General features: G+C 41.2%; 2 protein-coding genes across 6 annotated transcripts; both read left to right on the top strand.

The window, feature by feature from the left end:
- The first annotated feature begins 760 nt into the window (after nucleotides 1-760).
- Nucleotides 761-25,511, top strand: SLC35D2 (solute carrier family 35 member D2). 3 transcript variants are annotated; one of them, XR_002301432.3, is made up of 12 exons: nucleotides 761-1,033; nucleotides 5,387-5,420; nucleotides 6,785-6,871; nucleotides 7,665-7,732; nucleotides 9,211-9,282; nucleotides 10,316-10,384; nucleotides 14,203-14,305; nucleotides 15,416-15,508; nucleotides 17,739-17,806; nucleotides 19,496-19,703; nucleotides 20,610-20,692; nucleotides 20,950-21,002. XR_002301432.3 is itself a non-coding variant. In XM_020803287.3 (12 exons), the coding sequence occupies exons 1-12, from the start codon at nucleotides 891-893 to the stop codon at nucleotides 21,050-21,052; spliced, it is 1,002 nt and encodes a 333-aa protein (XP_020658946.1). In that variant the 5' UTR covers nucleotides 761-890; the 3' UTR covers nucleotides 21,053-25,511. The 3 variants fall into 3 exon arrangements, 2 of the variants coding, with proteins under 2 accessions (XP_020658946.1, XP_072848438.1); XM_020803287.3 differs by having other exon boundaries at nucleotides 19,496-19,574; nucleotides 20,950-25,511; XM_072992337.2 differs by lacking the exon at nucleotides 761-1,033 and adding an exon at nucleotides 1,278-1,468 and having other exon boundaries at nucleotides 19,496-19,574; nucleotides 20,950-25,511.
- A 2,457-nt stretch (nucleotides 25,512-27,968) lies between these two features.
- On the top strand, nucleotides 27,969-54,144 carry HSD17B3 (hydroxysteroid 17-beta dehydrogenase 3). Of its 3 annotated transcripts, XM_020803289.3 has the most exons (11): nucleotides 27,969-33,869; nucleotides 36,557-36,603; nucleotides 38,703-38,778; nucleotides 41,169-41,276; nucleotides 42,311-42,378; nucleotides 43,172-43,207; nucleotides 46,025-46,059; nucleotides 47,612-47,693; nucleotides 48,514-48,579; nucleotides 48,804-48,953; nucleotides 52,232-54,144. In XM_020803289.3, exons 1-11 carry the CDS (start codon nucleotides 33,716-33,718, stop codon nucleotides 52,340-52,342), a joined length of 933 nt encoding a protein of 310 aa, XP_020658948.3. In that variant the 5' UTR covers nucleotides 27,969-33,715; the 3' UTR covers nucleotides 52,343-54,144. The 3 variants fall into 3 exon arrangements, with proteins under 3 accessions (XP_020658948.3, XP_072848439.2, XP_072848440.2); XM_072992338.2 differs by lacking the exon at nucleotides 43,172-43,207; XM_072992339.2 differs by lacking the exons at nucleotides 42,311-42,378; nucleotides 47,612-47,693.
- Nucleotides 54,145-55,063: the final 919 nt, after the last annotated feature.

Raw genomic sequence — 55,063 nt, 5'->3', positions numbered from 1 at the left:
TTTTAACAATTTAAAATAAAAAAATCATAACATCACTGTTTCATTTTATTTTAAAGTAAAGTTGGTTCGGCCCCTGAACACAGTTCAGATTTTTCATGTGGCCCCCTATAGAAATTAATTGCCCGCCCCTGCCTTAGGGAGTCAATCCATCTCAGATAATATTTATCTGGAGAACGGTTGCCTATAAATAAAACATAAATTAATTTTATTTTTCTCCTGTTGCCTTCAACCTTTCCTAGCAGTATTGTTTATTTCCAGAGAAACTTGCCTTCTGATGACTTCATTCGAACCAACAGAAAAAATGGCTTGGTGGAAGAAGTGGCGGGAAGGGGATTTCTGGGGGAAACGGAGTACCTCACCCCGGAGTTCCTGATTTCAATGAGAGCAGAGTGCGACCCCACCGGCACACTGGATTTCAGGAAAGCCCAGTCCTAAAAAGCCTGAAGTGTACCTATCGGGCACCTGGCTCGATGGTAGCCTAAATCTCCCTGGGGTCTACCTCCCACCTCCGCGGCTTCCGACAGTTCCCCCTTGTCGCCCAACCACTTCGGGATGCAACGAAGGAGACGATGGATGCCCTCCAGGCCGGTTCCATCGAAGACACGAAGCCAACGCTAGGGGGCGCCCTAACTCAGCCCTGGCCGGCGCGGGTCGGGGCCCCGGAGGGAGCGCGTGGGGTGGGGTTTTTTGGGGCGGTGGGGGTGGGAGAGGCGTGGCCGTGAGGTCTGGGGGGGGGGGTTGCGGGCGGGGGCGGGGCGCAGCTGGCTTGTCTTTCTTCCTGCTCGGTCTCGCTTCCTCGGGCGCGGGAAAGGCCGCTCGCCGCCGGGGACGGAGAGGATGCCCTGTCGGCCGCCGGCGGGCAGCCTGGGGCTCGGGCCGCGTACCGAGCGATGAGAGCCGGGGCCGCGGAAGAGGCGACGGCAGCTCCTGCCGCCTCCCCTTCCCGGCTGGCCAAGCTGCTTTCCGCCCTCTTTTACGGGACCTGCTCTTTCTTGATCGTCCTGGTCAACAAGGCGGTGCTGACCGCTTACAGGTGAGAGACGACGAGGAGCAGCTTGGATGGCCGGCGGCCCGATCCACCACCCCCACCACCCCATTACACGTGGAGATTACTTTTCCCCACCCCACACTGCCCGGGAGACGGTGCTGCTGCTTGCTCCGTTCGGGGAACAGGAACCATCGCTTGGAGGCAGACACAAGCACAAAAAGGAACGCATCCCCTAACAGAAACTACTTCCCCCCCCCCCGACTCTTCCGTGTTAGCACCATCATCGCTGCTGCCTCCTAGCTGCCCCCTCCCCTCCCTCTTTGGTTTCTTAAAGCGGGAACATTTCCTCTCGGTTTCGTTTGTGAACACTCCCCGACACGAATAAGGAGGTTCCAGAAGAGGTCTTTCCGAACTGACGCTTGTGGTGTTGAACCCTTTGTCACCATCCTCCGTGGCCCCCCCAAGTCGCAGCAGGAACAGGTGTGACAAAATGTAGTCGGGCCAAAGGTTTCCTGCCGAAGGATTTACTCTTGGGGGGGGGGGGGATGAGGAGTGCAGAAAGGCATTGGGTGATTCTTATACATATGCAGCCAAAGTGAATAGCATTTATGATTCCCGGAACATTAAGGCTGTTTAATTTTTGATGGGATTGATTGACCAATTCAAAATTAACCTATTCCCTTTCATACACGAAAGCACCTTGCCATGGGTCCTTTTTAAGAGAAAGGTGGGGTGTAGCTATTTTAAATAATTATTTTTAAAGTCCCTTTAATTTTAAAGGACAGTGTGATTTACGGTTGGTTCCACACAAGGGTCAGCAACTCGGAGCCTGGACTGCAGGTCCCATCGGGCCCCAGCCAGCAGATGCACCAGTAAAGGATGCTGGGAATGGCTGTCCAACGATAGTTGGAGAGCCTGCTGGATAGCTCTGTGGATTGGAGCACCTGCCTGCAGAGCTAGGGGTTGGAGAGTTCAATCTCCCAGTGGCCCTTCCAGGAGAAAATCTAGTCTGTGCAGCCTTGGGTGAGTTGAACAGTCCTAGGTTGCCACTAGAAGGAGAGATTGTAAACCACTTCGGAATATTTTATGCCCAGAAATCACTGGAGGAGGGAGAGCACTGTAAGTTGGAATCAACTTGACAGCCTATAATATTGTGAGAGCCCGTATCATGTGAATACAGTCTCACACTAGGACTCCGAAGCCCTGGGTTTAAATGTAATGTAAACTTACCAGGGATGACAATGACACATTACTCCTTGACCCTTTAGTGTCTGCAAAATTAAAAAAAAAAAAAAACAGCTTGATGCCACATTAACAATGCCAGTGGAGGACCACTAACTGCTCACCTACCTCTGCTTTAAGAGCAAGTAGAAATACTTAGTGTCCTTTGATTCCCCACTTTGCCTCTTTGAAAAGGGCTGTGCTCAGTGAGCCATAGGTCCCCTTCCAGCTCTACAGTTCTAAGCTGATGATGATTAATATTAATATCAATATTGACAGGTTTTGGCCTGAAGAACTTTGAGAACTTTGAGGAAGAAAAAATGCTTTAGTGCTGTTTCATGATATTTGACTTAAAAACTAATAGAATGTGTAGTGTGCTATCAGAAAAGTTGCATTAACAGTGTAAGATATTGCCTGTTCAAGATGTAGTGCATACACCGGAGTGCAGAGTTAAAGAGAACAAACATGGGCGAAGACTTCTACAGGCAGCAACATTCTGGAATGTGGAATTACTGTTCTTATGAAACACTGTTCCAGGAAATGGTTGGCAGCCTGTCACTCAGTCTGCTGTGCCACACTGACTCCTTGGTCTTTGCGCGCGCACACTCCCCCGCCACCAGGTAAACTAGATGGTAAGAATCTGCAGTTGGAAGTAACAGCTTACAAGTAACAATGCTATGTAGAGCACATTACAGTAGTCCTTCTGTGACCTTAAGATGCTCTCTACTAAAGGAAGAAAACTTTGTGTGCAGCCCATAGTTCTGCAGAATGTGTGGCCACAATATGTATTAAGCAGGCTGGAACATTTTTCTGCTGGAGGTACAGGACAAAATGGCACCCTTTCTTACTGCATACAGAACAAAGTTGACCCTTACTTCACCAGTGTCAGTAGGAAAAGGGGGTACTCAGAGATCTCTTCTCTACCAAAGGTAAATGGCAAGGTGACTCACAAGAAATGTTTCATGGGGTGTGTGCATTTGTGTGTGCTGCTACTGCTCCTCAGCATCTGCCTCCTGAAATTATTGCTTCATTCTGCCTAATAATAGAGCTGGCTTTGCTCTTTCCTCCCGTGTTGCTTCTTTGGCCTCCCTTTATGACAGGTTTGTCATGACTCTCACCTGGTCTTCTGTCCACAGTCAGGTTTGTGGCATTTGCAGCTACAAACAGGAACCCAGGACAACCTTGGGGTTTTGAAGCACAGGCGTCAGAAGAGAAAGATTGAGCTCCAACATTTGAACAGAACGAGAGCCAGAAATAGTAAAGAATTCAGAGGGGTGGACAACAAATGGCACTTTAAGAAGTAGAATGGAAGGGGAATAGCAAAGGGTTATGCAAAATTTATTTGTGGAATACATTGAAGGAAAGAAGATCTTCTATGTGTTTGCCATCATAGGCCCACCAACATGACAATAAGTTGCAATGGAGCATCAACAAAAGTAAGAGAAAATATGGAGGGATAGAGTGAGGCAGAACAAAGATCAGATATTAGGAACTAAGTATCCCTATGTTTTTAAAGCTGGGGTCCAGAAACTAAATAAAGGCAAACAGAAATCCTTGACACTGGGATTCTAACTTTTGGAAGGGTTGGAAAAGAGCTGTACAGTGGTGCCTCGCTTAGCGATGTTAATCCGTGCAGCAAAAATCGCTGCTAAGCTATTTCATCGCTAAGCAATACAGTGGTGCCCCACATAGCGAAGTTAATCTGTTCCAGGATTAACGTCGCTATCCGGAAACATCACTATACGGAATGTAAAACCCCATAGGAACGCATTAAACTCCATTTAATTGGGTTCCTATGGGGGAAAACTCACCGGTAAGCGAAGATTCCCCATCCAGCCGCCATTTTCGCCACCTTGGTAAGCGAGGGCAGGGCGCGAAAACGCTGCGGGCGGCAATTTTCTGCACCCGGTGGCAATTTTGGAACCGCCGATCAGCTGTTTCCCTAACATCGCAAAGCGAAGATCTGTAAGCGAAACACTTACCAATCATCGCAATGCGATGTTTTGCCACCTAAAACATGGCAATGTGATCGCATTAGCGATCGCAAAAATCCGTTGCTATGCGGATTCGTCGTTAAACGGTGCGCTCGTTAAGCGAGGCAGCACTGTATTAAAAAGCCCATAGAAACACATTAAAAAGCCATTAATGCGTTCCTATGGGCTTAAAAACTAACCTTAAGCGAAAATCCTCCATAGGGGCGGCCATTTTTGGTGCCTCTAAAGTGAGGCAACACAGTGGGTGGCCATTTTGTTTACCCGGCGGCCATTTTGGAACCGCCGATCAGCTGGCTGAAAATGGGGGCTTTGCGATGATCGCTTCCCTGCGATCATCGCAAAGCGAATTTTCCCCATAGGGACCATTGCTAAGCGATCGCAAAAACATTGCCGCAAAGTGATTTCTTCGTTAAATGGAGCGATCACTATGTGAGGCATCTGTTCCTTTGTGCAGTTTCATTTGAAATCTACTATTTTGGTACTGATAGGGCTGGCTGGGCATGACTGATCATTAAATGGTCTGCCTCAGTGGAAGTTGAATCAGTTGTATATGATTCTTGTGAACTGAAATAATCTGTGAAATTGTCTTAATTCTCTAAAAGGAAACCTTCAGCCCACTTAGAAACATACAGTTCCAAACAGTCCATCAGAGTTAAGTAGATTTTTGCCCGTTGCCTCAATATTGAGCAATTCTTGTTATGTATAATATTTCATATTTGTTTGGTAAAAGAACAAAGTCTTGTTTCATTGGAACAAGGCCTTCATCAGCTTTCAAATGTATTTGTAGATCATGATTATGTGTAAGACATCAAAGTAATCTGTATTGTCAACTGTTATTGTCTTATTGTAGTGAAAATGTTGTTCTGAAAACTTTATGAGTTTCACATTTGCACCCTGGTTTATCCCAGATTAGTTTATGCTTTCCTTATTTTCAAAGCTGTAATTTGATTTCTTTGTGCAAATAAATCTTATTTTTCCTTAAAACCACTTCAGAAATACTTTTTAAAACCTGGAAACTCTGAATAAGTAACCTAAAGGCTTCTGCCTTTTGTTTTGTTTTACCCATCTTTTGGAAAATGTAATTTCTTTCTGAAATGAAACATTGTTGATGTACAGTATAATCTTGTGGTTTCAAAGTATAAGTTTGTGCACATATGATACAACTTCTGTTTCATCTCTCTAGATTCCCATCTCCGGTGTTTCTTGGAATTGGACAGGTATGTTGAAAGTTAAAAGGGGCTTAACCATGAGGTAAAGTATTCAATTCACAAATATGGGATATGCCAGTTAATGAGTTGGGACTCTGTCTAAAAATGAAGGATACAGTGTTGATAGTTCACCTTTTTAACGCCACCTGGTTGTCTATACTCATTTCAACGACTTATTCAGGATATAGTTAAACAGTGGGATTTGCTTCTAAAAGATGCAGCAATGACTGCCGGCTTTCATGGTTTTAAATGATGATTGGAGAGACTATGGAAAACAGAGTTATTAGTTGTTATTAGGCATGACAGATACATATTACCTTGAGGACCAGAGGCAGTATGTCATTGTCAGTTGCTGGAGACCATTAGTAGAGGGCTGTTGCACTTGTGTCCTGCTAGCAGACTTCCCATGGACATTTAATTAGCCATTGTATGAACAAAACATTGGAGTAGGTAGACCTTTGGTCTGATCCAGCATTGCTTTTCCTCTTTTTCAAGATGTGCTGTAGTCAAGAGGTAGGAATGACTCTTGTGGAAGAATAGCAGAAGTGTAGATGTTTAAGGACTGCCTCTACGGATGACATCTGTAAACTGGGCTGCTCATTAGTGTAATTAAAAAGGTTAACTACTCTTGTCATGCACCAGTACAGCTCTTTAGCAGATCAAAAGTGGAAGAGAAAGGTGTCTGGTTAATATATCTTTAAGCAAAAATTGGAAAAAGTACATTTATGGACATTTTGGCATGCTTCCTGGGATATTCTGGGAGTTACAATCGAAGAAAGTTTCAGAAAGATATCCAGATTAGATTGTTCCAGCAAAAAAAAAAAAAAAAGGAAAGGCAAAATCAAAAACAAATTATATTTTACCCTCTAAGATTAACAGTTCGTTTCAGTGTGAGCCTCCATGGATGACAGTCCTACATTTTAAAAAATGGATTGTAATCCTTAAAGCTCTCTTCAAATATTGAACAGGTTGTCATATAGAGGAGAAAAAGGATCTGTTCTCAATCATTCCAGAGTGCAGGATATGTAATAATGGGTTCAGGTTACAAGAAACCAGATTTCAGTTGAATATGTGGAAAAACTTCCTGACTGTTAGAGCAGTACAACAATGGGATCAATTGCCTCAGGAAGTGGCGAGTGCTCCAACACCGGAGGCATTCAAGAGAAGATTAGTGATTTATGAGATATATTTTGCTTTGGGTTCCTCCACTGAGCAGGGGGTTGAACTTGAGAGCATGAAAAGCCCCCTCCAACTTCATTAATTTTTTTTGTTAAAGCTGACACTGAAATAGTCCAAGAAAAAAAAACTTTTCCAAATTTTGATTTGAAATAGTATTCTGCTGCTACATGCATGATTGTTTTTCTTCTTTTTAGATGGCAACCACTATTCTAATCTTATATGTGTCAAAATTAAACAAACTTATTCACTTCCCTGATTTTGACAAAAGTATTCCAAAGAAGGTAAGAATAACTGCATGCGACGTGATTGCAAAAAGCAGGAAACATGATCCTGTGCTATGCCGTGCATTGTATAATGAAGTCTTTGGGGAAATATGGATGCACTGTTAGCTGCAGACCATTAGAGTTTTGTGTTAGGAGGGATGGGGTCACTTGAACACAGTTCCCCAAGGCCCCAGAGATCAAACTTGGATGCAGCTGTCCAGGCACTGGTAGTTTCTTCCTTCCTTCATTTCTTTTCTTCTTTTTTGAGGGGAGGGGGTCTCTAGCCATTTCCCAGCCTAGTACAACCTGTGACGGATGCTAGTTGAGCCTATTTGGTCCCTAAGCCTTGTCAGAGTTGACTAGCCCTTGTGTAAAGTTATATTTTGAGACCAGGATGATCTGTTATTGGATAAGCTTAGAACAAATGTAGACTTCAATCTTAGGTACTTTTAGCTGTGAATTAGCCCCACCAAACACACAGAAAGCAAGCACCTTCTTCATCTTAACTGCTGTATTTTTAGTTTTTTCAGGATCAAGATTGTGGCAAGTAGAAGCATTACACACTGTAGAGCTTTTATTACATTTTATGAGGTGTACTTTTATTGAAACAAGTAGAGCCAAAGTTTTCTTTAGAAAGGTGGGCAAAGTTCAGAAGTGGTAATCATTTATAAAGCTGGCTGCTCCGTTGTGTCTCCTGGTTGATTGAGCAAATACTTGGTTAGAACTGTTGTATTAAGTTGGATGGATTTATTAATTTTCCATAGAAGGGCAAAACAAGCTTAAACTGAATAGTAACTTCGTTTTATTGCAGCTGTTTCCCCTTCCTCTGATTTATGTTGGAAATCACATAACTGGATTATCAAGCACAAGCAAGCTAAGGTACTAAAAAAAAAAGCTGAGGTATTGATAGCCGTTTGGGCCTTTCTGTTTCAGCCCCTTCCTAGTTTAGCTACCCATGAATTTGAACCGGAGCGACATAGCTATGCAAGGCATTGCTTTGAAGTTTGAGTTGGGTCCAGATTTAGATTTGCACAAGACGGGTTGGTAGAAGTAGAGTGTATGCTGGTAGATGAGGCAGAAGTTACGCGTACCAGTGGTGGGCAGAGTCAGGATGACCGGCAGTCCTAAGAAGTGAGTGGTCACACACACACAAAGGAGGCAAGGCAAACAGATATTCATGCAGAAAGAGGCAGGCCAGTCCGTGTTGCCTCATCTCTACCCCATACCCAGACATTGCCTCACCCTTCACCACTACGTTCATTCACTTTAGTGGAGGAGCAGAAAAACACATCCTGCTCCCAAATTAGAAATGTCCTAGCTGAGCCTGCTTCCCTTTTCTTCCTCCACAAACTGCTCCACAATGACACAAACTGGGAGTTCTACAGAAGAGGAGAAGAGACACAGCCCTGACATTCTGCCCCTAGAAGGGAGGCAGATTGGGGGGGGGTTGTCTAAGGGTAGTGTGAGCCTGAGTCAGGGCAGTGCCCCATTTGCCTTAATGGTTCAGCCTCATCATCAGGATGATCAGCATAATCGTGCCATGTTTGCACAGAAGGGGACCTATGGCCAAGTAAGTGTGCATAGGATTTCAGCCTACATCAATGACTGTGGCCTAAATCCAACTGCTAATCCCAACATTACATGCAGAATAATGGCAGAAGAGATAGTTTGATACTTTCTCTATTAACAAAAGGTACTTATTCTTCCCAGGTGTAGCACTGAGCATGTCAATCAGTGTTATACACTGACATTTCCAGATTGATGACTGGGTGTGGCAGTGTCACTCCCAGTTAAATTTCTGTGGAGTTTGTAAATTGATTTTGCACAGTAGATTGGATCCAGAACTGGTCCTCTGCTGGATGTAGAATGGGGAGAAGATGAGGCATCCATGAATATCCGGCAGAGAACAAGCTATGGATCCAACCCACTCAGTTGGATCTAGGCCACAGTCCTAGGCTGCAATCCTAAGCATGACTACTTGATAGTGGGTCCCACTGAAGACAGTGGGACCTGCTTCTGAGCAAACATGGCAGGATTGTGATGATCATCCTGATGATGATTAGGATCCACAGAACCTCTCCCAGTGGGTTCCTCTTATATTTAAGATTGTTTATTGCAACGTTCAGGTTTTCCTTTTTTTAAAAAAATTCTCACCCCAACTATTCTATGACTAATCACCCTTTGGTGTCAGACTGACATTTGGCGATGGGAATGACTGAGAATTTGGTCAGGCACATTCTTAATGCTAGCCTAAGCTGAGGATAAAATTACTAATGGAGATAAAGAGAATAGCTCACAACTAACATAAGCTGGAATTTCACTCCTCTCTCTCTCTCTGTCTGTCTTATGAAACACAGTTTACCCATGTTTACAGTCCTTAGGAAGTTTACCATTCCTCTCACATTAGTACTGGAAGTTGTTATACTTGGGTGAGTACACGTCTTCCATATTTGAAATACCACTGTAGCCTGTCAAGTGAATACTGTTCTTGTGTTATCTGGTCAGAATGTGTGGAAGAATGGTTCCCGTTAGTTAGTTTTGTGGCTCTTTATCAAAGGTCCCCAGATGGCCATTCCTGAAATCCTTGACTGTTGGCATGTCGGTTGGATATCTGGACACTGGAATCCACCAGAGCTTGAGGGCCACAAATTGAGGCCCACTCAACTCATAGATCTTGAGGAGTCTGTTTCTGCTTCTAGAAACTCTTGTGGGAGGAAAGAAAGAAATCAGTTTTGAAGCAGACATGAGTAGAACCTTACCAGAGAGTTGGCTACTTACATCACCTCAGTAGCTTGTATCCAATTATGTTATTACACTACAGCAAAGTCTGTTTCAGTAATGGCTAGTGACAGGCAAGCTGCACAGTCTTGGGGCACCCCCAGCGGTAGGGTCTGGTAAACCTAAGTCCTGTCTATCTAGAAAACCCTAGAAAGGGATGCCTTAAGTCAGAATTGACTTGACAGGATTTATGTATGCTTCAGTAACAAATGTCTTGAAGGCATCAAAAATAAGTATTGGCTTTGGTGAATTTATAAGTAAAACAGAATTAGGTGCATGGGAAACAGTGTTACACCAGATCACACCATTAGTCCGTTAAGTTCAGTATTGACTACCTTGGATGGCAGCGAGTTTCTGGCCTTTCAGATAGAAGTTTTTCCCAACCCTACCTAGAGAAGGCAGTGACTGAACCTGAGGCCTTCTCTATGCCAGTCTGTGATCTATGTCTGAGCCATCACCCCTTCTGAAGGAATCTTTTGAGTTTCTTCAGAGGAAGAGTTTGCAGCCTCACTCACCTGCTGAAGTTGGCCAAGTGAAATAAATAAACCTGTTTGGCCTCATTCTGGTATATCTCCCAGTCCTCTTTTTGATACAGTGCCAGTTCTGCCTGAGGGTTAATTTATTGGTTGTTCTCGTTCCTCAGTAAAGACATAGTGGGAGTAATGATGTCATTTTTCTTTGCAGGAAACGCTATCCATTAAGTATTATAATGAGTGTGTTTGCAATCATCCTGGGGGCATTCATAGCAGCTGGGTAAGATGTTAAAACTATCCTTTAAAGGTGCACCTTCATTTCTTGAGCACACCTAAAGAACAACATTGTTTTGTAGGAGACTATGGACAAGAACTAGATAGAAAATGGGTATTGTTAATAAATAGCCTTATTCTGCAGTTTTCTAGAAAATGATGGTCTGATTTTCACCACAAAATGCTCCATATTTTGTAATGAAGGAGAAAAGAACTCAGAACATTAATGCACATTTAGAGAATTTACACAAAGCGTTTGGATGTTTGTGCTTCAATTTGACTTTGAATTTGGGAAAGAGGCATTTGTCCCATCTTGTCATTTAAGGGCGGAAAGGGAATTGGGAGCAAGCTTAATGCTTGTTAACTTACTTGTTTCACTGTTTATTTTACAAATTTATATACAGCTTAATAGAATAATTTTATAAACGCAGTGTACCATCAGAACACCACGTCTAAAGGAGCGAAGAATGAAACTAATGGTATTAGCACTTAGTGGAAACATTGTGTCCTTTTCTCCTCCATCACAATATCTAGGGCTAGATATTTGTACATATCCTATATATTAAACAAAAACTGGGATTCTGTGGAAATTATTCAGTTCTCTCTCAGTTCTGGTATCTGTGCTTTGTGACACTGAGATTCTGGAACTCCAAGTAACCTGTTTAGGTTGAACACTTTTAGGATTGTGTCTCACAACCCAGGGAATTTCTGTAGGTTAAGTGTGCCCCTGCATAAGTTTAATTTTAATTTTATTAATTAATTTCATCAGTTAATTATGTGTCATCAAGTTGGAACTGATGTACAGTGACCCAGATAGGGCTTTCAGGGTAAGTAAGGTATTGAAGGAATGGTTTTACCAGTTCTACACATTCACCCCATGAGTTTCCATGACTTGAGTAAGGATTCAGACTTTGGTCTTTTGTGTCCTAGTCTGTCATTCTGTCCACTACTGCACACTGATTAAGTAAGTGGATTTTTAGAATAAATAATGATATGCGCTAAAAGGTACATGCATAGTCTTTTCTTTCAAACGACAGAATCCCTTCCCCATATAAAACTTCCCTTAGTTTCAAAAAAGAGACTGTTATTAGTGAATCATAAATCCAGGCTTCCTTTAGGTGTTTTTGGTTGGCACGTTTTTTTCACCCAAGGTTCTGAAGAGTTGCAATGCATTTAAAAAAATAAAATTCTAGCTGCAGTGGGATGAAGATTACCATGGACATACATTTGAGGTACAGTGGTGCCTCACTTAACGATTGCTTCGTTAAACAACGAAACCTCTATATGATGACTGTTTTGCGATTGCTTTTGCGATCGCAAAACGATGTTTTAATGGCAAAAATCTGCTTTGCGACGATCGGTTCCCGGCTTTGGGAACCGATTCTTCGCGTTACAATGATTTTAAAACAGCTGATCGGCAGCTTCAAAATGGCCACCCGCTGTGTAAAATCGCTCCCCGCTGTGTTTTTGGACAGATTCCTCACTATATAGGCACCAAAAATGGCCGCCCCATGGAGTTTTCAGCCCATTGGAATGCATTGAACGGATTATCAATGTGTTTCAATTGGATTTTTTATTTTGCTTAATGAGGATTTTGCTGTACAGCGATTTCGCTGGAATGGATTATCCTCGTTAAGCGAGGCACCACTGCACATATCATGCTCAGGAACTATCGGCCTCTGGGCCACATGAAGCCTGTTGAGCTCCCTGATACATCATCTGGAGCCCAAAGAGCTCACCCTTTCCCCACCAAAATATATTTTTTTCACCCTAAAAATTGGCAGCTGTGCCCCCAGAGGCCTCCAGGGGGTGCAGTTGTCCATTTAATGCCACTGCTCCACTTCCCCTCACCTTTTTCGGACCAAAAAGAGCTTTTTACTCCAGGTTTCCTAAAAAGATATGGTCCAATAATTCCCAAGTATTGAGAATATGGCCTTCACAGTTGCCAACCCTGGAGATTAAAAAGAGCTATTTTTTCCCCTTAGGAAATCGTGTTTAGAGTGTCCAGTTGAGAAAAGAGTTATGCTTATTTCATCATTTACTGACTTCTGCTTTTGGTGGGCATGTGAATTCCTGTCAAGAAAAAACATTTTTCCCTGTGCCACTGAGATGCATGATAATTAAATGGGATGGGAGACCAGTCTGAGATCTAAATTTATATTGGTAATTCCAGATAGATTGAATCCATTGAATCAGTGGGCATATATAACTTTGGAGCTGGCTAAATAGCTCAGTGCATTGAGGTTGGAGCCAGAGCTCAGAGATTTAATTCCTTGCTGTGCCCCTCGGGAAAAGAGACAGCCTGTGTAGCCTTGGACAAGCGGCATAGTCCTGGAAGTGCACCCAGAAGAGAGTATCAAATAATTTCTGGAAAAGCCTGAGAAGGGTTGCTATTAGTGGGAATTAACTTGACAGTGACAGATTTTATTTTCCTGGGCTCCATGATCACTGCAGATGGAGACAGCAGCCACGAAATTAAAAGACGCCTGCTTCTTGGGAGGAAAGCGATGACAAATCTTGACAGCATCTTAAAAAGCAGAGACATCACCTTGCCAACAAAGTCCGAATAGTCAAAGCTATGGTTTTTCCTGTTGTGATGTATGGAAGTGAGAGCTGGACCATAAAGAAAGCAGACCGCCAAAGAATTGATGCCTTCGAATTGTGGTGCTGGAGGAGGCTCTTGAGAATCCCCTGGACAGCAAGGAGAACAAACCTATCAGTTCTAAAGGAAATCAACTCTGAGTGCTCACTGGAAGGACAGATCCTGAAGCTGAGGCTCCAGTACTTTGGCCACCTCATGAGAAGAAAAGAGTCCTTGGAAAAAACCTTGATGTTAGGAAGGTGTGACGGCAAGAGGAGAAGGGGATGACAGAGGATGAGATGGCTGGACAGTGTCTGCGAAGCAACCAACATGAATCTGACACAACTCCGGGAGGCAGTGGAAGATAGGAGGGCCTGGCGTGCTCTGGTCCATGGGGTCACGAAGAGTCGGACACGACTAAACGACTAAACAAGCAACTTGACAGTCCTCAGTTACTATTCTTATTTATTTATTTATTTTATTTTATTTTATTTTATTTTATTTATTTATTTATTTATTTATTTATTCAATTTATATGCTGCCCACACTACCCAGAGGTCTCTGGGCGGCTACTGTGGCCATAAAAAATCCCCATTCATTTAGTGGGACTGCTCTGACTGGGGACTAAGAGTTGGATGGAGCCCTTAGACTTCATGGAAGAGTCAAAACAACAGAAGCCCTACTCACAATCCACCAAGTCCTTCATTATATTTTCTTGGGGGAGGGGGACTTGCACTACTTATAATCTGTCGAAATGAACAGAGTTATCCCACTGTACTAAAATGGCCAATTCCTATCTGTATGTCCCTTGAGATTTAGTTTCATTTTAGTTGCTGGTCATAGAGCAAGTAAATCATTACTGAAGAAGTTGCCAGGAATGTAATCAGAGCAAGCTCTTGAGCAAAAGACATTATGAAGCAACTGCATGCCGTTTGTTTTCATTTTTTAGAGGCTTTACTGCAACCTTTTCTCTTAAGCTGACACTCTCTGAATATGCAGGAGAAAGATTTCTGTCACTCAGTATGCTGAACAGGGATAGTGGGAAGTGTAGTCTACCATAAGTGGAAAGCACCGACGTGGGGATGGTGGCTTGACCGCTTTGAACACCTGAACCTGCCGGATGTATCCACGTGTTTGCCATATGGAAGTGGTTTGGGGAGCTAATGGAATATATCACCATGTGGAGCATGATGCACCTGCTGTGTTGCTTTACATTCTTTTATCCTCCATGTTTTCTCCCCCAGATCTGACCTGGCTTTCAGCTTGGAAGGCTACACTTCTGTTTTGCTGAATGATCTCCTCACGGCGGCAAATGGAGTTTACACAAAACAAAAAATTGACCCTAAGGTAATGGTGTAGTGATTTCATTTGTTCTCCAGAGTTTTCACTTTCAGGCAAGGCATTCTTATCTTTGTTCTGTGGTTATGTAAATCTATTTTTTACATAGCTTTAATCACAGCTAGAACTTATTTTCGAGCTTGTTTTTTTTTTTAAATCAGTTCAGCTACCATTCCTGCAAAGGGTTGGTTTTCTTAGTGGCAGAACTGAGCCCAAAACAGTAGGGTGCGGTTCATTTTATTTTATTTTATTTTGAAACAGAGTTGCAAACTACCATTTCACCATAAAGCTTTTACTCATCATGTCATAAAGCTCTTGCTTGTAGCTTGAGAATTTCTTTTTGTCTATTTGTAATCTCTCAAATACTAGAAAATCTGCCTGCTCTAGTTCATCTAAGCCAGGGACAGGAACCATACAACTGCCTGCAAGGCCAGTTTTTAGCCCATCCAAAGCATTCCAAGAAACTACTGCCAAACTTTGGAAGCCAGTTGCACTTCTGCAATCCGGAAGGAAAAAATAATGATGTAAATCAGCATTTGGCTCGTGTCAAGTGGCTGATAACATTTGGCTTGTGGGTTTTGGTGGCAAAGCGACAATGTATTTAAAGCAAACAACATCCTGAGATCTTGTTGGGACAAAATTAGCCTTCAGATGTGCCAGAGTTACCCGTATTCAAAGCCATTTTCTGCTCTGATTTCTACTTTTAGCCTGTGCATTTATTTCTATTGCCATAATCACTTGGACAAGAAAACAATAAACAGCCCCTGTAATATGCGCTGCTACTTATCCAGATGAAGCACCACACTATTTTTGAATGATTCTCTAGGCAGTTGTTCCTGATTGTAAAGTCTGTTCCTTGTGTTGCCCCCAACAAACCTTTCACTGCTTGGAACTCCTTTCAGTTAATTACTTTGCACCCTGTATAATGTAGGATTACAAGTCCTCTATAATTATTACAGAACCTTCAGATATAACACATTTGATAACAAATTATGTATTCTCATTTAAATAGCTAATGGCTGTGCTGCCATTAGATATTCAAATAGCAATCTGTCATTAAATTATATTTAAATGATAAGTAACCAGTTTTTTTTAAACAGATTTCTCTGTTTTATACAGGAGCTGGGAAAATATGGAGTCCTTTTTTATAATGCCTGTTTTATGATAATCCCTACAGTTCTCATAAGTTTCTTCACTGGAGACTTCCAGCAGGTAAACTATATTGATGAATAATTCAAAATAGTATAATGTGTTTTTTTAAAAAAACTTGGACAAAACTTAGAAAAGTTCTTCTAGACTACAACTTCCAGAGTTCCCCAGCCGTTATGGAAATTGACAACTTTTTCTAGACTAGTCTTGAAGCTTATATCTTTGTTGGTAGGAACTTTTCACTCCATTCATGGAGTAAAAGCTAAGGGACCAGGCCCACCTGGAAGATGATTAGGTTCACGTTTGTTTTGTGTGTTTGTTTGTTGGGTGGGTATGTGTGTGGAATTCCCAGGAGGAGAGCGTTGCATAGGTAAGGAACAGTCACCGGCCTTGTCTGTCTGATTTATCTCTATCATGGAGATTTGTTTCCCAGTCCTTACAGATCTGTGGGTAGGAACTGAATATGATCAGAACTGAAGCCTTATCTCAGTCATGTAAAACATGCTTTTATGCAGAAGTTAAATTGAAGCAAATACAGTGGTGCCTCAACTTACAAAATTAATCTGGATTGGAACGGTGGCCATAATTCGACATTTTCGTTAAGTCGAAGCACCATTTCCCATTGAAATGCATAGGAACAGGATTAATCCGTTCCAGCATTTCAAAAAAAAAAAACACCAAAATAAATAAATAAACAAATAAATTAAAGCACACAGAAAGCCCCATCGGAAGGGGCTGGGGCTTTTTTAAAAAAAACAACCAAAAATAAACAGAGAAAGCCCTGAAGGCTGCAAAAAAGAAAAAGAAAAGAAAAATAAACATTGAGCAATCCCCACACTGGGACTGCAAAAAACAACACAGCACAGAAACATAACCCCCCTCAGCCGAAATCCACCCTGCAAAACCCACCCAGAAGTTTCTAAAAAGGAAAAAGCAGCACCTTACTAGGCAGACTGAAGCCTCCGATGGCACTCACTCCCCGGCGGGGAGCCGCCTCCTGTGCTTCCACCACACACCCCATTCACAGAGGACCCCCTCCAACCCCCGCACCTCAGCTCAGCCCAGCACCTTTGGCTGCCCTTACTCATGAGTAGACCCGCGCCAGGGATGGGCAGAGAGTGCACCGGCTTCCTGTGCCCGGCAGGCATCCGGAGCTGCCGCCGCCTCTCCTTCCTCCTCCTGCCTGGCAGGAGTAAAAAAGTTCCCTGACCCCGTGCTCTAACCATTGGGTCAAAAGAGTTACAAAGAAGCAGCCTCTTCACCACCAACGGTTTGAATTTCCCGCCCTTCCCCCCTGCCTTTTTGTGTTCTTAGGTCGATGCTCCGCTCGCAAGTCACAGCAAAATTTTGCGGCCGGAGGTGTTCGTAACTCGAAATTTTTGTAGGTAGGGGCGTTCGTAAGTTGAGACCCCACTGTAGGTCCTATAGGAACGCTGGCGAGTTGTTGTCAGTTAGCATTGAAAGCACTGGCTGACATCAGGTAAAGGCCTGATTTATATAAGGCACTGGTTCCCAACCTTAGTTAACCCAGATGTTCCCAGCGGCCTTCACCAGGTGTGCTTTCCCAGGGTTTCTGGGAGCTGCAATTCAAGAACAGCTAGGTTACCCAAGTTTGGGAACTACTGATAGAAAGCAACGCTGTCTGGGCTAAATACAACATTAGTTCTCCCAGAAGAGACTCGTTGAAATCAGTAGTAATTTAGTTACCAGTGACTATCAAATCCCGTTCACATCATTAGTCTTACTCTAGGTGTTTCTGCCTTCTGAATAGAGATGGGCACAAACCATGGTTCAGCACGGTTCGGTGGATGAGGCCCACATGTGTTGCATAGGCGCCCCAGATTCCCTGCCTCCTTCCAGGGGCACTCGCTCAGAGGAAGTGGTGGGGCAGGAAAGCCCAGGGTGCTGTCTCTGAGTGGGCACCTGTGAGAGCAGGCAGGGTGGGAAATCCAGGGTTCTGCATAACATCTGTGGGCCTGATCTGCCGAAGCCCCGAATCATGGTTTGTGCCCATCTTTAATTCTGAAGGTATTTTTAGGATTAATCTGTCCTAAAAACAACATATATCTAGCCTTTCTACAGTGTTCCTTGTTGGAGGTCTTAGGGAGAAAATCCGAAGCTCCGTATGTATTACATGTGCTGTCCAACCAATTCTGACGTTAAAAGTTGTGGCTGTTGTGATTTTTAAATACTAAATAGGTTCTTCAGTCTGTCAATTTGGTCTTATATTTGATTATTAGAATATCTCCTCTCGATTAAATAGAACTAAAATGTGTACTTTTTATTTTTCTAGGCCACCAACTTCAAGCAGTGGATAAACATTTTATTTGTTTCTCAGTTCCTTCTTTCTTGCATACTGGGGTAAGGAGCATTGGATAAATAAGCACATAACAGTGGGTATTTTGGCATCTTAGGTGTCCATTCCTACCTAGAAGCTGCATGAAAGGGATAATAGCCAACACCCACAGCAACCACACAAGAAAAGAAACTCAATTTGTTTATTGCCCAACCTTTTTTATAGCAGTTTCAGCACATTTTTAGAATTACTTTTTACTGGAGAGGAGAGGTAACTTCCACAACCTTTCCCCCCCTCATTGCTCATCCTGGCATTACTGTCCGTACCAAATCATACTTCTTTTTATTAATTTTATTTTTAAAAGGTACAGTGGTGCCCCGCTTGACGATTACCTCGTTAGATGAGGAAATCGCTTTACGATGAAGTTTTTGCGATTGCAAAACGATGTTTTAAATGGGAAAAATTGCTTCACGATGATCGGTTCCCTTCCTGCTTCGGGAACTGATTTTTCACTTTATGACGGCTGTTGGGTTTCAAAATGGCCACCCGCTGTTTAAAATGGCTCCCCGCTGTGCTTAGGATGGATTCCTCACATTACAAGCACCAGAAAATGGCTGCCCTATGGAGGATCTTCGCTGGACGCTGGGGTATTTCACCCATCGGAACACATTGAGCGGTTTTCAGTGTGTTTCAATGGGCTTTTTCATTTCGCTTGGCGAGGATTTCGCTTAACAGCAATTTGAACGGAACGGATTATCCTCGTCAAGCGAGGCACCACTGTATATTAAAAATATATTCAGTCCTTTTATCTAGAGAGCTCAGGGAAGAATGCAGAGAGTGAGGTAATCAAACCATTATTTAAAAAGAAAGAAGAAAAGAAAGCAGGGAAGGAATCAGCAGGAAAAAAACAGTGGACAGAAATTCATAACCCAATAGCTCAGAACCAAACTATGTTTGCTGGGCCCAGAGGTTTTGGTAAAGAGCCATATTTTAAGCCACTATTGACACCACTGAGCTTCCATGGGGAGAGTATTCCTCACTATTGGTGGCTGATCCATAGAGCAAATGGGGCACTACCCCCCTCGCTGGCCCAGGCTACCCCTAGCCAGCCCAGTCCTGCCTGTCTTCCTACCAGAGGGAGATGGCCAGGAGTCCTGCGTGTTCATCTCCTGCTCTATCTATGTGTGAGTGCCACCTTGCCTTCCTGCAAGTATGCATTTGTGTATACGAATACCCCATTTTACCCTTGGTGCTGCTCTGCTTTCTGCCCCATCAGCCAAAATGGGAACCACCTACTCCTGCTCCTCATGAATTGTGAGAGGAGAGATCCAGAGCAGTGTCATTCTCTCATTTATCACCAGGCTCAACACATTTAAAACCTAGAAAGCATGTCACAGTGAGCAGCACGTCTGTTAATTCTTGAGCATGACTCAGACCTTTCAAAACTGTGGATGAGTTCCACTAGTCACTGATATTATAGGTACCCTTATAACATTGTATTGTTTTTAGCATCTCTGCTCCTCTTTCCTTCCTTTGGGTTTCTGATAGATCACAGGATTCTGTGGGAGTGCCAGGGGCATGAACCTTACATTTGCACAATTTTATACAGCTCTCCAAATTCAGCTTCTTTTCGATTATGGCCCTGTGTGGCATTAATGTGGAATTATAGTGCTCAAGCTGCAATCCCATGCATGTTGGCTTCTGATGAAAAATATTGCAAGAGTCAGGCTGAAAGACCTATTTATCTTTACCAGGTTTCTTCTGATGTATTCTACAGTTCTCTGCAGCCATTATAATTCTGCCCTCACAACCACAGTAGTTGGTGCTATAAAGGTAAAGTAACCAAGAGGAATGAATGGCCCGTGCCAGGGTCAGAAGAACACATGCAAATTCTTCAGGCTACTCTATGTCTGCAAGTAGTTTCAGCTTCTCCAACAGAAGCTTCATTGTCTTGATGCCAAGGTGATCTGTCTGTCTGTCTGTCTGTCTGTCTATCTGTCTGTCTGTCTATCTGTCTATCTGTCTACCTACCTATCACCCCATTAATGCAATGCACTATTCTAGGCCGTTTACAGCAAGTTAAAACATTTTAATAATGATATATTAAATAAAAACAGATAAACAAACCAGAGTTTCTGACACAGGAGCTAGAAGCATCATAGAAAAACTCTAAAGTTCCTTTAAGTTCTAATGGATGTGAGGAGTTCAGTAATTGAAGCCAGACATTATATCTTCACAACGAGTATACTTCAGCAGCTCACAATTTGATTTTACTTGTTATTTGCCATCAAGTCAGAACGGATTTACCCTAACAGAGCTTTCAAGGTAAATTAGACATTAAAGGGGTGTTTTAACCACTTCCATCCCCACCCTGCTGAATTTCTGTGGCCAAGCAGGGATTCAGGTGCAGGTCTCCTTAGTCTTAGTCCATCACTCCATCTGCTACACCACACTGACATCACTTACTGAACTGTTTTCCCTCTTTCAGTTATCCAAGAGCATGGCCAAAGTCCAATTGAGGAGAAAAGTGCATCATGCTTCCTTTCCCTGACTGATTGCTGGACTGGCCATGTACTCAATTTCATTACTAGAGTATCTACCTGATTTCCCTTATGTGGCTGCCTAAACAAATAGGATTCTGGCCCATGTGTCATATCAGTGGAAGATACTGCCACAGGCATAGTGTGAAAGATTTTCCCTTATCCACTAGCCAGGAAATTATTTTGAGTCTGTCTATTTTAAACCAGAATACCTCTTTAATGGTTTGTAATTCTTACAGTACATTTTGAAGCATGTCTGAAAGCACTGTGAGACTAAGAGGCCAAGCAGGCACATCCTTTTTTTTGTTTTGTTTTGTTTTGTTTACAGAATGTTTCCATTGCTTATATTGGAATGCTGGTTGGTGGAGACTACATCTTCTCAGTATTGAACTTCATTGGACTCAATATTTGGTGAGTATGTTTTTTAAAACATAGTGTATGTCAGGGTCAATAAGAGCAGTGCTTCCCAACCTTGGGTAGCCCAGGTGTTCTTGGACTACAACTCCCAGAAACCCCCAGCCAGCACAGCTGGTGGCGAAGGCTTCCGGGAGTTGCAGTCCAAGAACACCTGGGTTATGCAAGGTTGGGAATCACTGACCTAGAGGATAGATAACATGGTTTTCTGACAATGTGCACGCATGTGAGTGTTCTTTTCTTTCCTCCTTTAGCATGGCAGGAGGGTTGCGATACTCTTTTCTCACAATACGAGGGCATGACAGCCTTAAGCACCCTGCCGATGAAGAAAAAGCAATGCTAGATACCAAAAGCTAACAGAAGTAAGCAGAAGAAATCTTATATGGACACCTGTGCTTCAAGAAATCATAGAAACATTTGCTGAAAAGGGTATGAAAGGAAAATTCTACCTCGTCTTATTTCATGACCCACTTCATGACCCACAAGTATGTTTTGTGGCAGAATGTGACAACTAGAAAGCAATAGACTGATAATGTACGTAGTTGGCTGTTTTATGTCCCAAGATGAATTGTGTGATGGATTTTTGCATTCTTCTCAGAATGTGTGTCAAGGTGACATGTTTCCCTATTTCAAGCACTGAAAATCCATTGCCAGCATCCAATGATCTTTGCTGAGATTTATACAGTCTAGGTGACTAGATCAATACCATAGTGTGTTTTGCCATCCTTGGTTATGGAGCTCAGGGAAGAATGCTAGCTCAAATGTTGAAGATGACTTAATAGTTCAGGGTGCTGGCTGCAATAATTGGTGAGTCTTGCACCCATGGGCCCTGTGTAAGAACTCAGGGCCACACCGTCTCTCCTTCGGGCTCTTAGATCAGAGCTTAAACTGTCTTGAATTGTGTGGGTTGATCCTGTAGGACAGCTGGTGTCTTGGGGCAATGGATTAGACTGCACCACAGTCTAATCCATTGGCTCCACCTGGTTCTATAGTATTACAGCTGAAGGGCAGGAAATTTATCATTTCAAAGGCATACAGTGTTGCCCCACTTGACGATTACCTCTTTAGATGATGAAATCACTTGATGATGAGTATTTTGCGATCACTATAGTGATCGCAAAATGATGTTTGTATGGGGAAAATCCGCTTGACGAGGATCAGTTCCCTGCTTTGGGAACCGATTTTTTGCTAAACGACAATCTAAAAACAGCTGATCGGCTGCTCTCAAAATGGCTCCCCGCTGTTTTGCTGGCCTCATTTTGCAAGACAGGGAGTAGAAAATGGCTGCCGTATGGAGGATTTTCGCTGCACGAGCAGGTATTTCCCTCATTGGAATGCATTGACCGATTTTCAATGCATTCCAATGGTTTTTTCCCCGCTTGGTGACGATTGCGCTGTATAGCGATTTTTCTGGAACTGATTATTGTCATCAAGTGGGGCACCACTGTATACTATTCAGCCTTGGCATTACTAAGAAACTAGTTTTTCAGTTGAAGAACCTTCAGTCTTGTAAATGCACCCACTATTCCCCTTGTGGATTTGCAGGGTTCCAGAGTAATATGCCATCCACCTTGTGCACTGCCTTTGTCTGGAGATTGAATGCACTGAATGAGCACATCTAGTCCCAAATACCTGCTTGGTCGCATGCCTTGTGTGCAAACTACAGCGTTCTGCTCAGTCACCTGGGTCCTCATTTCTGGGAACAGAATTCTGCTCACAACAGAGCTTTCTCACCCCCTCCCCCTTTCTAACAAAGTTTCTTGTAGCCCCTCTATCAGTACTCTGTGGATTAGAGAACCTTCTGAAATGCCATGGGATGTGGTGCATAGCAGAAGGGGGCTACATGAGGGGAGGAGGATCAGTGAAAATGAAAGGTGCCCCTTTACACCTGTGTAATAGCACTTTTGGATCCAGTCCATTGTGTCTGAAAAAGGGCTTTCTCCCTTACTGTTGGCTTAATTCCCCCAGTGAAGCTATTGGCTTCAGTGCAACCAAAATCTGCTTCTCTAACCTCTTGCTGCTTTGGCAGAAGTGGACCCTTCAGGTTTCTGCTGCTGGATTAAAGCAGAAAAAGTAATAAAGAGCCTAAACATTATGGAATATCATGCAGGGTGCAGTGCTGTATGAAACCCTTAAAAATACCCCTCCAACAGCTTTACCCTTTTAGAATTGAATGACAATGCTGGACAAAAAAACCTGCAGGCTTTGCCCTAGAGCTCATAAAATTTGGGGTTTGGGACTATAGTTCCCAGAATCCCTGCTGCCTGGGGGCTTCTGGGAATTGTAATCCTAAAGAATGACTTTCCAAAGCTCTGAATAAATTTCCTCAGTTGATTCAGATATAAGCCCTAACTGCATACTATGGGCCATCTGGCAATAGCCAACCCTCATCTCTCCCTCTGCCTCTTTGTACTAATATTTAGTTCAATTAAGTTCTTTAAAAATACTTCTGGATTATAAATGTGGGATATTATGCTTCAATATCCACAATTCAAAACACCAGGAAATCGCCCAGTATTGCTGCAGAATAGCACACTCACATTGCCGGCAGGAAAAAGGATGCCAAGCCTTACACAGCAAAGGGCAGCCTGAATATTGACAGCACCCATGGTAGCAGTCAAGATGGTCTATAGGAGACCCTTTTCTGGTCACTTCCTTTCACTCTTGTTGAAAAACAGCCTTGACAATTGCTTTGTGTTTGAGTGGGAAGTGGTTAACTGGTATCTATGAAGGAGTCCACTTCTTGGATTTTCCCTTGCTTATTGATACTTCGTGAATGGGACCACAAAGCTGCAACAGTGTATCTACTTTGGAAGACTCTTGCTAGTAAGCTTGTTCCACACATGCTCAGTCTTGTAACAAAGTGGTTGTTTTTACTTTTTGAAAGGCCTTTTTCATCCCCTACATCCTGGAGTCTTTCCAAACAAACAGCAGGGAAAAAGCAGTTGGAACATGCCATTCTCTTTCAAGATAAGCAAGACTGGTCTTTTCAATTTGTGTGCCCTATTTTAAATCTGGAGACATTTAGGGTTGCTTGTTTCTGCACAGGGGAAGGAACAGTTTTACTTTTAAAATATCATAACTCAAAACTGTTTGCCTAAACTCCCCCAAACTTGGCACAGAACAAGGGCTGACTGTATGTTACACCTGTGCCTTATTTCATGCTGATCTGAAGTCCAGTTTCAAAGTTAATTTTTTTTTGTTTGGGCTGCCTTGAAAAATGTTGATTTGCTGTGCTGCACAATAACATACAGTAGTTGCAGTGCAGCTATAATAAGTCATGCTACATGGTCCGGCCTTCCCCATTCCTTTCCAGCTGTTTTGCTATTGGCTAGGTGTGAGGGGGAGATGTGCTGGGCCCAGTCAGGTGTGTCATGCATGTAAAGGTATTTCTGTATTTTTTGGAGGTTCTCCAGCCACATGTTCCCATTACATGTGCATTGTAAGCAAAATTGAGTGTATGGCTTTCTCTTAGGGATTTTTGTTTTTATGAGCCATATTCTGCTTTTGGGTGAGAAGACAAAATGCCAGAAGTCATATTTTGGGTATAAATCAATAAAAATGTTATTTGAGATAGCAGTTAACAATCATAGCCCTTTCTAATAAGTCTCCTGTTTGCAATGTCTGATTTTGTGATTGGCTTTTTCTGTATAATCTGTTTTGCAGTGTCCCTGTTTCTTTCTCCCTGTTTATGGCATGTCCCAAACTCTGGATTGATGTATTCAGAGGGATACTGGAGTACACCTGTGAATAGCAGGACTGGGGAATATTTAATCTTCCAGATGTTTTGGACTACACATCCCATAAACCCATATCATTAGCCATACTGGCTGGGGTTTCTAGAAGTTGAAGTCCAAATAATTTGGAGTGTTAAAAGCTCCCTGTTCCTGTTGCAATATATTTTGTCCAAGCTATAATATATGTATTTAATGCACATGGCCAGTTCAAATCATTCCATGCCCCTTGAGAACACAGTTGTGTCTTGTTGCTTTTGGGTTCTACATATTAGCCGATATGCTGCAAATGACTAAAACGGAGATTTGCATATCACTGTCATTTTATGGGATGTTTTTGTCATTTAGCTTCCACAAATTCTGTTCTGGTCGCACGAGGGGCATTATGGCACACTCGAAATGTGAAGCTGGCTTTGCTCCCCTGGCCCCGGAGGACACAAGCCTGCTGGGCCACGTGACAATGGGGTGGAGGCTGGCGTTTATTTAAAGAAGTGCCAGGTCCCAAAACGTTCTCTTTTGATTCCTGGCACCCCCCCCCATCCGCCCTCTTTCTAGTGTGTTATTTAGGTCGCCTTTTTGGGGCCAGATAGGAATTTTTGACCTCTATCCTGATTGGCTTTTGGATGCGGGGATTTTTCGCCTATCCCACACTGGAGAAGAGTTGTTGGCACGTGATGGTGGTTATCCTCAGTCACGCTGGCGGGTAGTGTGGGAAAAACTGATTGTCTCAGTGTGTCCCTTTGATAATTATGCTACGTCAACAGCGCATCAGACCTACCGGCTCTGCAGAACGTGTGATTACAGGGCCGGAGGCGGTAAGATGCGCTGGGCCACTTTTGGACCAACAGTCGTCAAATATGGATGGCTCGAGGTCTGTGGTGTTTTATAGAGGCCGGCCGGGTTCCTCCTGTTGTCAAGACAGCTGGAACCTGGGGCCTGGGACTCGCCCAGTGACTGATAAGGGTATCGTGGATGCCATGCAGTTCTTTCTCCGCACTGCCGCAGGCCCCCTCAATTTAGGAGGAAATTGATTGATATAATCAGAATTGATTTAATAAAGTGTGGCCCGTATTTAATCCAAATCACGGTCTTGCGTCTTCATTTCGGGACCTGGGAGGGCAAAGAGCTTGGAGAAGGTTGACCTTTCCTAACCCAGTGCTTTCCAAAGATTTTGGACTACAAATTCCATTATTCCCTGCCAGAACTGCTAACTGCTTTTGAAACTGGGTCTGATGAAGGTGTAGTCGAGTAGTTCTGAAGGGCTGTCAGGTGGGAAAAGCTGCAATTGAGCAAACTCTTAAGATGTATTTAAAAGCCCAGATCCCATCGTCCCCAACCAACATAGTTGTAGATGATCAGAGCTGGATTCCAACAATATTTGGAGGGCCAACATTTCTTCGCCCCTGTTATAACATATGATTAAATTGTAATGTACTTTTCATATATCTTGGAAATGAGATTACTTCTGTTTAGGGAATGTTTGTATTTTTACTTTAAAGTGTCATTTTCAAAAAGGGGTTTTCCCATAATTTTTAATAAGGAAAAAAACAATAAAAGGGAATAAAATCATGCTTATGTTAACCCTAAGAAGAAACCAAAATGTACTTTTGCTAAATCAATATGCAACATGCAGATAGCCAGTTAAATATTTCACACACCACAATATTCAAAACTAGGCCTGTTAACGCAGTAGTTGATTGCACGCTTTGGATGGAGAAAATTCAGTCTTTCAGACACCACATGTTTTTTTTCTTAATCAGGATAAACCAGAGAGCCTCCAGGAACTGCAGTGAATCAAACTAGATTATACCAAACTAAGCAGATGAGGGGTGGATAGTGTGTAAACAGATAGGTGTGTGAAAAGGGAAAAAGAACAACTGGATGGTTGTGAAGAGAAATAAATTTTTGTGAGGGAGGGATTGTTGAGATGGGTGAGAATCTTCCTCGGGAAATTTAGTCTTTAACAGAAGAAGAGTTTGCCATTTTTGTGCCAATGCTATTCAAAATACTCAATTTTTGTGTAAAAATAATAGTATCAACAGCTCTTCTTTCCTCCTTACTGCATGGTTAGTATTCCCTCTGTCCCACACTCCTTATGCTATTTTGTTAATTGCACTTTAATCATATGCTTGATTTCCAATTATTGTTAACATATGGTTACTGAAAATCAAAGCATGAATATTTTATTTAAAGAAGACACACATTTCCTTTATATTTTCTCTTGATTGGGCCACCAAAATTGTATATCTGTATAAAATCTGACAATCATTTTACTTGATGGTGAGTTCTATTGACACCCTACATTAAGGGCAAACATGAAGATCCTGTAGACTTCCAGACATTAGAGCTACTGCTCCCATAATATCTTGCCCTGACTATGGTGACTGGGGCTTCTGGGAGGTATAGATCATTTCATCTGGCTTAGGAGTGCACATGTGTTCTAGCATAAAAGGTAAGTTATTCAATAAGCCTCACGAGGGAATCAGCAGAGACCAGTGAGGTGAATAATTTCTCACAGGTATGGACATCCTCGCCAAATGTAGGAAACCCGTGTGTGTGTGTGTTGGACCACAACTTCCATAAGCCCCCAACCAACGTAGCCACTGCTGTACTGGTTGTGCTATCTGGGGAGCTGCAGACAAAAAAGGAACTTTTCCCATTTCTGACATGCATCAACCTACACATCAAATGTAGTTATTCAGATGTGGTTCCCTGTTTAATGCAAAGCATTCTACTTATTGAAGAAATACCTACACGGAAATGAAAACCACTTCTGAACTGCATTTAAATCTTGGGGACTGAAACATATATCAAAGTGCAGTGGACAAGACTTCATACAGGTGTGACAACTCCTTAAACCATGCACAACATGCACATAGATACTCCTGTTTCATGGGGGCAAGATGAACCTAGAATGTCTTAGGCTGTATTCAGCTGCACAGTGCTGTTGCTGAAAGACCACAAAAAGTCCTTTCCACCTTATGGTTCTTGGCAAAATATTGAAGCTAGCCATGCAGATTGCAGTGACCTCTTAAATGCTCCCTGGGGTGGATTGTTCTGCACCTTTGTATCACAACCATGTTGATAGCCGCCTAGAGTGGTCTTTTAGACCAGATGGGCGGGGTATAAATCAAATAAATAAATAAATAAATAAATAAATAAATAAATAAATAAATAAATAAATAAATAAATAAATAAATAAATAAATAAATAAATAAATAAAAATTGTGATCTCCAGACGTGGTGCATTGGTTTACCTGAAGCATGAATGCAGTACAAAGAGCATATCTGATACTAATATATGCTCAGCCTTAAACTCAAGTCTTTTAGTGGGTTTATGAATAAAAGCTTTCCCTTTTATTGTATTGATTCCGCTTCTGTGATAGTATGACTGAAGATAATCCATTTACTGAGACAACATATCCTCCATCTGCAATCTTTGCTGTGTGGCTCTGGTTTGTTTCTGAAATTTTTCTTTGCTAACCTCCCCCTTCCTGTTGCAGCTCTTATGCCGCCTAAAAGGCCATTCCCCTGGGACCATCCCCTGCAATGGCATAGGATTTGGGACAGCCTGGAGTGGGATGCAAAAAGCTGAGGGGAAAAGATAGACAAAAATATCAAGTTATTTTTGCTTGTCCATAGGCACCCCTGAATCTAAGCCAGTCTCTTTATGAAGGGAAACTCGTATGACAGGGAAGGGGGACCACTCCAGATGTTTTGAAGTTCAATTCCCACCCATCAGATCCAGCATTGCCAATGGTGAGGGATATGGGTAATTGTAATCAAAAACATCTGGAGGTCCAGAGGTAACCTATCCCTCTCATATGGGTTGTACCAAATATTATTGGTAGAAATAGACTGATTTGCCCAGCCTGAGCTGTTGCGTTCTGTAATATTGGAACGTTCTTCCATTCCACCACCCCCTTTATTACAGTTTGAGTTTTTGCTTCTCAGTGAATTGAGTAAAAATCATTGAACAAGCCCTAGAGCATGAAAGACAGAAGAGTGTTCACAGATCCTAAACCACACCTCCAAACATGTTTTGTTGTTCAATCTTTGTGGTCAGTAACAACATGGTTGTGATACAAAGGTGCAGAACATTCTCTTCCAAGTGCTGTAAAGTGATACAGGTACATGCAGCCTACAATTAGTGAAGACTGAGATGAATGCTAATCTGCTGACTTAAAATTTGCTTAAGTTTGAAAGAACTGAAAACAACTGAGCAATGTGACAACTTTCTTAGAAGCAATTATATGATACCCGGAGCAACAAAAATGGAAACCGATGGGTTCCCTGTAACCAATAATGAAGAACTGGACCAAATAAGTGAAGAACAGTAAATCATAGAACACATATAATGCAGAAAGCTAGAATGCTTCAGCCAATGTAATGGGAAAGAGAGGGTGAGGTCAGTGAGGCATTTAGCCTCACTGTTGGGATCCTTGTGGGAATGGGTTGGTTTGCTCCTTTTATTTATTTTATTTATTTTATTTATATCCCGCCTATCTAATCAATTAAGATTACTCTAGGTGGCTTTTGATAGCAAGCACATGAGACAATCACTGGGAGCAAAACAAATTAGCCCCAGAGCGTTCCTATCCACACCTTTCTGGCCTTGGTCAATTTTTTCATACAGGTAGGATGGCTCTAGTTTGGTCCATTTCCAGCACATGTAATTTCTAGATGAGATCCAAAAGCAACCCTTCCTCTAATTTGCCAATATTGTGAAGACAGTCACCACAGGATATTGGCAAATTAATCACTTCCTCAGCTCTTTGGAGGGGCTGAGGAAGTGAAAAAAATGAAGTGTGTACTAGAGCAGTGAATATACACTGCACCACTTTAAGAATATAAAAGATAACAAATGTTTGCTTTTCTTTTAAATGTCCATTCAACAGTCCACCCAATTTGGCTGCAGGCAGGCTCTTGACCGGACCTTTAAAAGAAAAGCAAAGAGAAGCTTCCAGGAGTGTGTGTGTGCAAATGTGTATGTGTGTGTGCATGTACATATAGTACACACACACATATATATAGATACATAATTCCTTTGCCCCTCCACAGAGCCAAGGAAGTGATTGACTTGCTAGTATCTTGGCTCTTTTATTAATCTACTTCATAATATTGGTAAATTGACAGCTGGGTCGCTTGGGTCTGTATGCTATATTTGGATGTGAGGATCGCATTAAATGGCATACCAGACCTTCTAATGACCCTATTTAGCTTGATCCAGCCCACATAGATAACTACAGAAAGTACAACTTGTTACAGGTAATTAGCCACACTAAAATAAAAAAGAAATAGGAAAAGAAATGTCGGAAGGAGACCTTGGTGGCTGAAGAATCACTGGAGATTTTTTTAGATACAACATTTTTAGAGCTGCTACATCTGAAGACAGAATAGCCATACTGGCATCCAAGAGGGAGGAGGAGGCGTGTTGCATGTTTGTCTTGCTGATCATTTGCTTTCCACATCAATGGACTGATAGCCCCAAGCGTTGCCTTGCTTTGCACTCACCTCTCCTCAACCAGTTGTTACTTTACCTGTATATGCAAAGAAGCTATAACCAGTAGAGCTCATTTTCTCAATCTGTCATATATATATATATATTAAAACTAATAAATATTTTATCATTCAAAATGCTCTCTTATATGTGTCTCGTACCAGCAACTTCCACATGAAATCTGGTGGCGTTTCCCCATCTAGTCACACCCAGAGATAAGATTCTCTTCTAGTTCAGGGCCAGGATTCTCCTTCAGCCTACGGGCCAAATTCTGTATCAGAGAAGTTCTCAGGCTGCATTCCAGAAGGGTGAGACCCAAAGCAGGAAGGTGGGGCCAAAAATACCAGCCTATTTAGCTTAAATCTCTTTCTGACAGTCACTAAGCTTTAAGAGAGGCATTTCAAGCTGTCAGCATTATGACGAGACCTATGCAAAAGCAAAGAAACTGCCAAACAGTAACCAGAATCCTGTTTGTTTCCAGATAGCATACAGTTATTTCTGGATAAATTTGCTGGGCATTACAGGTAGGCAATGGGTATTACGCAATTCAATTGGTCACACAGCTCCTGTTGCAACATTATGTAACATGCCTGCAGAAATGCTTTGTGAATAGCACTTCTCCCTTGGCATTCTTAGAGCTACTACTTGCATAATGTTGAGTTTACAGGCATAACTGCTCAGCAGGATTTCTGTTAGCATACCATAGGAAAGAGGGTGTGTCTGTCTGGGGAAGATTTGGCAGCGTGGCCTAGTAGAACATATCGCCAGGAAGAGCCACATCCTAAGTGCCAAAGAAACAAGACCATTATTCTTTAGTCAAAGAATTGCTTGCTGGAACTCAGAACATTGTTTGTGGTCATGTATGGAAAATATTGATTTGCCATATCTTGCTGGTTCTTCTCTGTGGTGTCTGTGATTCACATATAAGGATTTTACATATACTGTATACAGAGCCTCGTTTGGAAACTTCTAGATCTGAGTAGCTTTAGGCAGGAACTGCATCCCATTGCCAGCATAGATGTCTGGGCATGCATTGTCAGAACTTTGCTCCTGTAATGATGGTAGACATAATCTGAGTAGTGTTTATTTGTCGTTGCTCATGCTTTTAACTTCCATTGTTATACTACAGGAATTTGTTCTTCTGCTTTTGAATTTTTTTTCTTTGAACGTCTTTGCTTAAGGCCTCTGCACCCACTTTAACAAATGTATTTACTTTGCAGGCTAAAATAGCCTCATGAGGTGGACTTGCAAAGTCCTTTCCTGTTTTAGTGAGGGAGACTTCATTCAGCAGTGTATAGTATGCCATAGTTCCACTGAAGTTTCTCAGAAACTGGGAGTTAAGAGTTCATATGTAGGATAAATCTTTATAGGTTGCAGACCTATTTCGACTTTTTCATATTGCATGTTTTTTCAACCTGCAAGACCCTGTTCAAAGGCTGCCTCGTGATAGCTGTTCAGTTCTATCTTCATCACCTCCAGAAAATCTAATGAAGGTAATTACAATCCCATAGTATTTAACCCTGGAGTTTAATATGGCTTGCTCCGAGGTTAAGAGGGCATGACAGGCCTAGGGCATTTTTCTGCCTGAAGTGGGGCACCAAAGGGCACGCACATCTAAGCATGCAGCACCTAGGCAGAAGACCCACAAGCGCCACCTGAATTGGGCCCTACAGGCAAATGGCTATTCCAAGAATGAAATCACAAGAACCATCAAATCAAGAAAAGAACACTGAACTGAAAAAGAAAAACAGCCCCCCACAAATAAAGTATTTCTGCCATATATCAAAAAGGTCATGGATCATATGGGGAAACTGTTGAAAAAACACAAAAATACAGTACAACATATGTTACGGTCAGCAAAGGATAAAAGGGATCTCCTCACCACTGCAGGAGTATACTGGATATACCTTGCAGTTGTGGCCAGGTATATACTGAAACCACAAAACGCAGCATCCAGACCAGAATCAAAGAGCGTGAAAGACACAGTAGACTGAAGCAACTGGAAAGATCTGCAGTAGCTGAACATGCCTTAAAACAAACTGGACATGAAATTCTATTTCAAAATACTGAAGTACTGGACAACACCAACAATCCTTATGTTAGACTACACAGGGAAGCCATTGAAATCCACAAACACCAGCAGAGCTTCAACAAAAAAGAAGAAAGTCAAAAACTCAACAAAACCTGGCTCCCAGCACTGAAAAATACAGCCTGCATAAAGGTCAATGAACTCTACCCAGCCACAAGGAGTGATGATCACTGCATACAAAAGACTAGCCAACAACACCCATCAATCACAGTGACACATCGTCTCTCCCCTTATCACAACAAAACACTCATAACAAAAATACCTTGATCAAAGGAAACGCCCAATCTCCTGAAAAAAACAAAAACTCTGATCCCAGCTACAAATGCTCAACAATCCCACACACTACACCAGAACACAGACAGAATTCTAGCTCCTGTCCCCTGAAGATGCCAGTCACAGAGACTGGCGAAACATTAGGAAGAAAAACCTCCAGAACACAGCCAAACAGGCCAAAAAACCCACAACTACCATCGTATCCCAGCCGCGAAAGCCTTCGAGAACACATTTGTATCTAGCTTTTCCATAGCTGTCAGTCTGATTTCTGCATAATTGAAATGTGCCAGTTACTTCTTTAAAAGTTACATGTTTTCAGTAACTCTTGCATTTCTATGAATAGAAGCAATATAAAAGAATAAAGCTTGCAGGATTGTGCAGGCCGGTATTTCCTGGAATTAATTTTCCCTGCTTACTTCACCATGAGTGAAACAATGGTTTATTTTCATCCTTTGAAGAGGGATGAAGTAATTAAACAATGAAAATACTTACACTTTCATACCCAGATGTACTATGATATGATTGTCATGGTTAGCTTATTTCATACTGGAATTAACCCTTTCAGGAATAAATGTCAGCTGTGACAGACTTCAATAGAAAACTACCAAGGGATATTATAAAGTGTAATAGCGCTCTGAGGTTCAAGTGTCATACTTTGACCTTGACCTCAGCATTACTCCAGCCACCAGGGCAATGCTGCTTGGAAGATTCTGGGAACTAGAATACCAAACAAGCTCAGGACAGAAGGAAAGTCCCATCTAACTCCTGCCACTGTCATACACCCCACCTTCCATTCTGTCCTGTGGCATCTCTGGCCATTGTTTGTGTTTTGCAGTCAAGGATTGCACTGAATGCACTAACTAACTGAATGGCTTTGTTGACTAGAGCAAATTCAATAGCTGTATATGAATGTGTTACATAGGAATGGGTATTCCTACCTAGGGTTCTGTATTTGGTCTATCCCATGCAGTCATCACAGACCAGACCCATGCTGGCTGAGGATGATGGGAGCTGTATTCCAACAGAACTGAACAGCTCTAGGTGGAAAACACTGGTCCAAGGCACTGTGCGTATGTGTACATGCGTATTCACAATGAGCACCTTTATACAAACCCAAATATTTTTGTTGCTTGCAATTTCTGTAATTGTAATTCTCTCTCTCTCTCTCTCTCTCTCTCTCTCTCTCTGTGTGTGTGTGTGTGTGTGTGTGTGTGTGATTTGTCTGGCAGCTTCCAGAGCTGGACCAAGAAAGTCATTTTGTTGTAATGTCTTGTACAGTCGATAGGAAAAAATGCACATGACGCAAGGATGTGTGATTAGAGAAAACATTATATGCTTGTTTCATTTTGTTGCCAGAAGTAGCATCAGAAAAGAGATAGGGGCACTCCATCGCCTGAGCAAGTTCATCCTTGCATCTATTCTTCATGGGTGAATTCCAGCAGCTGCTGCTCAGTCTCCTTGGGGCCATCATTTGCCTGGTTTTTCTGGTGAAGTGCATTCGGTTCTTGAAGTATTTCATCCCATATATATGGAGTATTTTGCCTCCATCTTTTTTCCGGTCCATGGGGGAATGGGCAGGTAAATGAACTTTCCTCACATTGGCATTGATGGAATGGGATGGGAGATGGTGGGAGCCAGCAGCTACTCAGGAGTCAAATGCATGTTTTGTGTGCAGACGCTCTTAAGGTATTTCTGTGGTATCGCCGGCTAGGGCAGGGAAGTCCTTTCCAGTATCCCAAAGAGCTATTGCTGGTCAGGGATGGATAATACTGAACTGAACGAGACAATGTTCTGACTTGGTTTTTCCTATGTTCCTATAATGCAATACTATTATACTAATTCACTCTTTTACTGTAAAGCATTTTAAACTCTTTGCTTTTCATGTTTTTTGTTTGTTTGAAAAAACATTTAAAATAGAAAAAAGTAGCTAGAACTGTTGTTGTAACTGTAAAGGTTCATATGTGAAAATCCTTTGAAATATAAAATCCTCAGTCAAGCGTGGGTTAGATCTTTGTTGAGAATAATCAGAATGCTAGAAATGTGTGCAAGAATGTTTTACCAGGCTAAGTGGCACCAAACTAAAGCTTTGTTTTTCCTACCTAAAGACTTCTGGAATACTCATAAGCTCCCACACTTTCATGATATTTTAGTTGATCTTAATAGAAGCATTACCCAATAGTGGATTTTATTTTTTATTAATGGAAATGTTTGTCTTTAATTTTAATTTTTTTAAAAAAATAACAACCTAACCTAATATTCAATTTAGCATCTTACAAAACCAGAAAATTCAACCTTTTTTTCCCCAGAGTGTTTTTTTTAATTCCAGTAAGATGTTGTAGGTGTTTTCACTTTGTATAAGCAAGAGAATTTGCTATTTTAAAAAACTTTTCTCATTTGGATCTGAAGTGAAATCCTAAATCTGCATGTGTACTCAAAAATAATTTCATGTCAGTCTAATGAGGCTTACTTCTTAGCATGAGAAGCCTGTGGTCTGATCAGGGGAACATCTCAGTATGAAGTGATGAGATGTGTTGCTTACTCTGTTTGGACCATCGGCCACTGACAGTTCCTACTGAAAGTGCATAGAGTTGTTTCTAAAGCTGATAGCTCAAGTGTATTAACATCCCTTTACAAAGGAGACAAAACGTGGCACAAATCTGTTTCTCCCCCTCCCCAATTTTTCCAGTATTTCTGAAATATTGACAAACAAGCTGATGCGGAAACTTCAGGTGGTGCAGAATGCGGCGGCCAGACTCCTTACTGGAGTGAGAAAATACCAACATATCTCTCCTACTCTGGCCATGCTGCACTGGCTGCCCATCCATTTCTGCATTGACTTCAAAGTGTTAATGCTTACATATAAGGCCCTAAACGGTTTAGGACCCCGATACTTGGTGGAACGCCTGCTCCCACCTAGATCTACTCGGATCACCCACACGAGCCAGGAGGTGAGGCTGAGGAGCCTGACGCCAAGTGAGGCCCTGACGGAAAGGACACAAAACTGGGCCTTCTCGGCGGTGGCTCCTCGCCTCTGGAATAACCTTCCTCCGGTTATTTGTGCGGCCCCTACGCTGGGCACTTTTAAGAGTCAACTAAAAACATGGTTGTATGTTCAGGCCTTCCCTCCTATCAATATTTAATTCTTTCTTTATTTTTTCTTTCATTTATTATTTGTTTTATTATTGTATGTGTTATGGACTGTTTGTAAAATTCTTATGTTTTATCGTATACACCTTACTGGAAGCCACCCAGACCAGATGGGCGGGATATAAATCAAATAAATAAATAAATAAATGAAAAAAGGAGAAAAGCCACAAAGGTATCATACCAAAATAAATGAGCAAATAACAACATGTTGAAAATAAATAACTTCAAAAGATAAGAAGTCTGCAAATCTTATGCACACTTCAGTGCTACTGAAGACCATGTGGTTCAGTTGGACAGACACACAAAGGATCATACTATGAACTCATATCCACTTATTCAGGAGTTAGCTTTATTGAACTCAATGGGCTTTACCTCTAAGAAAACATGTAAATACTCATATATAAAGTGCAGTTATAGTAAGATAAATACGGTACAATTGAAATGAAATGAAAACTTTGATTTAAAATTTAAAATGGCTGCTGGGATTTTAAATTAAGTTAATGTGAGGATGTTCACAGAAAGAAAGTTTCCTTTAGGGTGATTCTTCCTTCTCTAGTGCTCTCTTGGACATTGTTTGGGAAGGGCCTGAACCCTCATGAAAGGCTTTTTGGGGATCACAGGAGGCTGCAAGAGGAAAAAAAGGATGAGATCCTTAACAGTTACACTCCTATAAATGTCCATTAAGTCCCACTGAGTTCAATGGAGCTTATACCTGAGCAGGTGAGAATTGGAGTGAATGCTGCATTCGCATCTTAGAAACCAAGTCAGCTGGTTCTTGTTTTTGCTTTTGATTATCAATTTATATGCTCAGCAGGAGGGAGATTATGTACTCATTGCAGACATCACATATGAAGGGGGGGGGAAGTCATAAATAGCATGGATTAGGCACAAATATTTACTCAAGAACAGTACTTTGTAAGAAACGAGCATGAAGTATACTTTTCCCTGTTCAAGACACTCACCCCACCCCATATGTAAACACTCACTAAATATTCATGAAGAAAAAGATGACCAGGAAACACTCTCATACACCCTATGAGGAACTGTGATGTTTAAAATGCAAGAAAGTCCAAGGAAAAGAAAGATCACACATTCTTCTTTGCCTTTTGATCTTTTAGTGATCACTGGAGCAGGAGATGGCATTGGAAGAGCCTATTCCTTTGAGGTAAGATGAAGAGCTACAAGATTGCCCGATGGGGCACTCCAGGGGATTCAGAGGGATTTTAACGTACCTTTTCAAAGAAATCTAGAACTCTAATAAAGCTGCCCTTTCCTTTAGACCAATGCCTCCTGTGGCAGCTAATAGGGGGCAGCACTTCCAGCGTTCCGGTTCTTCTTTCTGAGTGTCTTGAACGTTTCCTTCTTTTAGAGACCAAGATGGTGAAGATTGCGCAGCCTGTTCTGTACCACTTAAACTAGACTCCTGCCTGGGGTGTGGTGGAACCCTGGAGCCACTGCCCATTTGGCAGTGTTGAAGTAAGGTTCAACTAACAGTCAGCTTTTGTGTGGAGAAGGGAGGAGGGGTCTCCATTTGCCTCAGGCAGCAAAATCTCACGAGACTGCCAGGCCTGGGGCTCAGAAAATAGCTCTTTATTTATTTATTGGGAAACCACTGAATGCAGAAGTAAACTTAGGCAAGCCATACACCCAGATTCAGAACAACATATGATGATGGAGTTCCACAGAATCAATAATTGTGGCAGCCAAATCAGAACTTTTTTTTTACCAAAGGAAACCTTTATGGGCCGTTTTCCCCTAGGGACTGCAACTGGAGTACTCCAGAATTATAGGATCAGTCAGGAGTTAATGACACAATCCGTTAATGGAATGTTGTGCCAAACTGAATGTGCCACATAATCTTAGGGGAAGAATATTATTTCCCCTGTAGCACTGAACTCCTATGGTGGCAAGTAAGTGAATATCCTCTTGAAGAGGAATATCCTCTTGAAGAGGATACCTCAGGAGCAGGCCCAGCCCAAGAACCTTTTTGCTTCCTGAGGCAAAAGGCAAGATAGCTCCCCTCCCATTCCATAGGCAAAAGCCGATAAGTCATTCCATCTTCCCTCAACACTGGCAATGGAACAGCACCTTCTAAGACAAATGGAAGTAGCAGATTACCTTAGAGAATGGAAGACAGGCTGCAGGGGACAGAGCTGTTTCCCCCAAAGTCTTTCTGCAGTCTTCCAACATCTGCCACCAGAGACCTACAACCTTTAATGATAGAACTAGACCTGCACAGATGATGATGTTGTTTAGTCGTTAAGTCGTGTCCGACTCTTTGTGACCCCATGGACCAGAGCATGCCAGGCCCTCCTGTCTTCCACTGCCTCCTGGAGTTTGGTCAATTTCATGTTGGTTGCTTTGGTGACACTGTCCAACCATCTCGTCCTCTGTCGTCCCCTTCTCCTCTTGCCCTCACACTAGTGGTAGATAATATCAAAGGGCAAAGAACTGACTCTTGATCATCATCACTGGTTCATGTGATCAAGGTGGGGGGGCACACCCTCAGATTTGGATGAGACCTTCCGCAATGCATCCATGGCTATCACCTGAAAGACCAAGACCTATTAGAATTCCCAAGTGGTTCAGGCTTATATTAGTGACTAGAGATGGGATCTCACAGGGAAGCCCATCCCTCCCTAAACTGGCCTGTCCACTTATGGGTTGTCACACAGTGCACATGGCCAGCAGCATCTCCATCACGCCAATTGCAGAATTAGCTCAGCAGGTGCTTCCCTGCCTCTCCGCATTGCTGACCACATAGCAGCTGAGCAGGGAGACTTGTCATCCCACCTCCTTGCTGGATTGTTCAGCAGAGCAGGAAGGTAGGGAAGCACCAGCTAGGCTACTTCCGTGACTGACATGATGGGAATACTGCTGGTTGTGTGCAACATCCCATAAATGGATGGGCCAGTGTGGGGAAGCGGGACTGGACTTCCCTGCCATCTGCACCCAGGATATTCATATTCATATCTCCAGGGATATGAATATGAATATCACATTTCTACTAGTGACTGCTGTGTTTTTCACCTCTGCGCAAATATTCCAAAGCTGTGACTCTCAGAAGAAATTCAGAAAGCATCTGGGGAGTAGTGTGACAGTAGAAATCAGTACAAGATTGGCAGTTTTACCTTCCATTCAACTATAGGGTGTGTTTTCATGTGAAGCACCATTAAATATAATGGTCTTCTGACTAGAGGGTGCTTCATTGCATCAATAATGTCAATTCTTAAATCTTAATATGTTCTTATCTTATTTTTGCAGCTGGCCAAACGTGGTTTAAATGTTGTTTTGATCAGCAGAACACTTGGAAAATTACAGAAGATTGCCTTTGAGATTGGTACGTTCCTTAAAAAAATTAAGCATTCTCTTTGAATGAGCCTTTATTAATGCATATACACTATATCCGCTTTATCTTGACATATATCATTTTGCTTCTGTGTTTAGTTCAAAAGCATAGCAGTGAAGGATATTTTATATGTGGCATAGCAATTATATGGCATTTTCAACATACTATACATAGGCGCTGCGGGCTAAACCGCAGAAGCCTGTGCTGCAGGGTCAGAAGACCAGCAGTCATAAGACTGAATCCACGCGACGGAGTGAGCTCCCGTCGCTTTGTCCCAGCTCCTTGCCAACCTAGCAATTCGAAAGCATGCAAATGTGAGAAGATAAATAGGTACCACCTCGGTGGGAAGGTAAAATGGCATTGCCTAGTCACGCTGGCCACGTGACAACGGAAACTATCTTCGGACAAGTGCTGGCTCTACGGCTTGAAAACGGGATGAGCACCGCCCCCTAGAGTTGGATAGGACTGGACTGAAAAAATGTCAAGGGGTTCCTTTACTTTACCTTTTTATACATAGGTCTGTATAATGAAATTAGCATTTGTATGTGCTGATGAAGTGAAACTACCATCTATGAAAGCATATGCCAAATAAAACTTGTTAGTCTTTAAATAATCACATGAAGAAGGTGTCTTTTAATTTCATGGCTGCTGTCACCATCTGCAGTTATCATGGAGCCCAAGAAAGTAAAATCTGTCACTACCTCCATATCTTCCCCTTCTATTTGCCAGGAGGTGATGGGACCAGTGGCCATGATCTTAGTTTTTTTGATGTTGAGTTTCAGGCCGTTTTTTGCACTCTCCTCTTTCACCCTCATTACAAGGTTCCTTAATTCCTCCTCACTTTCTACCATCAGAGTGGTATAATCTGCATATCTGAGGTTGTTGATATTTCTTCCAGGCAATCTTGATTCCGGCTTGGGATTCCTGCAGTCCAGCTTTCCGCATGATGTATTCTGCATATAAGTGAAATAAGCAGGGAGGCAATATACAGCCTTGTCATACTCCTTTCCCAATTTTGAACCAATCAGTTGTTCCGTATCCAGTCCTAACTGTTGCTTCCTGTCCCACATATACTCACATACCTCATCCAATTTCAGAGGCTAAGCAGGATTGTGCCTGTTTAAGATTTTTTTAAACTGGGTTATAGATGGGGGAGAGGAAGAACATGTCACATGATGAAGTGTAAAATGGCTGTGATTCTTCATTGCCAGGAAATTGTTCATTTTATCTAAGAGTCCCAAGTTCACAAACTGTTCTCCTGGCAAGTAAAAGTTGATTCATACTTGACATAATAGCTGAGTTCAGGGCTGGTCCTACCTTTAGGAAGAGTGATGTTGCTGCCTTGGGTCCAAGTAAGGCAGCAATTTTATTCACTTTTTAATCAAGAATTACTGTATTTCTACTGCAAAGGAGGACAAATATTATGAATCCTTACCTGGGAGTAAGTCCCATTGAATATAGTGGAATTTTTTTCTGAGTTGTACTGCCTTTGATGAATTCAACTTCTCAGTCCTAGATGTTAAAGTGAGTTTTGTTTAATTGCTTTCAAATATTGGGATAATTTATTGTACTTTTTGGCTTTTAACAAGGTCTGTGTTAATATTGTAAACCATCTTTGGTCCTCTTAAGGGAAAAGCCAGGCTACAACTAATAACATGAAATGAAAACTGAAATTAAACTGAGGGTTAGGCTTTATAGCAGGTGGGTCTCTGACTCTTGATCACGCAGATGAAGTAACAAAGTGGAAGAGATTTTAGGATTTGTTTGATTTTTACTGCCGCAAAAGGAAAGAAATGCTTGTGATACCATCTTGTTCGCAACACCTAAGTCCAGGGTAAAGCTTAGAATAGTTACTTTTGGGGCTACAGCTCACAGCCCCAAATTCTGCTTTCAAAACTTTGCTAATGATGTCATCAGCTCACATAAATTTTATTTTTAATTAATTAAATGCTTCCGATTTCTCCTTTTAAGTTCCAAGGCTGCCTAGGGTTCCTTTTGCCCCAGGGAAGCCTTTGGGGAGCCTTAAGAGCAGGGATGGGAGAACCTTTAATCATAGTCAGATCCCTGCAACTAGGGTCAGGAGTGAGACCAAAAAAGTAACTTTTTCATGCTCTGGACAGGGGCATTTCCCATTGCATATTTACAGATGCATGTCATCCCCTGTAACAAATACAGACACATATAAGGGGAAAACACAATGGATATGCCTAAAATGTGAGCCAGCTATAAATACATAGAATTAAATTTCTGTACTGCACTGATGCGACATTTTAATTCATGTCACCATTATAGTTTTACAACACGATCTAGCATGTTTTATCTAGAAACCAGACATTTCCCTTTATGGAACCAGGGAAAATATTTTTCTTTTCCAAATGCAGAGCAAAGCACAGGACAGAAAGTGAAAATCATACAAGCGGACTTCACAAAAAATGACATATATGATGCTCTTGAAGAAAGTCTTCAAGGTCTAGAAATTGGAATTTTAGGTAAGTTGTCCAAAAAATGCTTTTTAAGAGTCAGGGCTATACCAAGACTTTTACCCCCTTGTTGAAGTGAAGCAAGAAATGTCACCAAGATTTTATGGTCAGGCTTTCATTCTTTTTTTATGTGTATCAAAGCAGTCCGTATCAGCCTGCATAGTACAGATGTTATTGTGGCACATAAGCAGAGCTTGAAAAAGTTATAGTGGCCACGCTTACTAAGGATTCTGGGATTTATAGTCAAAAAAGCAGTTTTTCAAGGCTTTGCACACAAGACAGAAAGCCTCTCCAACCTCCCTGGAAGTAAAAATAGAATAATAACAAAGTAAAAACTAGAAATTTGTTGGAATTTCATGACACCTTAAACCTGCTACTTGAAATGGCTGCCTCACTTTGTCTAGAGGCAGGACAGGCACTGTGAAGAATTCATTTTAAACTAGTGAGGTACATGTTTTGTTTTCTATGTATACATGACTTGGGAATTTCTGTAAAGTATTAGACATCTATAATTATTCATTATTTAATTCAGAATATAAGAGGCTGCTGTCAGAGTAGAACATTATAGCAAGTTGTTATTATTATCAGTCACGAATGTCAGTCAAACAAATATGTCAGTCAAACTTAATGTTTTAGATGAACACTTTTGGGCTGGACATCTGCCTGTAGTTGAAGGGTATGTTGGAGGTTGATTTTTTTTATCACCTAAGACAGATGTGGTCTTTCACATGGACTATAATTCCCATCAGCCCAGCTGATAAGGAGGGATGACAGAAGTCCAGTAATATCTGGTGGTTCATAAGTTCCACATCTGTGACTGACTTTTTGTTGAAAGTTCTGTTTTTATGTAGTATTGTTTTTATATATATTGCTAGTTGTTTTTTTTAAGCTGCCTAGAGTGGTCTTAACCAACTAGATAGGCGGGATATAAATAAATAAGTAAATAAATAAAATATGACTTACTGACTTCAACAGTTGCTCTGCCTTCAGAACAAAAAGAGCTTAGCTATGTGACTTGACTTAACTGTATTTTGTCTTATTAGTTAACAATGTTGGGATGCTTCATAACAGCACCCCATGCCGTTTTCTCAGTGAACAGGACAATGATGAGGTAAGGAATGTTTGTGAAAGCAACTGCTCACATCCACACATTCCCTTTCATATGCTGTGAAAATAAAGAGACGGATGCCAGGGTTGCCTGGTCAGCGGTCAGCTGTGTGAACAAGGTCTTGGCCCTCAGGACCAGAGCATTATGGGAAGAGAGGGCAAAAAAGAAAAAAGATGAAATTACCTCTTGATTGGGTGGGAAAGGGTGTCCTTTATGCTGTTCTACCACAGGCAGTAAAGTTTATTGAGAAGTTACTGCCCTCCCTCCGGAAAAAGAGAAAGACAATTACTGGAAAATAGGTGAACATTTTCTTCATACTTTTGATACTTTTTGTATTGTACCACATTCTCTTATTATTGAATATATGATTGAAAAGTAGACCTCTGAAAAATTGCTGTTTGGAGTACAACTCCCAGAATCTCCCAGAAGATGGCTGAAGGTTTTTGGGGCTGTATTCCAACAAAAATAACTTTTCCAAGCCCTACTGGAAAGATTGGTTTGGTTTGGTAGAAGAAAATGACATCTTGGTACCTAAAGTTGAAAATAGGCAGGTTTGGCTTGTCCTGTACAGGCAATTTAATTATGTTTCTACTTCACTCAAATGAGAAGGTTTTTCTGCCCACAATACATGTCCCACTCTGAGAGGGGTTTTTTTAATCCTTAAATTTCTTCTTTCCTTCCTTTCTTTTTCTTTATTTGAAATTACGTCAGACTGAAATTTTGCTATTTCATCTAAAGTTCATATCTTCATCAGATTATCAAATCTTCTGTGTAATCCCCTGATTATTCTCAATAGGACCTCATCAACTGCAACATTATTTCCCTCACCAAGGTATGTACCAGGCACCAACTGAACAGAAATGGGGAAAAAGGTATATTTGTTATTTTGTGTTGAGGATTCCTCTCACACACAAAAATATGCAGTTAAGAAAAGTGTATCTTCTGATGGCTACCTACTGATAGATAAGACCATTGTAAAGGTTTCCAAAAATCACATTCAATGATAATTGTTGTGGCCTGTGTCTCTTTGCAGACACATGTTTTAAGCTTGTGTTGTGTGCATGGAAAAAGAAGAAGAAGAAGAAGTAACATTTACTGTAAATCTAATTGGTATCCTCTGAAAACTTTGACCATGGACATGATGTTTTGCTGATCTCTTATGCAAGACTTCCTTCCTTGAACTTTTAAGTAGGCTTGATTAAAAAGAACTAAGGGGATCTTGATATTGATTTATCTTGACTTCCACATTAGCTAACCTTCACCACCACAACAGTCCAAGAAATTTGGTAGCCAAAGGTGAAGAACAAAATTGTGCACAATTTCTGTTCCATTTCAAGAAGCTAATGTGAATTATGGATTCTCCCAGAATCTATTTTTCATAATGTATTTGATTTTGCACTGATGACATTGGTATTTATTCTCCTCTCCATACAAAAACAAGCTGTTTTTAGAACCAACAATGAAAGAGTGAGAAATAAACAAAAAGTATAATAACCCAACACAGAAGATCACTTTTGAAGGGCTGTTATAGATCTTTTGCTGAGTTGTTACTGGAGACTGATAATTTTGGAAATGGATTAGCAGGAGATATCAGCTGCCAAAAGTTCAACTTGGAGCTTTTCAAGTTTACCACTAGTATATGAGTAAAACACATACATAAAACAAAAATCCATTAGAGAACAGCATTTATAGGAAGAGATCATTTCATGTGTTTTGAAAGTTATCAGAGACAGTGGGTTAAAAGTCCACTGTCAAAGCATTGACCTTAAAAAATCCACCAGAGAAAAGATCATTATTAAAGATGGAGAAGCTTTATTCTCACTAAAAAAAACAAGATCGGGAGTAAATTGTGGTACTGATATTTCCAAAATTACAGTAAAGTTGAATTAGAACATTAAAACAATATAGCCAAAATAATATTCCTGAAAAATATAGAGATAATGTAAAGAACTAAATTCAGTCAGTAGAACTGTTGGCTGAAATCAGAGATTTTTACCAGGGAGAAGTGTAAAAAAGACATCTCCTGTAGTTAAAAGAAAACCATCACTGAATGACTGAACAATTATTAGCTCTTTTTTTTTTTTTACAAAAGAGAAGAGTGAAGGCAAGAGGTGACAGAAGTAGGTTCAGACCCCTAAATTCATCTTCAGTGACTTGTACATAGGGACAAAGAGTCCTATTTCAGTTAGGGACAGATTTATTATTATTACCTGGACCACACATACCTTCATTTTCCATTCTGGGATTCTACCCACCTTGCAGGTACCTGGCAAATACCTCAAAGTGATGCAGCCAGAAGAAAACCTAATTTAGAAGGCTTGAAACTTAGCCAGGCCAAGCTCTGCTCTAGTGCTCTGCTCTAGTGTCCTGCTCAGAAAGAAATCTCCCAACTAGCCTGGGGCAAGAACAGAACAGTTCTTGATTTGAAAGATACTTATTTCCACATACTGTATCAGTAAGACTAGACCTTCATCACTTCCTTTGTTTTGCTTTAGGGCATTGGATATATGAATATAAGATGCTTCCATTGGTTGTCTCTATGGCTCCCAGAATTTTCACCAAATGTATGGCACCAGTGGCAGCATATCTGAGAATGAGAAGAATAAATATTTTCCTTTATATAGACGATTGGTTAATTGTGGCAAATTCAAAGGAAAGGTTGTAAGCAAGTGTGAAGATACTACAGTTATTGTCAGATCTCAGTCTGTCAACATGAAAAAAAAATTGTTCAATTCAAGATTCTAGATTCAATTCTAGATTCAATGAGAGGGAGAGAATTTCTTTCACTGGGAAGAGTAGACAAGATAATCTCAGTGGCTTCCAGTTTCAAGCCAGATAAGGAGTTACTGCTCTTCCAGCTCAAAAGTGATTGGAACACAGTCTTACAAGTGGGATCGGTTGGACAAGATCTACAGATATATAATGCAGTGATGGGGAGTGCCACAAATAGACCTTTTAGCAAAACGAGAAAACAGCAAATGCGCAATACGACTGCTCTTGGGCCTCTCAGGGTAAGAATTCCAGAGATGTATTAGCATAAACATAGACAAACACTTTGAGGCTTTTCTTCCCTCCCTTTCCATTAATACATCGGACAGTTGCCAGGATGAAACAGAAGGAAATGGATGTGACATTGATAACTCAATGATAGCCATGCCAATCTTGGTTTTCAACTTTGTTTTTAATGCCAAAGGACCCTCTGAGTCTGCCAATAATTCCAGATTAACATGTCACCATGGGAAGTCCATCATCCAGAGGTAGGAAAACTCTGTTAGTGCAGAGAATATTCCTGAGAGTGTTTGCGTAGGCACCAAAACACCCATATGTATGAATTCACAGCTGACTGCTTGATGAACCGTAGTTACAGATAAATAATCTGTTCTTTCCTAGTGCACTGGTCTGATCAACAAAATGCATTGATAATTACATTTGCATTTGCAGTCCTTTAAAAATAACTGTTTTCTTTCTCCTTAATCAGTGGTGAACTATTAGGTGAGGGGTTCCGGGAAATAAAGTCCAAAAACATTTTCCAAGTTCTAGCTGGACTGAAGGCTTGCCACGTTCCTCCGCTCTGCAGTTCTATGACACCATCTATGTTGTCTTAAACAGTCACAAAGTTATAGTTCAAATGTCATTGTTTTTGTTTTAGATGACACGGATAATTTTGAAACAGATGGTCCCAAGGTAAACTGCACTCCTCTCTTTTGTGTGTGTGTGTTTTAAAAAGTCATTTTGCAACTGTTAATGTGCTTTTGATTGATAATATGGTTACATTACTTGATGCAATGAAGTGCATAAAACAAAGACTGTCTCTGGATAATTGTGTGCTCATAAGCTTAGTATTGGGCAACGTAGGTTGGTAACATTGTATGTGGCATATGCCATGTAATGGACAGTATATTCTGTGCTTATTCTCCGGTTTGTTTACATTGTGCACTGACACCCTTTCCTATCTCATCATTAAAATGGGATATGTTAGAAGCATATAAAGCTATGCATGGTGAGAGAAAAGGTAGTTAGGAAGAGCATATGAGGGGCAGGGTCCCTCTCTCTTAGTTCTAGAAAACTGAATTGATTGACAGTAGATTTTGAGCAGGCAGAGCAAAAGACGGATGATGGAACATTCTGCAACAAATGGTCTCTAGCTTTTATGATTTAAAAGAGGAGAAGTCAGCATTAACCTTATTTAAAGGAGGGAGACTCAGCATTAACCTCTTATGTTCATAAGCAATGTTTATTCAACTATTTCTCTGACTTCTGATTTCTGAAATTATGATCTAAAAATAAAGTAAATCTGCTCAGATAGAAAAGGAAGGAAGGAAGGAAGGAAGGGAGGGAGGGAGGGAGGGAGGGAGGAAGTTAGTTAGTTAGTTAGTTAGTTAGTTAGTTAGTTAGTTAGTTAGTTAGTTAGTTAGTTAGTTAGTTAGTTAGTTAGTTAGTTAGTTTATGCTCAAATTTATGCCACTTATTTCAGACAAGCACTTATGGACTTTGTTATCTCGTAGTTTTACAAAATATACATTGGCATTATTTTAGTATTAATCTACACTTGTTTTAGTTCTCTTTTTTAACAATACAAACATCCATTTTGCACAATTGTACAGCTGCAAGGAGAAGCAGACTAAAGTCTTCCATAAGCACTGTCCTGCATGCTTAGGGCTGTGTGGAAGGGGATCAGAGCCATGCCTCTGCTCTCCTATACCATTCATCCTCTTCTCCCCACTACAGGGCATCTGTGTGTCATTGAGTGTGGTGTCAGTAAAGGGGAAGTCAATCTGTGTACAAAACATTTAGGCTTTCTCGTAACTTGAAGTGTGTGGTCATTAGCAGCCATGTCAATTTAATTTAAAATCTGGAAATAACAAATGTACTCCTAATTGCATTGGAACTTCACCACGGAGCATGGGCAAATAAAACTTTATACCTTCTGTGGATGTGCTGAAATTCATTGCAAGCCTGACTGCGTTTTGAAGACCCCAAAGGGTCTGCAAAGTAGCAGAAAATCCCCATTTCCCTCTAGCTCAGTAATTCTCAACCTTGGATTGTTCAGATATCTTCGATTTTAACTCTTGGAGCCTCAGCTCAGGTCAGGGATTATGGGAACTGAACTTGAAAATGTCTAGGGATCAAAAATGACTACCTTAAATATGACGACCCTGACAGAGTGGAATATCTTTGTATTTTATTATAGGCAAAATTTAATTTGCACTTCATTTCACTTTATTTTGTTTTTCAGACAAAAAGGCCTGATTCTAAATATCTCATCTGCCTTAGGCACTTTCCCCTGTCCATTATATACCATCTATTCTGCCTCTAAAGTGAGTGTGTCATGTTCCTTGAAATTTTAGACTTTATCTATATGGCTGTAGGTTTTGTGAAAGCCACAATGTGTGAGCAGTGTAGATTAGATGGCACCTCGGGGGGCTTCCAGAAGTCATAGAAGTGTTTAGATGCCTCTTCAAGGCTCCTGTTCACTTTCTTCAGATTCTTTACCCTCAAGTTTGATAAGATTGCTGTCTGATTAAGAGTTCTCGTGAACTTGGAAGTTTGCCTTATTTGTGATGTCACATTAATACCATTTCTGATGAAGCAGAGGCATTTAAGCACATTTAGTTGAGGCACATTTAGTTGAACAATTGTGGGAGCTGCCTTCACTCAAGACCTTGCATACATTAAATACAGCTCTCACAATTTCTAGCCAGCATGGCTATTCCCATGCTGAGAGTTGTAGCACCACCACTCCATTATGAAGGAACTTCCAAGCTTCAATTCAGACTTTCTCACGGTCTAGAGGTAGAGACATCCATACAAGTGTCTGAATTTGCCTCCACAGGGATGGGAACACTGAGAGTGAGGCTATTATATGCAGTTCAGTTCCTGCCCTCATGTCACATGTTCCTTTTTAACATCTGAAGGCAACTATTTGATCTGGATTAACTGTGGTCAAACTGGTGATACTTCTCAATTCATGCAGTATTCTTACATTTCTGTTAAGAGAAAGATCCAAGAGAGACAGAAAGAATCAGGGATCCTTGAAAAAAGTTCATAGGTAAAGTAAGATGTAGTACTTAGAAGTATAAATGTATGTATTTTCTGTGGCTTTCTTCTTGCGTAATATCATCTATTTTGTCTATCTAGGCTTTTACACGCACATTTTCCAAAGCCCTTCAAGCGGAATATAAAGCAAAGGGAATTATAATAAAGGTAATATATTTTTATTAGTTGCTAGTAAAACTAAAAAGTTCACTGATTTGACAAAATACTAGAAAATTTGGGATGTTTTCCCTATTTTTCATTCTTTTCTTGTCACTGTGCATAATATTCCTTCTTTTATATTCTTCTAACGGATGTTATAATTTATGAAACTTTCCATTGTGAGAGATTGTTGGGGTTTGTTGCTGCATTGTTATTTTTGTCTTTTGTTCCAGACAGTGACTCCTTATTCAGTTTCGACTCCAATGACTCTGAACTCAGAACCTAACATAATCAACAAGACAGCAGAAGATTTTGCTCAAGAGTCACTGGAATACATTGCATTAGGCGAGGAGACATTTGGGTGCCTAGCCCATGAAATCTGGGTAATCCAATTCTGCACCTTAATTAGAAGAAAGAGGGAGTGACTGATAGGTCCTTCCATCACCAGCTAAATTTAGGGGCTATTGATAACTTTGACATACTAGTTCTCGATGCTTTCATTATTAAAACAAGACTTTTAAGGTAGTGCAGCTAATGTGGTTAGCTGCATCTAATGACTGGACGACTCAGTGGTTTAGTTATCTTGCTGCAGAGCCCAAGGCTGGGTGCTTGATCATTGTGCCTCTTTGGAGAAGAGCCAGCCTCTGTAGCCTTGAGCAAGCTGCACAGTCCCAGGGCAACCCCAGAAGAAAGAAAGGGTAAACCACTTTTGAGAACCCTCTACATAGAACCCCTGAAAATGGTTACCATAAGGCAGAATTGACTTGATGGTACATTTCTGAAAAGTGCAGTCTGGTGTTACTCAGAAGTAATAGGACTGATCCTTGCTTCCAAAAAAAAAAAAAAGGATTACATCAGTATCTTTTATTCAGGCACATTACCATATCAGGTTATAAAAATACCTTGGCTTAGATGTTCCTGATATCATATAGACAGGCACTAGAGATGGGTGCTTCGTAGTCATAGATGAATACGAAGCCCACCAGCACATGTGGCCAGCCCAGCTACCTCTCGTCCCCAGAACCTGCTGGTCCACTTACAGCACAGTGTGCATGGCTGGCGTTATAGTCAGTGCACCAATCATAGCAGTAGCCTGGCTGCCACAGCCCCATCTCCCTGCTTGCCTGGTCCCTCTGCAGCTGAGCAGGGAGACTCCCCACCACCACCACCACCACCACCACCACCACCATCTCCTTGCCAGAATGGATGGCTGAGCAGGGAGATAAGGCTGTGACATCCGGGCTACTGCTGTGATTGGCACACTGATTATGACACTGGCCACATGCACCACGCAACCGCTGTAAGTGGACCAGCAAGTTCTGAAGAGGGCAGTAATCGGGCCAGCCACCTGTGCTGGCGGGCTTCATATTCATCTATGAGTACAAAGTCCCCATATCTAACAGAGACCTGAGATTTTTAAGATTGTAGAATCTCTCCTTTATTGGTGGTGGATCTGCATTTAATGATTCAGCAGAGTAACAGCCCAGAGAGTTACATTGTAAGCTGGTGATTCCAATTTTACATGTAGGTCGGTGTGAGAATCCACGCTGAGTTTGTGTTCAAAGTTTACACAAACTGGCCAAATGGCTGAACTCTATCCCCAAAATAAGTTCAGCACCTTGGAAAGGTTGTGTACACTTTAGAGGATAATCTGTTATAGCTTTACGACCCACACACAATTAGAGTGTGGGGGGGGTCATAGCGCCTGGGCTTTTTGATTAGCGTGTGTAGTAATATACTCTGTCTTCCCTCAAAAGCTAGATAGAGGTGTTAATGACCATTTTCAGAATCCACCAGCCAGCATGGGCAGTGACCATTCTAGCTGAGGTTCATGGGAGTTAAGACGGTCAAAAATTTCCAAACTTTGGGGTCACCAATTCCCCCTGGGCCTAGCTGCAATCCCCACAGACTCCAGATTTCCCCAGATACAGTAGATGATTGTGAATTTAGCGCTCCTTATTGCAGTGCATGTTATTTTGAGGTGTGTTGAATGGAAATTAATACATCTTACAAATGGCCTGCTCTTTTTAGAGATGGAACCAGCTAGATCTGGTTGGTTGATATAGATCTAAACATGTTTGGATTCTTGGTGGTGGCATGGTGGTTATGGGAATTTCGCCATGAGCACCAGCACTTAAAAGTGTACCACTACATCACTGCCAGCATCTAGGTATTAAGAGCTATGTAGTGATATAGTTTCCTTGACTGTCTTAAGAACCTGGAAATGTAATTTCTAGACTAATACGGCCTTTCCTATCCAGTGCATATACTGTACAGGGATTTTCCATGTTTGGAAATGCCATTCAGCAGTCATCTGTAAGATGGAACTTTCTTACTGCATCTTTCTTGCTATTGTCCTAAAAAGTCAGAGGACTTGTCTGAGTGAATAGGAGTGGCTTCTATTGGCAGCAACAGGTTTTGAATGACATGAAAGGACAGCAGATTGTTAAGCACTTTACCTCCTTATTACGATATTTTTTACAGGGATGTCGCTACAGGCGGTTGTGGGATTTAGTGCCCCAAGCACTTGAATAACTGAGTGGTAGGAAATTTGGGACTGATATAAGTACTTCTTCCCAGAGGACATAGTCAAACCATGGAATTTCCTGGCCCGAAGTGATGGCCACCAAATTGAGTGGCTATGGCTACAGACAGGGATCAGGCAAATTCATAGAGAATAAGTCTATTAATAGCTGTTACTCCTGATGGTTACATATTATCTCCAGGAACAAAAGTGACCGGGAGGAGATGGTACAGTGGGGTCTCTACTTAAGAACGTCCCTACTTAAGAACAATCCAACTTAAGAACAGCTCCATTTGCTAAATTTTGCTTCTACTTCAGAACAGAAATCCAAGATAAGAACAGGAAAAAAAAAACCTTTCCTGCTCCTTTTTTTAACCTTAGGTCATCTTAGGTTAAAAAAAAAATTCTCCCCCTAGTGGTAGAGTACGTATTAACCAGCTTTGCATTAGTTCCTATGGGAACTAATGCTTCAATGTACGAACGCACCTCTACATAACAAAAAAACAGCCAGAATGGATTAATTGGTTTTCAGTCCATTCCTATGGGAAATTTTGCTTCAACTTAAGAACATTTCAACTTAAGAACACCATTCCAAAACGGATTAAGTTCTTAAGTAGAGGTTCCACTGTAGTTTCTATGGACGGAAAAGAGCAGATACGGATTAAATGGTTTTCAATGCATTCCTATGGGAAATGCAGATTCAACATAAAAACTTTTCAACTTGAGAACCACCTTCCTATACGGATTAAGTTCTTAAGTAGAGACCCCACTGTATTGCCTTCATATCCCATCTGTGGACTTCCCACAGGCATCTGGTTGGTCACCATGACGATAGAGTGCTGAGCTCTGTAGCTCCCTAGTTGATCTAACAGATCTCTTCTTGTGTTCTTAACTTGACCTGTCTTGTGTTATGTGAATTCTGATCTACCAGGAGAAGGGTAAGATTTACTGCTCTTCCTCAGGTAGCAAAATGCTTTTGGGATTGGCTGTCTTACTATTTACCCAAAAGGTATAACCTTGAGGCGAGGAGAGGCACAAACTGTTAGAGGCAAAAACAATTAGCCAGTGTTTTGTCGTCAATGTTATAAAATCTGACTGTATAAGATTTTAAGGTGTCTTTCTTTCTTCTTTTCAAAGGCACGATTTGTACACTGTATTCCTTTGTGGGTCTTCCAAAGTGAGAGAGTACAAGATCTATTCCAGACTTTAATTTCAGAGCACCTGAAAAAGAATTTGAAAAGTACCTGATTAAACCTTTACTTGGGATGTATGTTGTCGCAGTGCCTGTTTTGACAATCTAATATGAATTATGCCAGGAAATTCAAACACTTTTAATATGAGCAAATTAAAAACAAATCATGTACTGTATTATGGTAAATTAATTTGCTTCTGTTGTCCTTTCTGTAGCTTGAATTTACAGCTTGTACTTACTTGAGAAACAATGTTGTGTGTACAGTATTGATTTTGCTGTCAATTTGAACATAATATTGATGTTCAAGGAGCAACCAAAATATTATTTTGAAATTGTATTGAAATAAGTTCTGAAAGAACTTTGTGGAAAGTTTAGTCCTGCTGGAGGAAAGTATTATTGCAGAATTTGGTGGGACATTGGGCGTGGCTGCACAGGAGAAGACAGGATTTAATTTGCTTGCTTTGCATTGTTTAGCTTCCCCTGCCAAAATTGTTGTAGCTGTCCACACCAGTAAGATAAATTACCCCTTTGTCCACACTGCGCTTCCAATCGCCCTCCTCTGCACTCCTCTTTGTCCTTCCCCTTTATGCAGAAGCATAATGTTCAGTTCCCAGCAGATTAAATTGAAATACTGGAAATCTGTTTCAAGTTTGACACATTTCGTGTGCCATACAACAGCAGATCCTTATTAGAGAGGATTCCTCCCTCCAAAACAAAATCCTGCAAACTTTGAAGCATGCTTTCCATCCCTGTTTCATTTATATGAGCAAATTTATATTGACGGTTTTGAAAATGTTGAATTTAAGAAGGGTACCTAGCTGATCCATAAACAGGCTCACACTCATCTGATGAAAGATTCCCAAGAGCAGGGAAAGATTCTCTGTACACCAAAAGAAACAAGGCAAAGTGTGCTGCTTATATACTGCCCCATAGCACTTAAAGGACTCTCTGGGTAGTTTGCAATTTAATTTTGCAGAGTACACATTGCCCACCGCCCCCCACTGATCTGAGTACTCAGTTTACTGACCTTGGAAGGATGCAAAATTGAGTCAATCTTGAACCAGCTACTGTACATGAGCCCTTTGGAATAGAACTCATGTTATGAGCAGAGTTTTGACTGCAGTACTGCGGTTTAACCACTGTACCAGGAGACTCTTGGAACAGCCACCCAGAGCACCAGTGAGGACCAGATATTTCAACAATGAAAAGGACATGTTTTATATATTATGTAGCAATTAGCTGATCTTGCCTTCATTGAACTGAGTTGTGTGGCACCTAACATAATTGATCAGTTATCCCTCTGTCATGACTAATGTGCAGGGGAGGAAATTAATGGCTAAAATCCTGTTGTGCAGTCCACATGTGCAGTGAGGATGATGTGTTTTTCTTAATTAATTCAAAATAAAAGAAAGCAAAGAAAACAGAATATTAAACATACACATGCCTTAAAACTTTTAAAATGTCTGCACAGTTCAATAGAAAAAAACGACAATCTTAACCAATATTGATGCACCCACCACTGGGATCAGAAGAGATAGAAATATATTTCATATGTTCTTCTTGTTATGATGACCTGTAACCCCTCCAAAATAATATTATCTCATGTTTAGGTAAACAACCCTCACTTTTCCTTAACACATAGTTCAAAAAGTCTTGCCATATTTCAGCAAACTTATTCTCTTTCAACAGCCTCTTTTTAACCTTTAAGTCCCATGTCAGCTTATTGTGGGTAGCTATTTCTCAAAGTTTATTGTATCATTCAGTTAACTGATACGTATACTTTGGTTTCTAATTTCTTGTAATCTCTAGTTTATCAGCTGTTACCATGCTCATAATTAAATGTTTTTTAGCCCAGTCATGCTGTTCTTCTTCAAAAACAAACAATAGTGCAATATATCGAGAAACTTTTCTTGCTGAATATAATTCTCTCTCCCCCCTGCCCCGGTCACCATTTGTTTAACTATTAAACTGACTGATTCATCCAGGCTTCTTGCATGTCTGGGTTTCATTTGCTGCATGTTCAACTGTGTGGTTGCAGAGTTTGCACTTTCCATTTTTTTCCATACCACCACCTCTTTGTGGAAGGAGGGGCAGAGCTCTTCATTTTTAATACCAAATTGGCAGGTGATGACAACAGAGTTCTTTCCTTGTTGGAAATGTTGTGTGTAACATGCCGTCCAGTCAGAACTGACTTAATGTCAGTTAAGGAGTGGTTTTTCCAGTTCCACTCTCCCAGGGAGTTCACATGGCTGAACAGGGATTTGAACCCAGATCTCCCTAGCCTTATTTCATTACTCTATCCACTGCACCGTGCTGGCAGGTGGGTATAAGAGAGTATTTTCCTTGGTAGAAATAGTTAGAATTTGGTAGATGCCACTGGAGGAAAATTTCAGCATTTTACCATAAATTCACTAATCTTTTCATGTTCAAAAAGAATGACATTTTAAAAAATCTGAATGGAGGAAAAAGCAAAGCTGGCCAGTGTTCTTCAAGGGAGTTTTTTATTTTATATTTAAAAACAAAGCTGAAATATTCTCACAATATACTACAACTTTTCCCAGATAACAGTAATTCATTAGGATGGTAATGGTGATGTGGAGACACTATTGATCAATACAATGATAAATTCAATGTATAACATACACTTATTCATACTTGCCTTCATAATACTCAGAATGGGCTTCTTCCAACCTATGTTTTAAATCAACAGTCTGTTCCTTTTAAAGTTTTTATTCATTTTCAATAGGAATAAGGGTTGGGGTGTGGATACAGGGAAA

Source organism: Pogona vitticeps, chromosome 2, assembly GCF_051106095.1.
Source record: "Pogona vitticeps strain Pit_001003342236 chromosome 2, PviZW2.1, whole genome shotgun sequence".
NCBI classification, from domain to species: domain Eukaryota; kingdom Metazoa; phylum Chordata; class Lepidosauria; order Squamata; family Agamidae; genus Pogona; species Pogona vitticeps.
The sequence above is the reverse complement of the archived record's forward strand: the minus strand, read 5'-3'. Positions and strand labels throughout refer to the sequence as shown.

Bases quoted from the DNA above. Each gene is read 5' to 3' on its own strand.
- SLC35D2 (XM_020803287.3), top strand. From the start codon at position 891: ATGAGAGCCGGGGCCGCGGAAGAGGCGACGGCAGCTCCTGCCGCCTCC. The intron at 1,034-5,386 runs GTGAGAGACGAC...TCATCTCTCTAG, and splicing joins GCGGTGCTGACCGCTTACAG to ATTCCCATCTCCGGTGTTTC. The intron at 9,283-10,315 runs GTGAGTACACGT...TTTTCTTTGCAG, and splicing joins CTGGAAGTTGTTATACTTGG to GAAACGCTATCCATTAAGTA.
- HSD17B3 (XM_020803289.3), top strand. From the start codon at position 33,716: ATGGGTGAATTCCAGCAGCTGCTGCTCAGTCTCCTTGGGGCCATCATT. The intron at 33,870-36,556 runs GTAAATGAACTT...TTGATCTTTTAG, and splicing joins GTCCATGGGGGAATGGGCAG to TGATCACTGGAGCAGGAGAT. The intron at 47,694-48,513 runs GTGAGTGTGTCA...TTGTCTATCTAG, and splicing joins CCATCTATTCTGCCTCTAAA to GCTTTTACACGCACATTTTC.